The 72089-nt window shown below is 26.5% G+C and overlaps 2 protein-coding genes across 4 annotated transcripts in view; one reads left to right on the forward strand and one right to left on the reverse strand.

Annotated features, from left to right (window-relative positions):
• The window catches only part of LOC145839496 (wolframin-like), an 11101-nt gene extending 7893 nt beyond the window's left edge, over positions 1 to 3208 (forward strand). For 2 of the 3 annotated variants that reach the window (XM_082947087.1, XM_082947088.1), the window contains 4 exons: positions 43 to 283; positions 346 to 1358; positions 1768 to 2028; positions 2688 to 3208. In XM_082947087.1, the coding sequence (XP_082803213.1) occupies positions 43 to 283; positions 346 to 1358; positions 1768 to 2028; positions 2688 to 2918 (1746 nt within the window). In that variant the 3' untranslated portion in view covers positions 2919 to 3208. The remainder of the gene's footprint in view (positions 1 to 42; positions 284 to 345; positions 1359 to 1767; positions 2029 to 2687) is intronic. The other variant, XM_082947089.1, reaches the window with a different exon arrangement.
• An 11153-nt stretch (positions 3209 to 14361) lies between these two features.
• LOC145838208 (protein YIPF3-like) lies at positions 14362 to 41775 on the reverse strand. The gene is made up of 8 exons (XM_082945768.1): positions 41645 to 41775; positions 39070 to 39237; positions 37356 to 37508; positions 28316 to 28408; positions 25406 to 25537; positions 24319 to 24435; positions 20550 to 20673; positions 14362 to 14843 (listed from the first exon to the last, which is right to left on the reverse strand). The coding sequence occupies exons 1-8, from the start codon at positions 41717 to 41719 to the stop codon at positions 14755 to 14757; spliced, it is 951 nt and encodes a 316-aa protein (XP_082801894.1). The 5' UTR covers positions 41720 to 41775; the 3' UTR covers positions 14362 to 14754.
• Positions 41776 to 72089: the final 30314 nt, after the last annotated feature.

Below are 72089 nucleotides of genomic sequence, written 5' to 3' on the forward strand. Positions count from 1 at the left end.
CAACAAAATTTCTTACACATGCTTTCAATTTTAAACACACAGTTAATGAGTTATCAGCTTAGCGCTGCTAAAAGAATGTGGAAATTTCTACTAAGGATAGCTGAAAAGTCAGGGAAATCTAAAATTTCAACACTTTTGCAGCAACAACAACTAATTACTTTTTTTACATTCATTACCTGGCACTTTTTAGTAGATTTTGGAATTTTTAACACATTAGTACCAGTAGTAGCTTTTGTTTATCTTTTTTCGATGATGATCACATCAACTCTTCAAACTGTACATCGTTAGTTTGTTGTTAAATTTTGTTAAACAGAAGTTTTTTAAACAAATACACTTTGTTTCTAGAGGAAGACAACTTCCAACTATTTATAGAATGGTCTGATTCTCTTCACGCAGTAGACGAGCTGATTAATAAAGAAGAAGCAGAAAAAAATTTCTTTTTGAAAAACACACCCCCAATTAATAGATTTATTTTCGGCACATTTGGAACAATTATTTTTTATCCCTTTTGCTTTAGTATTTTACCAATACCATACTTTTGTACAGCATCAGCTATTGCTTTCATCACGAGCATGTGGTCTTTTAGCAGTATTGCAGTGCATCCTTTTATCTTACTTTATTTCATTTTGATATGTTTAGAAAGTTACTTGAGTCATTTTAATTTACTTAACTATAGCATATATAAGTTTAACTTGTTCTACTTTGTCAATATAAGTATTACAACTCATTCCATACTTAAAATTTTTGCTATAGTTTTTATTATTTTCTTTCTTTTTACAAGAAACCAGCTAACTTTAACAAATATTTTAAAGAAAAAACAAATTAAACACGATTTTAATAAAATTACTGTTTTATGTGTTTGGTTACAGTTGACTATCTTGTTAGCTAAGTCTGTTTCTAGTATGAACGGTTTGTTAATGTCTATGTTTCAATTTTTACTTGTGATATTTTTATTTCCTGTAGCTTGCTTGTGGTTTCTAATAACCACAACAAAACTTTTGTTTTTATTTTTTGGCTTGAAATTTTTTTTATTTTTTGTTTTTATAGTAACTTTACTCGTTTTAGTATTTTTTCACAAATCAAAAATCACTTCAGTATACAACAATATTTTTGTCAATTCACGAAAACGTGTATTATTTGTTTTACTCTTTTTAGTAGTATCTCTTTCATCGTCAATGTTTAACACTTACATAAAGAAAAACCTTACACCGACTGTTGTAATTGAAAAATACATGCACATATGTATGAAAAATACAGATATAGCTTTGGACCAACTAGCCTGCCGTCAATTGACAGGTTTTCAAATAGAACTTGAAGGTTTAGTTGAAAAAACTTCAATAGCATCAGTAGTGAACAAAGTAAATCTTATAAATTGTATTTTGATCATTATAATATTTTATGACTCAGATTAAACTGCGTAAAAATTATTATGTTTAAAAACTTTTAAAATATTTAATTTGTTTTATTATCTCAATTTAAGATTAAAGTGCTTATATAAAAAAATGTTATTAGTTTTAAGGTATTTTTTGAAATATTCTTTGTTTGGTCATTAAAAAATCTAAATAATCTTATTTTCTTATTTACTATTTTTAAGTATAAATACAAACTATTTTGTATACTTAGAAAAGGTATAAGTAAATTACTTCGTTTACTTTTACAATTCTATTTTAGACTTATTTATCAAATTTAACAACTAAAGTTTAGCGCACCAAAAATGTTACCAGTTTTTAAAACGTCGTAGTTTTTATGCTTTTAAATATTTTTCAGGCAAGTGATCTAACAAGCAAGTTACCAGTACTAGTTGCGGATTATATTAACTGCTTTTTTGGTGAAACTTATCCAAACGACGAAAGTTGTTCGAAGTCTTACAAGTTACGTGAATCAGAAAGAAGTTTATGTAATATAGCTTCTGTTATACTCGATCAAAAAAAATGTCATTTAAATAGGTATAATGAGTATACTTTTGTAATAGAAATAAATGTAGGTCATACAAATACAATATCCATCGAAGCTGATGACAGTCACGCAGTAAGTTTTTTTTTATATAAAGAACTCTTAAATGTAGTTGACAGAATTTAAGGTATCCTTACTTTTCAAATATATTTTAACATTGCATAAAAAATACCTGTTAATATGTAAGCTGATGGCAAACAAACTTTTCATTATGCTGTGCATACTTTGCTACTGGAAAAAAAAGAGCTATATTAAATAAAACTTCTTAAGCAAAATTATTATTATGAAAACAACTTATGTCAATTAAGGTAAAAAAGGGACAGAAACCGAAACTTTGCTATTAACCAACATCAAAGTGTTGTACCTGTATCAACTCTGCTTTTTAAAAATTTTACAATAAAAGGGCATAGAACGTTTCATTAGATGTTTATGATAATACTTAGTAAAGTATATGTATATACATTTTTAATTTACAGTTGATATTCTGATGTTGTTTTTATAGCTAGTTTTATAACAAATAGTTCTTTTTTTTATTGAACAACAATTTTTTTTTATACGTTATAAATTTATTGTAACTTTTATATAAATTTTAATAATAAAAATTCAAAAGTTTGCAGAACCATAAATGACCAATTAGTTAAATAATATACAAATAAGTTAAATTGTGTTTAAATTTTTTTTCTTAATGATAGAACAGTTCAGTTAGTCTAAAAGTTAAAGTTCATTAATTATAGGAAATGGTTTTTTCTCTAATAAAGAAAGAAAAAGTAGCTTTAAAAGCAGTTGTTGAAAATAGTGGAGACAAGTTATCACTTTTGTCAATAAGAAAAGAAAAAAGTACTAAGGACGAGGAAAAACACAAAAAGGCCTTTTCAAAAACTTTTTCTGCAATTGAATGTAGCTTTAACTTTTTTTTTTCGCCTTTACTAACATTAAATTTACCAAATGAAAATAGTATTTGCTGAGTTAAAAAAGGATTTAGTTTTTTTTTTTTGCTGCATATAGTTTTCAAACAGCAAGTTAGAAACAAGAAGTACTTAAAGTTTTAAACACTCATTGTACGTACATGCATGCATGTGAAACGAATAATTTTAATTAGAAAGTCTTGGTTAACATATTTATAAATCGATTTACTTTCTTAAACCACATACTTTTTTCTTAAAGATTTAACTTTACTAAAAACTTTATTATTTCGTTCATTTGAAAATAAATATGGTGCCACCGATTGTAGTAGTGAAAGATTTTATGAAATGTGTGTGCTCGTTAATGTAAATTAAAAAAAGTATGAACTATTGATTTTATTATTTTTTATAACGTGTAAGTTTGTATCGTTAATCTTTTTTTTAAACAGGAAAAATATATTAATCTTTTTTTATCTTACACTGTATAAAAATATGAGCCTAAGATAGAAAATAAGTAATTAAAACGTTGTTAAAATAGCGCTAAACAAATGTAGAAGTCTGATTAAAATACTTACTTATGTTATAGGAATATGACACACTTTAAACTATACAACGGAAATAAGAAGCCACTTTAAAGACAATAACTTTGCAAAGTGTTTATGAAAATTATAGTTTGTTGCAAAATACTAAAATAAATACATAATATATGTATTTCATGAGACCTACTGCTATCTATTATCTGAGAATGAAGCGCTAAGCTAATCACCTATAATGGTAATGTATATAATAAATTTGTATTTGAATATATTATACATCCATATATAAATCTATACTGCTCTTTAACCATTGAATCAAGCGCTTTCGTAAAGAGAACAATACCAAGCAAATCATGGAAGATATTAACAAAGTAGACTTCAAATATAGTTTGAAAGACATACCAATAGCAAATAAAAAGGAATACCTTATTAAGCTTTATGATGCTACTTTAAAATTCGTCAACCGACTGAGGTGGAAATTATTTTTTACAACAGCGAAGACATTAGCCCACGTGAGTTTAAAGAAGAAGATGTTTTCAAAAGAAACAAATCAGCACCAGCGTGCGATGATCTAAAACCCTTTGAAAATTATCTATTCGGTATCATTAAAAACACCAAATTCTCCTTGTATATGTCAAATTTAAAAAAAAAGCTAAAACAAGATCTAAACAAGCTACTAATCAAAACCAAATTAATAACTTTCGCCGACAAAAAAATAAATTTGTATCAGACAAGCCCAAAACTTTGTAACAGCTAGTAACCGACAACTTAATTAAAACATACAAAATTTCTAATGAAGACTAAATCAACAAAATAAACTTAGAATTTGAAAAAATTATATGTGTTAGAAAATGCAAAAATAAAAAAACATTTAAATTTTCAGCTGCATTCATAACTATAAAAATCACAAGATTTTTTTTTCTTTTAACATCGAATGTAGAGTCCTCAACCCCGGAAAAAACGAGCGCGGTAGAATTAGTAAAACCATTTTAGAAAAAGCAGTAAATGAGATAAGAACCAAATATTCTCTAATACAATCGAAAAATTCACACGATGTTATAACATGGTATAGTAATGTCAAAAATAAAAATACTAAATGCTTCCTTAATTTTGACATTGTTAGTTTTTACTAAAGTATAAAAGATGAGCACTTGATAAAAGCTATAAGCTTTGAAGGAGCATACACTAATATAGAAAATAAAGACATAAGTTTAATCAAACACACATGTTAGACAATTCAGTCTAACATTTAACAATAAAACATGGATTAAAAGAGATGACAACACATTGTTTGATGTACCAATGGGATCATTTTTTGGCGCAGACGTATGTGACCTTATAGGCCTTTAAGCCCTAAACCACCTTAAATCCCTCTATAAAAATAATGAAATCGATTTGTATAGAGACGACGGCCTAGTTATCACCGAGCGAAAAAATAACCAAACTTTTGAAAATACCAAAAAGAAGACAATCAAACTATTTAACGAAATCGGATTCAAAATAACTATTAAATCGGCACAACCCCATGCGACTTTCTAGACACAACTCTAAACCTCAATGACGACGAATACAAACCATACCGTAAGGAAAACTCAGATGTTAAATATATCAACAAAAAATCAAACCACCCAATAATTATTAAAAAAAACTCCCAGAAATAGTTGATAAAAAGATTAACAGACTCTCCAAAAGTGAAAAAATGTTTTAAACTCTGTACCCACATACCAAAATGCTCTAAATAGTTCAAATTTTAAACACATGCTAAAATACTCAAAAAATAAAAATCCTCAAATAAAGAGAAAAGAAACCGACCAAGAAAGATCATTTACTTCAACCCACCCTTCTGTCAATCCGTTAAAACAAAATTAGGGAAAATATTTCTCCAACTCATCGATAAACATTTTAAAAACAATGAAGTACTCAAAAAAATTATAAATAAAAATATTTGCAAGATTTCATACAGCTGTATGAATAATATCAAAGTTATAATACAAAAACATAAAAAAAAACCCAAAATATCATTTCCAATAAAGAAAAAAACAAAATCAATAACACCCCAACTTGTAATTGCTGATCTAAAAACTCCTGTTCCTTGAATAACATTTATAAAAATTTTGTTTACAAAGCCACTGTTTCACTGTTTTATCATAGAAGGAATACATTGGGAGCACTGGTAATACTTTTAAAAGCAGATAGTACAACCACAACCACAGTTTTAACACCTACAAAGAAAACAGCACCGAACAAACTAAATACATCTGGTTTTTGTAAAACAAAAATATTAAATATAATATTTAATAGAATATCATTCACAACATCGGGGAGGTAAGAAAATCCACAGTATACGTAGCACTTGCAGCCTAGAAAAGCTAGAAATAGCCAGAGCTAATAAAAGAAACAAGTTAAATAAAAGACACGAAGCGTTTGCTAATTGTCCACACTTAAAAAAACTTCACTTTAAGACTTAAGGGCTTGCTAGCTAGTTTTGCTTGTCATTTTATTTACTTAAATTCATTTTCATTTATAAGTACAAAATATTTTTCGTCCCACTTAAATAACGTAATAAAAACTAAATACTAGCATTAACTTAGTTCACACCATATATTAGTTACTTCATCATATTAGAAGCAATATTATTCAAAAATGTTCAATGCATTTTTTAATTAGTTCGATTTAGCTTCCGACAGCTAGTAGCCTATGAAGTTACAAATTTAATTTAAATCCCTCTGTGTATGGTAATATGTAATTTATTTAGTTTATTTATTCACTTTAAGCTGCTTGTGTTTTTAAATCTAGTAGTTTCATGTTCAATACCTAAGGTAGAGTTTTTTATTTATTTAGTAATTCTAGTACATTCAGTTTCCATGTTTAAGGCTCAAAACTTTTTATTTATTGTAGTACGTAAATTATTTACACTTTTTTTTAATTCTATGCCACTATAATTCTTTTTTAGAGTTAAAAGTTTTTTACAAATTTTAAAGTTTTTTTTCCAGCTAGCAGCTATTCAGTATAAGTAATTTTTAAAAAGTAAAGTCTTAAATCCTTTGTTTGTTATAGTTTTAGTTTTATTTAGTTTTTTGCCTTCAAGCTGCCCATATTTTTTAAAGTTAAAAGTTTTACATTCAGTATAAGTAAGTTTCAATTTATATACTCAAAAGTTTTTCTGTATATTATAGTATCTGAGTAGCTTGTTTTATTCCTTAATTTTTAAGCCACTAAGATTTTTTTTGAATATAACAGTTTCACATTCAGTTTTTTTTAAAGCCTAATCCCATAGTGTTTATTTAGTATTCTATTCAAATTCTTGAATAATTTTCTAACTAACATAATTTACAACTTCTAAACTACTTGATTTGTTTTCCTTTATAGTATCTTCCATGTTTTGTTTAACTTTTATTTTTCAGATTTTAATTATAACTGAAGATCCCTTAAAGGGTGAAACTTAGTTTTACAAATAAAAATGTTGAATAATTATTATTCTATAGTAATACTGATAATGATAATAATAACCATAATAATAATAATGATAATAACCATAATACTAAAAATAATAATAAATTAAAAGAACCGTACAAGTCCTAAATTTTTCAAAAATACTGTGTTCTATTTCTAGAAGAACTTAATTAAAACTAAATATATATCTACTAGAGTGAAACTTTGTTTTATAACAGAAGTCTTTGAAACATAATGTTTGTATTTATTTTCTTAAACTATTTTAAATGATCAAAGATGATTTTCAACAAAGAAAAATTTGATAAAAACTTATAGGTGACATTACATTGTAGATTTATGTAAGCAGAGACCATATTTGATTGCGATATAAATTAGTTGAAAGTTACTCGCTTTATTTGGATAAAAATAAAATAGTATTAAAGTGACGGGCTGTAACAAACCGTCAATTTACTGAAGCAAAATAAATACTGATTATTTTTATTTTTTTAAACTTATTTATAAGTAAATATGTTTACTTTTATTATAAAAAACATACCATAACGCTAACTTAGTAACTTAATATTTTAAAAATAGGTTGTTAAGTCGTGTCAATTTATTATTAATAGCTTTAAAACATTTGTTAAGCTAACTTTCTAAAATAAAGCTATTGTTTTATAAATAAGATTTATAGGTAGAAAAAAGATACTTGTTAAACACCTCAATTATTGACATTTATGAAAGTTTAAACTTACTTTAATTTTGTTTACATAATTTCTTATATTAATTTTCCAATATCCGAAAAAAGCAAAAGAAAGTTTTTTTTATAGTTATCAAATTAGGAACAAGTATAGTTAAATTTTACTTTTAAACTATCAGAAGCGTGTTTTGACTGGTTTCCTGTTTCCTGTGAACCCCCTGAAAAAAAAGAATAAAAAAAATAAAAAAAGATTCTTAGAATATTACTAAAAACGTTGTCTATTGACTTTGTTTTGGTTATTTGATAGTTTTTGAATAATGAATATTGAATTTATAACACTGAAAGATTAAAAAATTTTCTTAACAAAAATGCTCGTTTTTGCCCTGCTGAAATAGATTTTTTTTTAAATTGTGACGTCATAATAGGTAAAAGTTTTAAAGTAGCATTTTTTTTAAGAAACTTTTTACTATGATGCTCTTAGTTCCCACTATAAATTGTTAGTTAGTGTAAATAATTTTTGACACATTAATGTTTTTGAACTAGTAAGTACAATTTTACTTAAAGAATTTCCAATTAATCTCTAAAGTTTTATTTTACCAAGTTGGTTGTATATAATAATGTTGTGTGAAGCTTTTGTACTTTAAAATTTATATTTTTTTGTTTATGTGTCAACCGACTGGGTTTAAACCTTGAAAAGTTCAGTTTAGTGAGTTTTCAAAATTATCTTTAGAACACTACACCACCTGGCAATTTATTCTTTTATCATTTAATGGTATTTTGATATTCTTTTATTTAAGTTGTTTTATTTTTGTATATCTGATGGCCACAAAGTTGGTTCTTGATTTTTTGAAAATATTAACTCAGAGAAAACCTAAACATTTTTTGGTAATTACCTAGGAAGATGTCGCACCAATTTCAAGCTGAAATTATATTGTGTTTAATGTCTTTTTGAACCATAATTTTAGCCTTAAAATCAATATTTTAAGCCTTATATTATTGATCTAAAATTGTTCTTCGTTTTAAAAAAGCTATATAAATACATAGTTACAATTAAATTCATTTGTTATAAACTAAAATACTTAATTGATTTAATTTTACAGTATAGGAATGTATATAAGTTATTAAATCATTTGCCTTGTTTTAAAAATAAAAGCAATTAAATATATAAGTTTTATTTTTTATGATAAATAATTTTTATTTATGCATTTATAAAATATTTTTTTAAAGCCTAAAATTATGGTAAAAAAAAACATTGAATTTAATATAATTTCAGCTTTTTACTGGTGCGCATCATCATAGGAAATTACCCATTTTTTTAGTGAAATCTCAATTTTTATAGATTAAATTACTTGAAAAATTATTTTTATTATAAGTATAATTTTTTCCGGCTCTTTTAGTTTTAATTTATCTAAATTTAATACAGTATAATAAATAAAAGTATATAATATTTTTCAATTACTACTTGTATGTTTTTTATTTATTTCTAAGCAGAAAGAAGTGTTTTAAACACAGAGTTTTTCGGCTAAATATTGCGTACTTAACTGACAGTGCATACCTCAGAAATGCGTACTTAAGCGGGAAATTAAGAACAAAAAAATTGTGAACCCCCTTTGAAAAAAGTCTAGACACGCCCCTGTAAACTATAACTACTCAAAATGTTAAAACAACCTAAATACGTTTTATTTTACAAATATAATTTTTATTTTTTTAAAATACTTGAGGTATTCTCTAAAAAAGGTTAAGAATTTTAGAAAAATCATTTTTTTTTGTTAATATGAAGAAAATTGGTCTTACTGGGACAAGAAGTTTCTAAAACAGTACGAAGAACTTTTAAAATTCCCTATTGGTATATTTGAAATAAAATGATAATTATATTCTACTTTTTATTTTAACTTGTTGATTGGTACACGTTTCGGCAAACTACGGGCCACATGCGGCCTATGAAAATGAAAATAGCGACCAGCGAGCACTTTTTATTTAAAATGGGATGCGACCAATGAAATTTTGAAACTTGCGGCTCGTAAACAAACAAGTATTGAAATTTTAAAGTTACAGTAGGTACTTCAGGTCTAGAACAAAGATTAAAAAATACAATTGCGGCTAAGAAATATTTTATATATGAAATTTGGCCTGCAACAACGAAATACTTGCCGACCCTTGACCTAATAAATTGTATGACATTCATATAATGTTTAGTGGACAGCAAACTGTTGTTCTTCTGAATAGCAACTTAATTTTACAGCAGCAAAACTCAACTAAGTGATTTAAATATATCGTGAGACTTCTAACTAAAAATATTAAACGTAATATTTCTTTATTATAAACAACGACAAACTATTTGGTCAACAACTAGCCCACTAAAACTTCAAACTTTATATTTTACACAAAGATATTAAGAAAAATTATACTAAATGTTGTAATAAGTTTTACGATATTCTATTTTAATTAAGTATAAAATATTTTAATGACAAAAGTTTGTTAAATTAACAATAAGATAATAAGGTGAAGTTTGAACAATATATAAATACTCAATATATACGATAGATATCAAAAACACGTAAGCTTATATAAAGTTGGTTAGTACTTTATTTAATTATAAACTTTAAGAATTTTTGTCAGGTTATTCTTAAAACCTTGATGAAGTACAAGCAACAAGTTTACACTCATTATTTTCGATACTTAAAAAATTAGAGACGTTCAAAAAAAAGTTCCGTAATCTTTTAATTTTTTTTAAACAGAGCTTCTTAGTATAAGGATAGATAGTTTTCTATTATCTTGAAACAGTTTTTTAAGACGATTGAAAGGCAAGAAAATGAAATTTTGCTTAAAAGATGCATGCAGTTTAATAAAAAAGAGTTGACAATGATAGATAGAATAAAAAAAAAAGGTTTAAATATTTTTGAATACACAAAGTTTAGTCTTAAATTTTCAGAGCAGTTCTTTAAAGGTTAAGAATATTTTTAAGGTATATGTAATTAACACTAATTTTTTAGGATTTCATGGTTTATAAATTTAATTTGCAGAGAAAAGTAATGAGCTCATCAGTTATTTTCTGTATTGTTAATTAGCAGACTTGAATGCTGTTAGTCTTGTTATTAGTTTATTAAAGTTTTAGAGCGTTAGTCTTTTCTAAACAGTTAATAAAATAAATGGAGAAAGGTATATGTGAAAAGGTTTGTAGTTTTTTATACATGCCAAATGCATACAAAGCGATTTTAGTAGAGGATCTTAGAACATTAGGTTATTACCTAAACAACGCGGTAGGTATTTTATATTTGCTGAAATATTTTAAAACAAGTGCTTATTGATAAAATGTTTGTAGAATATTGGCAATACGAATCATTCGCTCAATAAAAAGATTGAAATAATACTGGATTTATTTAAGAGATTATACTACAAAATATATTTGTTGATCTTCCTTGTGATAAAAGTCAACTTAAATTTATAACTGAGGTAAGAAACTTTTTAAAAGTAAAGTAAAAAGTATTAGTCTAAAATTAAAAGCATTCATTATATAACAGAAAAACTCTACATGCACTAAGCAATATTGTCATTTTTTCAAATTAATGATAAACACTGGAGGCTGTTAGTAAGTAAAAATAATTTTGTACAAATATTAATAAACAGTTTTTATTGTAAAGAATTTTTTTTTCAGCATTTAAACGCTAAAAAAATCTACTTTTTGGATCCCTTTATAACAAGAGAGTCTTACAACTACAAATCAACTTACAAATACAAAAAAATTCTCCGTCAAACTGAAGTAAAGCTCTTTGTATCTTGTGTATTTTAATCAAAAAGAATTATTCTTTTAACAGTTTTATATATTTTTAGCGCTATTTTTAAACATTATGCAATTTCATTTACAGATAAATTAAAGAAAGAAGCAGCAAAAGAAAAAAAAAATAACGAAGTGTATCTTTTTTTTTAATGACTCTTACTTTTTTGACTAAAAAAATAACATTGTTTAAGTCTCTTTTGAATATAATTTATTTCGTTGCAATTCTTTAATCTAAATAAAAATTTCTTAAATAAAACGACGAATTGTTTAACATGGATATATTTGAAATAAGCAAGAATTGTAAGTGTTAAATTTTGTTTAATGTTAAATTATATAGTAATTATGCTTTGTATTGGACACTAAACCATTTATACAAAAACGGTAAAATGACCAATTAAAATGACATCCACTGGAGACAAGACCTAGTAGTACACGAATAAAAAATTTCACAAGTACTGAAAATAATGATTTTAAGTTATAAGAATGACATGACAAAGTTTCATAAAATTTATAATAAAATAAAGTACTAACCAACCTTGTACTAACTTACTTGTTTTTTGATAAGGTCTAAAAGTACTAAAACATGCGTTATTTGAAATATTAAAGTCTAACTATTGAAGTATTAAAAATAATGAGTTTAAACTTGTTGCTTGTACTTCTTCAAGGTTGAAAGAATAACATGAGAATTTTTATAAAGTTTATAATAAAATAAAAACACTAACCACCTTTGTATAAGCTTACGTGTTTTTGATATCTATCGTACATATCGAGTATTTATATATCGTTAAAATTTCACCTTAGTAATTAATAAATTGATCAAAATTTTTTGTTATACCGGTTTTTAAATAAAAAAACAGGGCGTCTCTAACATTTCTATTTAACATTAATAATTGTTCTTATATGAAAGCTTATGTGTTAATTTAAATCCGATCTTATAGATTTCAAAAATTTATCTTACTTTTGAGATACTATAAATTTTGTAAAAAGTTTCTGATACAAATATATAAATCGCAAATTTTTCTATTTTATATATATAAATAATATAATATCTGATATTTTTGCACGGGTTGATTTTTTAATTTTTTTCACTATTACTGTTACCCCTAACCCTCGGTCGGTAGTTTTTTAATTATTTTCTTTATATTTTAAAATACAATTTTTATTAGTTATTTTTACTATCACTGTTACCCCTAACCCTCAGTCAGCAACTTTTTTTTTGTTTTTTTAACAATTTATCTTTAAGTTATTTTTACTCTCGTGCAAAAATTGTAACTCGTGCAAAATTGTCTTTGTGTAATTTTGTTCCCTCGTGCAAAAGTATCTTCGTGCAATTTAGTCCTCTCGTGCAATTTTGACCAGTTCACTTTCGAATAACCTAATATAATGCTTTGTATTTTATAAAGTTTTCTAGCACTTCCTTGGTCATAGCTAGATAATTAAGACGAAAAAAGTAAATTATATTGTTACTTAAATGTATCAGGGTCAAGTTTCAATTTTTACAAAATCAAAATTTCAAGAAAAAATTACAATTAATTAGATTTTACCAGGGTTACCTTCGGTTTTTTGAACTTTTTTCCAGATTTTAGAAGAACACGTTTTTTACCTTTTTTAGAATTAAGTTGAATTCAAGGTAGATATTATAAAAAGATATTGAACCGCTACTTTAAAAGTGTTTTATTAAAAAAAAATTACCATAAAAATTATTGTGTATGATAGATTTTTTGTAATTATAAGAATTTTTAGTTTTACATGTAAAATTCCAGTTATTTTAATGAGTTTCTTCAAAATTCCGGGTTTTTTCTCAATTTCTATGTTAGTTTAGTAAATAGTCAAATTCGAGATTTTTCCAGGTTTTTTAGCAACCTAATTTTATTACAAAGATTTGTACTGCACCGCACGACCATCAACAAACAACCTAAGAGAAATTTTTGGACCTTGTTCCGCTCTTATCAGGTAAACGTAGTCAAAATTAAGCGTTGCATCAACTCAACAATGCACTAAAGCTAAATAGAACTAAAACATTGTTGTAAGTAAAGTCAAAAAATAAGTCGCAATTAAATTATTCACAACTCAACGTATAAGGCGTTGTTATTTTAAATTTTAGTTTACGCTTTTTTTGGTCAGCTAACTAGTAGCATTTTTATTTAACAAAGCTGAAATGTTTTTGCCGTCATACAATAAAACTGCACCGCACGACTACATACAACGTGACATTTTGCGAACTGGTTTTGACCTCAATAGAACCCACAAGGCAGAAACATTCATTATGTATTACTTAATAGTGTTGTCTTATAACGTAATCACAAAGACGATAATATTGTAAACGTGTTATTATATATGATTTAGCCTAAAAAAAATTACAAATTCTTTTTAATATAAATTTTTTTTTAAAGTTATCTTGTAACAAATTGTCTTTGGTTATTTTTGATTTTAATTTTTACAACACTAATTTGTAGTTTGGCGCTAAAGAGTATTCGTGTTTGCTTAGATTTGTGTTATCAGTTGTGATAAGTTGAGTTACTGTATGTTATATATTTCTTTTGGGTTAATAAAACGCTTGATCACAGATTGTTAGAATTTGGTATATAATTTTGGCAATAATAACCAGTAGTAATTTGTAATAAAAGTTGTTATGATATTCAGATAGTTTTAGAGTTAAACGCTCAAAACGTATTGCTAAAAAAAAAAGAAGCAAAGCTATTACCCCTGAAGGTAACAACCCTAACCAGGCTGATTTTGTTACAATCTTACTATTGCACTATTGGTTTTGCTTTAATGAAGAGCCTAGTTAGAATTTTATTATAGGCTAAAATTTTTAAATGAAAATTCAAAAAATTAAAAATGTTAGCATAAAGTTTATGAAAATAGTAATGTATAAGATTAAAAACTATGAGTAAAAAAATAAAGTACCAATTTCAATAAAGGTTTAACAAAATTACTAATCATTACTTTACATACGATTATGATCAATTTTTCTATTCAGAAAATGTTTACAAATTTATAAAAAAACATGAATTCTAAGTACTATGCTATAGTGCATAAATTTTAACATGTAACACTAATATTTAAATAAAATAGCTTCATTAAACAATTGTTCAAAGGCAGGAATTTAACTTGTATTCAAACTGTAATTTATTTTTAGAAACTAAGAGTAACCAATTTAAAAATAAATAAGCTCTAAAAAATATTAAGGAATGGTATTCTCTAGTTACGGTAGTTTAAAAAACATTAGAAAAGTAGTCTAAAATTTGTGAAACATGCTAAAGTTCAACAATGCTTATACGAAATATTTACACAAATGTTTTTTTCTTTATAACGATTTTAGAGTTGTATATAGTTTTAAGCTATGTAAAATTATTGATTTAGCTAAATTTTATACAATCTTCACTTTGAAGATTAAAAAATGGCAAATGTTATAATTTTATGATAATAACTAAGTTCTTAGGATATTGATACTCAAATCTCCACATCGAAGCTGTTTTCAATAGTTTGAGGTAAAGATTGTATGGAAAGTTTCATGTCATCTGATGTTATACTTATTATACCTAAAATGACAAAGTTATTATATGAAATATTTACATAATCAAATTTAAATAACAATACAATTTTTAAGGTATAATCAATAGATAAATTAACTTAACAATAAAGTTTAGTAAAAAATTATATTGAACGGAACATGGTTTTTTTGAAATTCTATAACTTTTACTAAAAAAATTATATCTTAAAATTTCTAATGAACCTTATAACATTTTCGTTTTTGCAATAGTAGAAAGTCAGAACTTAGTTATTCATATTAAACTTCAAGAGTTCTTTATTTTAAGTATTTTTCGTGTATGTTTGTCTTAGTATTTTACTTTTTTTTACAGATTTTTGAAATAGTGATTTAATTTATGTTGTCTTTGAAACACTTTAAAAAGTGATTTTCATAAAAAACTTAGCCTCTAAAAAATATCTGGCTTATTATCTTATTCAAAATTTTATACTTAGATACTTAAATATAATGTATTTTATATTTATTTTTTACAATAATCTCTCACGAATCTACAAACATTGAATCCACAACAAAATGCTTAATTTTACGATAGCAAATATACCTACTATATTGGCTGTTTTCTGATAAAACATTTAATTAAAAACAGTTTTGGGGATTTTCTCACTTTTAATCTCTTGTATACTTGACTAGTTTTTATTCAAGTTGTACATATGCATGTAGTATAGTGTTGTATTGGCTATCTTACTTTGAGAAGACAATGATGAACTAAAATATTTTTTTATATATAAATTTTTAATGTGTAGAGAAGGGAACGGGTCAAAATTGCACGAAGACAAAATTGCTCGAGGTTAATAAATTGCACGAAGTCAAATTTGCACGAGAGTAAAAAAAAAGGAAAAAAAATTAAAAGATTAATTAATAAAAAAAAAAAGAAAAAAAGTACTGACCGAAGGTAAGGGTTAGGGGTAACAGTTATAGTAAAAATTAAAAAAAAATACTAATAAAAATTATTATTATATATTGTAAAAAAAAAATTATTAAAATTATATAAACTAATTAAAAACAAGAAAAAATCTACCGACCGAGGGTAAGCGTGACAGTAATAGTAAAAAAAAATAAAACTGAAAAAAAAAGTAATTACAAAAATGGCTCCGTGCAAAATTGTCTGCTCGTGCAAAAGTGTCTTCGGGCAATTTTATCCCCTCGTGCAATTTTGTGCCCTCGTACAAGTTTTATTTTCATTTGTTCCCTACCCAGCCCACACAAAATTAAACTTATCTTGTATGGTATTAAAAAAGATTAAGTAATTTATTAAATTGAAACAATTTTTTTTTTATAAATTTTGTCAGCAATTTAACATTGTACCTTTTTTAATTTAAAGGTATAAAGGACTGCAACAAAATATTTTTTTAAACAACCGCCAGGAGGCGTTAGACGATTGTTTATCAAATCACATAATAAAACTTAGTGTATGCTTTTATGCTCAGATTAGCCATCATTGTGCAAGAGGCACATCACAAATTAAGACTCAGTACCACTAGTAAGATCTATTTTTACGTTTAAGATTGTAACCTTCAAGCAATTTAAGAACATTAAGAACTTTTAAACTTGTAGAACATTTGTGTTATTTGTTGTGTTTATTTTCGCTGTTTTTTTCTACTGATATACTGGCTGCTTTTTCACTTAACTAAATACATATTATTAAAGAATTTTTTTTATAATAACTTTATTACATATTTATAAATTACCAAGTTAAACCTAATGAGTTATGTAAATTCAGGAGACTTAAGAATTAAACTTTCAAAGTGTTTAGCACAAAACAGAGGCCAAACCCCCTTATAGTTACTAACAGTAGTTCCTACTCCAGGCCTAGGACTACAGGACAACGCTCCTGGCCATTTCATCAGTGCAGAAAAAGATAAGGAAATATGGTTTCTTTCAGCTAATGTCAAAAGCTGGAAGCGGCCATGTGATCTTAGTATAATTGCTTGCTCTTAAAAAGCAACACAAATTCATACTTCCTATAAAAAAAAAAGATTTTCATCAACTTGATGATGAAATAAAAAGTGAACAGAAACAACGAGATAGGTCACAACTAAGAGAGGAGCTGGAGCAGATTTTGGGATGCCAGCTACTTTTCTTGATGCAGCTAATATAGTATTTGGTGCGTGGAAGCTCATATCAGAGAAAACTGAAAAAATGATTTAAAGAAATGATAATTTAAAGATGAACTAGTGTCTGAAGTAGATGAACCACTTTAATTTTATGGGTTGATAGAATGGTTTTCAAAACTTAAAATAAACTATAAGACAAAGATGTAAGCGAATTTATTTCAGTGGATGACAAAACAACTCCTGAAGATTTAAAAGGTATTTTAGAGGAGGTTGAGGCGGACAACAATAATGTTAAACCAACGAAAATGCCTGGAACTTCATGTGTTGATTATGAAACTGATGAAGAACATTTTGGAGAGGGAGAAGAAGAGTTTAAATTCGGGTGTTTAAAACTAATGTTGATGAAGACCATTAATTTCAACGCAAAGTTGAGTTCTTCCAAAGCTCTAGCTGGAGAACACTACAATGAATTAAAGGCCACGTGCAAAAAATTTCAACGTTTACTGTGCAAAGCAAGAGCTACAGAAAAAAAAATTTAACAGAAAAAACGTCAAATGAGATTTAATGATATGTTTACTAATAAAAAAAATAAGATTTGTGTAATGTGTATGCCTTTTATTATTTATACCATTGCCACATTTTGCTAGAAATTTTTATTTTGAGCTGTTTTTTTAGATGATTACATACATAGAGCACTATATCATATGTTTGTGTTGTGAACTTTCATTATTGTTAGTTTATTGTAATGCTTCTTTCAGAATCTTAATTAAAACTGTTGTTAACTATTTAAAACTTAGGTACACTTAGCCATAATTAAATGTTTATCTATCAGTGAAGAAACAAAATTTTACCAAAGACTGAGTTAGCACTCAAAATTTCATAGAAAATATATAAATATATTTTTAATTCAATACATATAATAAATTTGTTCTGTAAAGTATTAGAGATTTTAGAATTTGTTTTTTTATAAAAATTTTAAGAGTTTTAAAATGCGTAACCAAACAAGTTCGTAGATCCGCAAGGGATTACTGTACAATTAACCTTAAACAAGGTATTTAAAACAAAGCTCCTTTTTTTTACAATTTACTCATTCAATATTCAAAAATAATCTTATTTTAGAATTCGACCTTTTTTTTAGTCATACAATAATCACTAAACTACATCACACAACTAATACTAACTCCTGTATGCAAAAACTAAACCAATGAGTCCTTGTGACTATATGTGCCTGTTGAGTTTTAGTAAGAACGAAATCCGTCGTAGATTGTCTCGGAAACAGATTTTGTTTGCAAGGGTTGCCACAGATCAAGCTGAAAAAAAATCTGACACTTTTTAGTCAAAATCTTAATAAAACCAGTTCAAAAATACATAACCAAAGACTAGAATTATGTAAAGTTTTCAATCTTATTTTAATACAGGTTAAAACAATAATTCCAGTGCTGGATTCAATAATTCCACAAATGATATTAGATCCTGAAAAAAAAAAAATTGCAAAAGCAAGTTTTTTTAGAAAAAAGCATTAGCGAAGTGTAGTGTCTAGTGATGATAAATTTTCTTTTTAGGAGCACGTTTATATAAAATTCTAATGCTTTTTTTTTTTTTTTTAAAAACCCTCAATTTTTTCCTGGCTTTGTGGCAACCCTGATCAATGCTTGTAGCGTGGTGTAGTCGTGCCTATTACTTTCATACTAATTAGTATTTTCATCATACCAATTCGATTTTCTGACCACAAACCTTCGGTTAATTGAGACCGGAGTTTCGTTCTTATTGAAACTCGTCAGCTAGTCGCAAACGATAAATTTACAACCTTTAATTTACAAACGGCTTATGATGTCTTACCATTATATTACCATTTGCTGGTATTGATAAGTAACGTCAGCATTGTCATTAATACTTTAGGTAAAAAAACTGTCTTTAGTAGTATAACAACATTAAAAAGATACTGTAAAGCTACTTTTTATTATTACATTACTTTAAATGTGGTTTTTTGTAAAAAAATTTTTTTATATTACTAATTTTTTTATGATAGATATTCGTATTAAATAAAATTTTTGTTACTTTACATTTAAAAATTAAAAAATAAAAAATAAAAATTAAAAAACATTTTAAAAAAGTTTAAAATTACAACTTTTTAGTGATTTTTATTCAAAGTTCCAGGGTTTTCTAGTTTATTTTTTCTCGGAATTGTCAAATACTAGGATTTTAAGGTTTTTGGCAACCCTGTATTTAACTAAAACTATTGGTATAAATAATAAATAATTTGATTCACATACAATAAATTGTTAAAAATATATATTATTAAGCCTTAAATTACAGTGAATTATTCAACTTTTTTACATTTTAGGTACTATTTTTAACAAGTTTGAATTTTATTGTCTTATTTAAGCATATCCAAATTAAAAATCCATATAACCCTCCTCTAAAAGCAAATAATTTTCAACAGAATTGAAAATGTTTACCTCATAAATCTGTTGTTTTTGTTTTTTAAGAGTTGAGACAGCTTCTATGGGTATTTTTTACCAATTTTTCGTATGTATTTATTTAGTTTTAATTTAAAAAGGACATAAAAGGTTATCATTCTTTGACGCCAAAAAACATACCTTTGTCAGCATTATCTTAAGGGGGAAAAGCTAAATAATATTTTGTGTCTCCATCACTATTTAATTTTACTTCAAATCATAACTCATCAAATATAATCGTAATTCGAAAACTTTTAAAGAAAACTATAATTGTAAAATAGGTAAAAACTTAAATTTGAAAAATTCTTATAGTTTTGAAAAAACTAACTAAGGTATTGTAACACTTCAACAGTGTTTTTCGCAGTCGAAAGTAGCTTTCTTTCTTTTCTCTCAAATTTATTTAACTTAAATTCAGTAACGCGCTTGTTTTTGGTGAGTTAGTTTTCAGTGTCTTAGTTGATAACTCTTATCTATTGCAAAGTGTTGTGTTCGCATCGTACACTTGTACGATGGCGACTGTTGTTTATATGAACTTTTGAATTAAAATAGTTTATTTGTACAGTTTGTTATATTGTGTATAGTAGCATTTCTATTCATTATAACACACCTTTATGTTCAGAGACTCGATTTTTTTATATAGGTATTTAAGCATTTTAACAATCTTACTACTTAATTAGGCTAAGCTTAAATTATAGTCTAAGTTAATTCGCGTTTCACAAGTCGACTTAGCTAAACAATTTAGCTAAGTCCATTCTAAACATTTAAATAACCGTCACCGATATATTGTTATAACGTGTTAAGTCAATTAATATCCAGGTTCGCGTAACTAAGTAACAACTAAGCTTCGTGTGATCGGTAAAGTATAAAATATAAAACCTGCAACAATAAATAACAAAAAAAATTAAGATTGTTATTGATGTATATAATGGTAAAAAATATTGTTAGTAAATTAGATAGTCTATTAGTATCTATTTTTTCAAGGCAAATATGATTTTAATACTTATATTCTAAAAAATATGCTTATGTATTTAGTTTTAAATAACGTTAAATTGAAAAATTCTCAGATTATATTTATAAAGCACTAATAAATGGTTTAAATAAATTTGAATTAAAAGGCCATAAATGTCGGCCCATGCTCCAATAAAGTTATAAAAATTTATAAAACCAAAATAAAAAGAAAATTACTTTGAACAACAACATGATATGCAAAATGAAGATAGAAGAGAAAGAACATATGGAAGAGTGCCACTACTACGCATAACAAAAGTCGCTGTGATTTTGCAATGGTTCGTGAAAGTAGCATGGTTACCTGTGTTTAAAAAATTTATTAAATTAGCTTAATTTGAAATATTATATTAAGTGATTTTGTACGAATATTTTTGCAATTTTAGCATAATATGCCCTGCATTAGCCCGACACTTTAAAAACAAAGTTTATTGGGTAGACTTCAACTGTAGGCTGTTTTTATTGGACGCCAAACCAATTTGGCGCTAAACAAAACATTAACTTATCCTAATTCCAACAAAAAAACTTTGGGTCTAATTTTTTGATATACCGTGATATTTTCCCTACAGGGTTCCCACTAAATCTTCAAAAAAAATAAAGGGAATTCCATAAAATATAGCAAATTTATAGGGAAATTATCAAAAAAAAAACAATGAATTTTAAACGTTACGAATGTACTTTTAAAGTACATAATAAAATATGTCATTAAGCATTCATAAGCCCAGTCTTAATAAAAAATTTAAGAAAGTTCGAGGGTTTTTGAGCTTTAATTTTAGTTAAATAAGCAAACTTAAGATAAATTGTATTTAATATAAATAAGACAAAAAAGTTATCCACTAGGTGACGCCATGAGTCAGTTTTGTACTGAGATTGAAAAGGTTTTAGTTTAAAAAACTAACTAAATTAATACTTAAACTTTTGTGTTTTTCACCACGTGGTGTCACTGTTTTGGTTTTCAAATTCCATCATTAAGCAAAACAATGTAATTGCTAGGAATTTTCACATATTTTTCAACTTTTTCTAGATTTTATAGGAATTTTACAGAATATTGCAAATTTATAGGGAAGTAAGAAACCTGTCGTTAACTATTGTTGTTCAGCGCCTATTGGGCTCATAATCAACTGAAATGGCGAGGCATTTTATTTTGGATTGGCTAACTCATACTAGCATTTATGAAATTTTATTAGTATAACTTAAACTGCTAGCTCACCCAATCTTGAATTTTTTAAGTAACTAAAACTACACCAACACTTTATGATTTTCCCCTTTCGCTAATAGATATACTCACTTCTTTGCAAACAATTTCTAAATGCGGCAATTTTATTTTTTTTTTACTTAGATTCAATCTTAACTAAGTATTCAAAAAATAATTTTCTTAAGGAGCCTCTCAGAACCACTATTTTATTACTCATACTAAAACATAGAGGTACTACAACTCAAACTAAGAAGCAGCTTAGTTTTTTTTTTTTGATTAAAACAAATGAAAATAAAGAGTTAAAATAAGTGGCGCAATGTTAACTATAACTGAGTAAACCAGCGCACAAATAAAAAAAAATTGAAAGGCCAGTTTACAATATAAATATATAAATGATTATTATAAGCAAATGTCTAAAAACGAAAATCCAACTGATTTATATAAAAACTTATGGGTAAACACTGGTTTAAAATGCCAAAACTTGTGATAATTTTGAAATATTTTCATTTTTGTAAGCATTCCAATAACTTTACCTAAAAATCACAATTTCATTTAGCTTTCTCAAGCTAATTTTAAAATTTTAGCAGTTTTCATTTTCTAACATCTTCACCTTATATCTATTGCCTTTCTTTTACCATCTCATAGTAAGCATTGCAGCTTTTTTGTCTGAAAGACTTAAAAAAGAGTTGAACTCTGACAAAACAATATTCAAAAGTTCCTCACGTATCCAGTTCCTCACTTATCTGGCTGGTTTCAATCGAGAAGTAGATTTATTTAATTTAGCTAAAACAATGTTTTACTATATAAATTTTACTGTAATTTAATTTCAGTAACTGAGAAAGCAGTTTATAGTTACGTCATAGTTAAAAAATAACTTTAAACTTAATGTTTTAATGTTGAAATTCACACTTTTCGCACTAAAACAAACATAAGAATATTAAACCTAGAGCTACTATTAATTGCGATAAAACCAGATTTTTTTTAGAATGTTGTTATGACATACCTTACACAATGTATTAGTACACAACCGGCCAGATGAGATAAAAAAGGAAAAAGATAGTGTGACAATAAATTGCTGTCATATGTTAGTAGAACAATAAAGTTTTTTTTAATAGAGTTGCCTTTATTGTTAATACAGTTGCCTTTATTGTTAATTGCGTTAATTGGCGAAAGTGATGTTCCTCAGTCTTTTAAGTGTCCATTCTCTCAAGCTATCAAAACTCATCTATTTCCGTGGGTTTTATGCTAAGAAACGGGAAAGGTTTCTAAAAAACCTCCATTCCTTCTTTTTTTAGAAACATCTCCTATATTAGTTAAATCGTTCAAAGTTTAATTAGTTTTCATAAAGTAAATGTAAAATATTATTATGTTTTGTTTTGTTTAATTTTTGTATCTTTTAATTGTTTGGTTCGTTGAAGAAAGTTAAAACTAGTTAAATTTACAGAGAATTGAGTGTAATTTATTATATACATTGCATTATATAAATGTGGTAGATTATTTATAAAAAGGCAAGATTTTGATCTTATACGGCCATGTTAACAAAAAAAAGCTTGCCCAACATGGCCGGATAAGTGAGGAAGCACTGTACTAGCAAATATACTGATTTAGCTTTTTTATTGACCAAACCATGTTTTTTTTTTCTAAAAAAAATTTAATTTGTATTAAGCGTGTAACGCCTCTGGCTACAAATAAAAATGAGCTAGAGAATTTTTTCAAATTAGGGGTTTTTTCTATTTTGTTTACTTCTAGAACTGTTTTATCGGGAAGGCGTTCAGTTGGTGTTATCAGCTTCGCCTTATGCTATATGTTGAATTCGTGAGTATTGTTTATATTTATGCAATTTAATTCTGTTTTACTTAAAAAGATTTTATATTAATAAATTGAGTGTGAATTATTGTATTTGCTTACATACGTTTGAATAAAATAAGTTTGTGGTGAAAACTACTAAAGCTTAATAATTTTATTTACACACTTGGTTTTGTATTAGCTTAATAACTTCATTTATACACTGGTTTTGTATAAGTTTTAATAGATTTCATTTACACACTTGGTTTTGTATAAGTTTTAATAGATTTCATTTACACACTTGGTTTTGTATAAGTTTTAATAGATTTCATTTACACACTTGGTTTTGTATAAGTTTTAATAGATTTTATTTACAGTTTTTGGTTTTGTATAAGTTTTAATAAATTAAGCATTGTTGTTGAAACTTATTAAGAACAGCAAGCAGCTTTTATACTTTTTATAAATACTTATCACTTAATCATAAACTAACTTAAAGTAACTTAATAAAATAGTTGTTAACCAAAAGAGAGGTGTTATTCACTGGTCAGACATTAAGACATTAGTTGACACCCAGTTGTATAGATTTAGTAACTTCTCACTTAGATAGTATAATGAGTAAGAATAATAGTACCAAATCTAAGAATAGTAAGGAGCCCAATGACAGCATGTTCTCCAGAGAGAACATACAAGCTGCTTTAAGTGAGGCCATCGACTCTAAGACTCGAGGGAGTAAACGACTAAAAGAGCAGGCGTTGTTAAACGGCTCATTGACCCAAGCTACTCTTCGCAGCGCAACCAAACTGGTCCATCAGACCAAGTACCTACACAGTGCGAAAGATAAACGGTTAAAAAGACAATATTATTTAATGTATCTATAAATACTTTAATTTTATGTTGTAAAATTTTTAAGATCTAAACAAATTTAAAATTGAATTGTTAGTTAGTTTATGTTTACCATTTTTTACTTACTATTCTTGCTGCTGAAGCTCCAGCAACGAAAATCCAAAACAAATAAAACGAAGTGTGAGTGTAATTAGTTAAATGTCCTATCAACAGTACAACACAATGGCTAACCATTCCATAACCCTGTATGAAATTAATTTATTCAAGTTTTAAATAAAAAGACTTACAAATATTAAAGCCACTGTAAAACTTATGGTTATCTAAAACAAGGTTTCCTTCAAAATGTTAAACTAATAAAAGGATCCGCCTTAGCCCAATTTTAATCATTCTTTTAAATAAGGATAAAGTAAAGTTTCATAGCTAACGGTTATATAGGAAACATATAAAAAATGGTACAGAAAATACTTGTAGTATTAAATATGCTATTAATAAACATTTGTATATAAACTATAAACAATGAACTTCACCGCACAATCAACAACAACAGCATCCGAGACAATCCTACGACCGGTTACGTCCTAATTAGGACTCATCAGGCAGGAATAGTCGCGAGAAACCGCTGTTGTGATCTAACAAAGCAGGCTTAAGTACGAAACACTGAAGCGACCGTTTGTGGGCAAAGTCCGAAAAATTGACGCAGGCAAATCTTTACAGCCCAATGTCTTAGACATTGTCAGCTTAATGTGAGATTTTACTTTCTACGCTCTTCGTAGGATTGTCTCGGATGCTGTTGTTGTTGATCGTGCGGTGAAGTTCATTTTTTATTATCGATGGCATAAAACATCTCAACTTTGTTGATGATGGCCGAAATAAATACTGGCTAATAAACATTTGAAAATAAGATTAAACATGCAGAACAGATGTAACATATATATCTAAGTAGATTATATATAAAAACCGAGCACTTAATATTTTAAATATGGTCTGATCTGATGAAACCCTTTATATCAACCACTTTCATTTTTAAAATAAATATAGCAGCAGCAGTATATTAAGTAAATATTATGATGTGAAAATTTCTGTATAAACTAAGATAGTAAATTAAAGTTAATTAGTTATACCTAGTTTTTATATTTCAAAAATATATAAAAACAAAAAAACTAAATTGAACAAAAAGATTTTAGTTTAAAAATAATGATTATTCATCACTTACAAGTAATGACAAACACTGGACGATAGTAATATAAGAATTGCAAATGTATGCTAGGGAGTACATCAAAGCTGAAATTCCAAACCAATATCCAAAACAAGTTGCAAACGCAGTTCCCATCATTGTTCCTTGTTGCTATGAAATAATTCAACTATGTATACTTTAATATTTTAGAAAAGAGTAAAAAATAATGTATATCACATCATAAGTAGTTAAGTTTACATACATATGACAAGATTTTAAATGTTTATAGAAATTCCATATTTAGTTACAGAACTGTTTACTAAACAAACGACTTATAAACATTTTTTTTCATATTTAAATTAAAGTTCTTAAATAATTTATGAAATTTTTTTTTCAATTTACGAAAAAAAATCAGGTACCAATTTGGAGCTTTGGACAATAAACAGTTATTGAAAAACAAAGATTTATATTAAACAATAAAACTTAAATTTATTTAAGTCAGTTTAGAAAAAGGTTACAGTGTAGTTAATAAACTTTCATTGCCAGTTTACTGAAAGTATTGAAAACTTACTAAAAATATATATACCTCTTCATTTTTAAAGAGATGAATTACAAGTTTTTAGGAAAGGTTTCTTGCACCAAAAAAAAACTGCATTGTAACGATTCAAAAAACGTTTTATCACTATAGGTAAAAAATAATCGTTTGGTTTTATTTAGAAAAAAAAATGTATATAACAATTTAATAATACATAATCGTTATTTTAAAGCTAATATTAAGTTAAGAAAGTTAGAAAGTAATTGCTTGAAAATTATTTAAAAAAAAAAATTAATAAAAATTACTTTTTCAGTTTTTGTTTTAGTTCTTTTATATGGGGTACATTTTGTTTTTACAAATTGTTCTCATTTTGTACAGATTTTTGTATTTTATTTAAGATAACATACACTTTTAACCGTTTACAAATTGTTCTAATTTGTACAGCTTTAGTTTAGATAATATTCACTTTTAAAGTAACTTTTGAGAAGTAGGCGATTAAAGTTGGTGAGTTCAAAAGGTTCCTTTTAGAAGGCGCAAACCAAAAAGGCAAAAAAGAAATATTTCACTAAAAATCTAACTTCACCTTCAATTTTTAACTTATCTTCAAGTTTTATAACTAATACAATAAAAATATTTAAGCAGTTAACTCGAAATAAATTTCATACTTATAAATGGGTTGCCAAAGGTTTTTTAAAAGTTTTCTCAGGTTTTCTAAATTTCTTCCAGTTTGTTGGTCCATTTTTAGTAATAAACTAATTTTAAGGTAAAAAACTGCCTTAAATAGTATTACAAGATTGAAAAATACTGTAAAGCTACTTTGAATGTTCTTTTTAATAAACCAATCTTTTAATCATTTTTTTTATATGATAAATTTTTCGTATCTTATTGAAATTTCTAAACTATAGATGTAAAAATTCTTTGAAATTATAGGTAGTGATTTTTGTTCAAAATTTCAAGTTTTTCAAGGCTTTTTTCTAAATTTATCTTTTTCCAGTTTTCCAGATTTTTTTACTTAAATTGTAAACTCAAGGTTTTTCCAGTATATTTAAGGTTTTTTGGCAACCCTATTATAATAAAAAGTTGTTCTAAAAAACACTTTTTTCACGTCTTTCTAAAAATTTTCATCATTTAAATAATTTTATCTTGTCCTTTCTTAAAAAAAATTAAAGAATGTTTCTTAGAGGGTTGAGATCTCTAACTCAACAAATATAAAAATAAATAGTCCGTATTTAAATCTCCAAGAAAAACTAAGTTTTAAAAACTGCTGTCCTAGGTTATATGATAGTTTAAATTCTGACAACACAAATTCTCTTTAAAACTTTAAGGAAGCCACATCTGTAAAAAATATAATATTTAAAGAAAAAAATTGTTCATGTAGGTCTAATTAATAACAATAAAATGGTATAAAGAAAGTTCATAAGAATATAAAATTCATAATCACTAAAAATTACTATATTTGTAAGTTTTAAAACTTATTTTATGAAACCTCAAAAATTTATTTATATTTTTTTTAATAAAAAATAATCATGTAGGTTTAATACTAAGACTATAGTGTTTTTTTGTCTTTTTTTTGAAAAAAGACTTAATAATTACCAATGATTCAGAAATACTACAATCTAACCGTTGGAATTGGAACTGTCAAAGTTTAAATTGTGGTGCACCTGCTGTCTATAAATTTGTGTCATAAAATTCTTACAAAAATGACTACATCTTAAAGTTAATAGAATTCGTAAGTCCTTTAGAACTGATTTTTTGAATACACTTAAAGCTTTCATATAAGACTCAATATTAATTTCTCTTAAAAAATAACTTCTTACCACGGCTTTAAACTAACTGACATTGTACCTGTAGTTCTATAAAACTAAATTGATTTTCTTTTATGGTAAAAAGTAAGTACATAATAATTAAAAGTTGAGAGTCTTTAAAATGAGATCAACTTGTAAAAAATTGTCTACTCCCTGTGGTCTAATAACACATATTTAATAACAATAAAAAATGGTTAAGTTTTTTTTTATAAATTTCAAGATCGAATTTTTATGCTTTTCTGTTAAAAAATTCATAAAAGAAATGAGAGCAAATTTTAAAGTTATACTTGTAAGTAATACCATAAAAATTATACTGATTGAGAATATGATTTTTTTAACTTGATATCAATGCTTAAAAACTTTTTGCAAAACATTTTTACTCTAAGTAAAACACAAAACCAAGTTTTTATTTGTGCTTTAAATATTTAAAACTTTTAAATGCCAAAATGTAAAAAAAACATAAAAAAAATGTGTTTGTAAAACTTTATACTTTAAAAACAACTTTACATTTTAAAAGTATGTTGGATAATAAACCTTCATTAAAACAATTCAAAAAAAGTATAAAAATAGTAGTTACAAAAATAGAAACAAAAACAATTAACGACTCACAAGCACAGTACCAGAAGATTTCATGCTCATGAGTAAAATTGCAATTAGTGTGAGAACTGTCATTAGAGGACCATACAACTCACTTGGAATTTTCTATATAAAAAAATTAAATAAATAACATAAGAAACTAAATATTACAATTAAGATAAAGTACATAAATAATATAGCATTTGCAAAAAAGTATAATTGCAAATCAATGAAAAATTGATAAAAATAGTTATTGTTAATTTATAATACATTTTTATTCTATTTTAAAACTACAAATAAACATTTTATTATTTATTATAATTAATAAAATACAACAATCAAGGTTGATAATGAACTTAAAACAATCCTAAAAATGTAAATATATAAATTGAAACAAATATTATATAGCATTTTTAAATTGAGTGCAATAAAAATAAGAAATATTTTTTGACATGGCAATTCATTTATTAATGTCTGTAACTAAGTATTAAAAACGTACATTTAATTTTCTGACAAACAACAAAAACTGATCGTCGAAAATTTTTTTTATCTTTACTGCTTCATTATATCAAAATTATAAAATATTTTTTGTCTTCTACTTCAATATATAACAAACACCACAAATAAATTATTTTTAAAAATAAACGCAGTTTGTACTTCATAAGAAAGTAAAAGTGAGGTATTTTTAGAATCAATGATTGTCCACTAAACAAGCACCCTAGCAATACTTAACAACTATTGGTTTTAATTGAAAGTTTGCAATACACTAAATCAGTGGTCGTCAAGGTGTACACTGGTGCACACGAAACTTTTTTTGGGATGCACGAAACTCAATTAGGGGTGCACGAGATTTTAAACTACACAAAAAAAATGTGTCTTATTATTATATTTGTTTAGTTTAAGCGACACAGTTCAATATTAAAGTTAAATCTAGCCCTGGTGTTTAATTTAGCTTTCAGTTTTTTGGCCATTTTACTCTCATGATCTAAGCTCCCATCCAGCTACTATCATGATTGAAGGACCAAGTTAAAAAGATTAATATTTTCTTAATTATCATTAATATTTGTAAATTACAATAACAGACATATTAAACGTACTTAATGAAGAAAGTTCCCTTTTTATAAATTGAAATTATTAATATTACCTACTTTTTAAACTAAACATTATTCCTATATGGATATTAACATGATAAAAACAAATTATACAGTAATCTTCCTTTATTGTACCAACATATGTTTCTGTGTGTTAATGAATCAACACACTTCAACTGGGTTCTGTAAAAAATAAATTCTGTAATGTAAGAATAGAAGCATAGAATAAAGTAGGTGTATACATGTTTTCATTAAAATTAAATAATTTATACAAATTATAAAGTTTAATAGTTAATAATAGGTAAAATACTTGATGTTAAATCCGACTGTTATAAAACTATATAATATTTGTAATTATTAAGTCAAAACCGAGTAAAGTAAACTAAAATACACAACAAAACAACAAATCATAATATAAACAAACCACTTACTTTAATGAAAACTGATTTAAATTTTGCCGTTGTCAACGATTAAACAAAATACATCTAATAATTACGTCACAAAATATATGAAAATTAAGACAGTCATTTAATTGGTATTATAAAGTTAGTTAATTTAGTATTTATGTTTGGAAAAAAGTAAAGCGCTTTAATATAAAAAAGTAGTATGTAATCTTTTTTGGATAAAAATGAAACAACAACCATTCATTAATTAATGAATCAATAAAATTTAACAACGGTAAAGACAATAAAAGTCACAGGGACTTGATATAACGTGAGTTTTATATATTTAATGTTTGTAATGTTTAAATGTAAAATTATAACAAAATTAAAGTTAGATACAATTAGAAAGCAGATTTAGTTTAAATGTAAAAACTAAAATTTAAGAAAACAAAGCACAAAAAATAAACTTGTTATTAAGTTTACAAAGCACTGACCGATAATTAAGTTACAGCGACATACATGAATCACAATGACTTAAATTACATTCTGTTGTATATAATAATTGTTAAAATAATTAATTGTTGTTAAATAAAGTAGCAGTCGGGTGTTTAAATTAAAGATCCCATACATATATTTTAAATATTTAATAATTAAACTGTACTATATATGAAACTTAAAATGTAAAACATAAAACAACAAGGTGGTCATATGCTAACTATAAACCTGCAGTAAAAAAACCTCTAGCACTATTGGGAATAATAGTTAAAAAAGCACGGTTTATCTGTGATTTGAAAACAGGCTTACAATTAAACTTGTAACTTAACACATTAAAATATGAAGAATTATAGTCGGAGGGTAAAGTGAATATATGAAATGTCAAAGAATAGAAAGTCTCATGTGAAATAAATATATGAATAACAAATGGATTAAACTACATTTTACTTAGGATATATAATTATATTAAGGGCATAGGGGGGGGTAAACACCCTTTTTTGGTTTTTTATCTTATTTTATATAGTTTTAACTAAGCTACAAGATGGTTTTTACAGATTTAAAAAATTCAAAATAATTTTTGAGATATAGCCGGTCAAAGTCGGAGGCAACAACAGGTTCCTTATGGGAGGCACAAACTAAAACGGCAAAAATAGACTATTTTACTAAAAATCTATCTTCTCCTACGTTTTTTGAGATAACTACCTCAAATTTTCAGGAAATGTTCCTTGATATATTTAGAAAATTCTGTCGGAAGGAATTTTGAAAAAAATAAAAAATAAAAATTCTATATAAAAAATAAACAAAAAAAACAGTTTTTTTTTTGTTTTTTTGTTATAAAATTTTTATTTTTTATTTTTTTTAAATTCTGTTCCGACAGAATTTTCTAAATATTGCAAGGAACATTTCCTGAAAATTTGAGGTAGTTATCTCAAAAAACGTAGGAGAAGATAGATTTTTAGTGATTTCTAGTTATTTGCCGTTTTAGTTTGCGCCTCCCATAAGGTTCCTATTGTTGCCTCTGACTTTGACCGGCTATATCTCAAAAATTATTTTGAATTTTTAAAATCTGTAAAAAGCATCTTGTAGCTTAGTAGAAACTATATAAAATAAGGTAAAAAACCAAAAAAGGGTGTTTACCCCCCCTATGCCCTTAATATATATATTAAGTGAATGTGTGTGTTTATGTAAAAGGTGAATGAAAATATGGAAGGTGAGAAAGGGCCAAGGTGTTATTTAAAGAAGAACCGTCGGTTGTGTACACAGATGTTTGAAATATCACGTCTTTTATTTAGTAATTGTTTACTATCTTCTGCTAAAATTGCCATTCATAACATCAGTAGCGCGAGCAAGATCTGCCAAATATGCAATCTTGAACGAATGGCAATTTTAGCAGAAGATAGTAAACAATTACTAAATAAAAGACGTGATATTTCAAACATATGTGTACACAACCGACGGTTCTTCTTCAAATAACACCTTGGCGCTTCCATGATTTGTTGTGTATTTTAGTTTACTTTACTCAGTTTAGACTTAATAATTACAAATATTATATAGTTTTATAACAGTTGGATTTAACATTAAGTATTTTACCTGTTATTAAGGCCATAGGGGGGTCCGACATTATTTTTTACAAAAATTAACTTTGGCGTTTATATGAAAGCTTTAAATACAAACCACAAGCGTGTTTTTATAGAACTCAAAAATATCTTAATATTTATCTTAAAATAAGATCAACTTGTAAAAAACATGGTTTACCCCTCCCCTATGGCCATAACTATTAACCTGTAGAATTTGTATAAATTACTTTATTTTAATTTTAATAAAAACATGTATACACCAACTTTATTCTATGCTTCTATTCTTACTTTATAGTAATTATTTTTTTACAGAACCCAGTTGAAGTGTGTTGATTCGTTAACACACAGAAACATATGTTGGTACAATAAAGGAAGATTATTGTACAATTTATTTTATTTATACTCAAGTGAACTTGGTTCACTAGGATCTTTTGTTAGCAAACGATTAAATCTATATTTTGAACAGTTATTCACATGATAATGATGTTATTAGTTTAAGAATAATTAAAATTTAAAGCTAGTTTTTATATTTACAGGAAAACTTAAGATTTTATGTTGGATAAAAAATACTTCAACTAATAAAAAATAATAACTTAAGTATTATAACAATTCTCTATAAATAGATGCATGGTAGTAGTAATGTATAAAACTTAAGTAACAACTTTAAGTTTTAAATAATCCAGGTTAGGTAAATATTATATTTTTATACATAAATGATTAGTACATAAAACATGTACAGAAATTATAGGCTGAAATTAACATAGAGTTGCCACACACTGAAGCTAGTTTGAATTTTATAAAGGCTTTTTAAATCTCAGGCTAATTAGGTATGCTTTTTAATAAATTTCTAGTTACTTTAACTTATTAATTTAAAAATTTTAAAACTTTATTATTGAAAATTATCGTTATTTTCTACCTATTTTGTTCTGTTGTTAATTGTTGAGTTTTTAATTTGTCTTCTATTTTTTTCTTTAATAAATAAGGATGACTAGACTAGTTTGATGTAACTCAGGATAGATTATTTTTACTCTCAACAAATATTTTTGCTCTAAAAATTTGAAACCCTTTTAATAACCAGTTTTAGGTTATAGTATGATTCAGTGTTGCCACACACTCAATCTAGTTAATTTACAAATATTAGAAATACAGACTTACTAACCATGTTTTTTTCTTGCAAAAAGTAGTTTTGTTTTGGTATTTGTGTTAAATCTCCTATGACATTTATGTCTAAATATTTTTTGAAAAGTATGAATTTTTTATTTAAATATTAATTTTTTTATCATTATGTTACTTAAGTATACTGCTACATACTTTTCAGCTTTAGTTTTCTCTTTTATTTTTTAAAATTAAGTTGACCCAGGCTAGTTGGTTGTAAATCATGCAGATTCCCACACATTTATTTTAACTCAGGACAGTATATATCTTTTTAAATTCTCAGGATAAGTTTTAAATTTTTTGAATCCTATTCCAATGTTTTTTCTTTTATTGAAAGAAATTTCTTTGTTGTAATTTCAATTTTATGTTTTTTTTTTTTAATACCAACTTTGTTGAATAGTTTGAATTTTTATTGATAAAGTTAATTAATTTTTATTATTTTTTAATGATTTTTAATAAATATTTTAAAAATTTAATGCTCAGTATAGTTTTTTGACTGAAAGAGTTACCACCTTGCTTATGCTTGTTACTCAGGCTGATTTTGTTTTAGTTTTAAGAATAACAAACTTAAAATTATTATTGAACTACCAACTTGTAATCTAAATTCTTTTATTTATAGACAAAATTTATATATAATTCGCAAATCGGTCCAGGACACAGTCAACTGTTTTTACTAGTGATTTTTTTCCTTGCATCAGTAGTTACAAAAAATGAATAAACGATGGTTTAAAAATCTACAAGTTTATTGCAACATTTTATTCAAATTAATTTCTGACAACAGTCCTTCTTCAGTGAACTTTAAACTAGCAGAACTAAAACACATTCATGCAACAAAGTAAATAAAAGTTAAAAAATATATTATGACGTAGTAGTTCAAAACTGTGTATAAAACCAAATGTTTAAAAGCTAGACGATTTTTACATTAAAATGATATTTTTGTATGTAAAAGTAAATCCAAATGAAATGAATATAAAAACAAACACTTTACTGTTATAAACTTTAAATTAAAAACTATCTTAGTAAAGAACTGTTTGATGTAAGTTATTGTTAATAAATAATTACTGCTATCGGCGAAATATAAATAAAAATAAAATCTTTTCCCAAACAAGTAATTACAAATACCTATATTTATGAAATATATAAGACAACAATTTTAATAATTTTATTAGAATATTTGTAGTATGTGATTTAAAAAATTTTAATGTTACTTTATATTTAAGAAACCTTCTTAAAATAGACTAAAAAAGTTTGTTTTGTATTTTAATAATATATAAATTATATTAACAATTAAATTTTAATATTTGTGAAATATTAAGTTAGTTTTTTTTGTTTTAGTTAGACTTACTTAAAAAGTTAGTTTTACCTTTTAAATCTTTTAAAATATTTTACAGTTCTTCAGTTGTTTTACTTTACTTGAAAATTTTAAAAGAGTAAAATACTGTAAATTGATTTCTCTTTCAGTGTTTTTATTATGTAATTGCAAAAATATAGGTAGTTACAAGGTTTTTTGATATTCTTATCAAAATTTAGACTAGTAAGAATTTTTTGAAGTATTCATGAAGTTTAGAAATTTTTTTCTGAACTTTGGATAATTTTCGGTTATAATTAACAACCCTTTTTGCCTTAAAATTAATGTTTCAAACAGTCTGTTTGTTACAACTATGATGTTTCAGGTAATCAACAAGGTTAGCACAAATACAGAATAATCCTGGACACTTCAAAATTTTTGAAAATCTCAGTATGACAAAGGATAACATGAAATGATAAAATTTTGAATTTGTTATTATAACTCAGGCTGACTCAGGCTAGTCTTTTTTTATCTCAGTACAGTTTTGATATTTCAGCTTAGTTTTTTCTACCTATTGAATGAGATATAGTTGATTTAGTTTCAATATTTTATTACTTAGTGCTAACTTTTGTTAAAGATTTTGATTTTTTTTTTTGCCTTTGAAAAGTTTTAAATCAAAAAAAAAAGAATTTGAAAAAAAAAACTTGGATGACTGCAGGATTTAGGACAGTTTATGATCAATCAGTACAGTTTCGACTAAGAGGATTGCAACCCTGTCAAACTTTATTTAAAAACTTACTTTCAATGTTTGAATTAATAAAAAAAGTATTTTTGCTTCAAAGATTAGCAACTCTGGTTTTAGTACAAGTAAATTTATTAATATTGCAAATTATTTTTTTTGCATTTTACATCTTTTACTTACTAAAGCTCTGATTTTTTATCTAACTTCTTTTATTAAACTAAGCTAAAATGAAAAATTTATAACAGCAATAAGTAGTAAATATTTACAGTAAGATATCTAATTTACTATATAATACCAATCTTAAACTACTTGTATCATTTAAATTTGCAATTTTATATTTATTATAGAAATAAAAAGTTTAAAAAAGTAAAAAATCAGCAAATTTTTTCTACTGCTAGCTAGTATTTATTTCTTTTTAATATTGATCCAACTAGATCAGAAGTCAATAATGGCATTTAGTTTTTTAAAAAAACAAACTTTCACACACTCAAACTACTCAAACTTTAATGCTATTTTAAAAGTTTGGAAACTTAGGCTTAGTATTTTTTTGTTACTGACAGATGTTTGTTTGAATTTTTTTTTGAAAAATTCAGACTAGTTTGATATTTTTCTGAATTTTAGGCTATATTTTCAATTGACTATTTGTTGAATTAATTGATGTTTTATTCATTTAAGCTTTTTAATTTGTTATTAAGTTTTTGGCCAACGTAAATATTTTTTTTAATTTAAACTAGCGTAAAGAATTATAAACTGAATTTTGGTCAATTAGGATTGCTTTTTTATGTTAAAGAGTGATAAACTCTAAATTAAATTACTAAGCCCATTTAAAAACTTAAAATATAGTAGTTATATGTAACAAATTTCATAACAAAACATAGGTAATTTTCAGTTTTTTTTACCAAAAAGAAGTGACAATCAGTTACTACCCTAAACTTCTTGAAGTGCAAAAACTCAGTCTATGAAAGAAACAATGTCTGCATCAATTATACGGAGAGCAACAAGATAAACATTATTTTGATTTTAGCTGTTTTAACTCTTTTTTTATTGTCGTTTTTCTATTTGTTTAACATCATTTGTTAACAGATAATACTAACAAAATAAAAGACATAGAGTTAGTTCAAGTATTAGTTAATATTAAATAAAATATTTTAAGAGTAATGTACTGGGGATTTTGTAGTGGTTGCGGAAATGTGTTCAATTAATAAGTACGTAAGACAAAGTCATATAACTAAAATACCATTTTGAAAATAAGGTAAACCAAATAGAAAGGTCATTAAAAACAGGGCCAAATAATAAATTTAAGCTTCAGTTATTCAAAGGTTTGCATGTTACTGAGTTATGACTTTTTTCAATAGGAGTTAAAACTTTTTGGGTTCAATGAAAACATATCTCATTAACATAAACCTCAAGAATTTCGCTTCAAGGAGAAATGTTTTAGTAAAAGTGTTTACGTACTTCCACCACTAGTGGCGCTGATTAAAATTAGATCTAGGGGTGCACTGATTTTATTTTTTGCAGTTTGGTGTACACAGATTTTGATTAACTTGACGACCACTGCACTAAATGATAAAACTAAAATTAAATTAAGAAAAAAAAAAATTTCCAACTAAAGTAATTGACAAAATAAAATTTTCAATCAATTAAAAACATATTCATTGAAAACAAAATTTAAAGTTTTTTCTTCTAAATATTATACAAAGAGATAATTTCAAAGAAACAACTTTACTAAAAACAGAGTTGCCAAATGTTTTTTTGTAAATTTTTTCCAGGTTTTCGGAATTTCTTCCAAATTTTCTGGTCCATTTTTAGTATAAAATTAATCTTAAGATAAAAAGACTGTCTTATATAGTATAACAACATTGAAAAAATACTGTAAAGAGTCTTTAGATATGTTTTCTATTATAAAAAATTAAAGTAAAACAAAAAATCTAATCGAAATTTTGTTACTTTACTAGTAAAAATTTCAAATTCCAGGTTATTTCAAATCTTTTAGTGACTTTAATTCGAAACTTCAGGTTTATTTCAATTTTTTTCAAATTTAAGGTTTATCCAGGATTCCAGGGTTTATGTTTGGCTAGCCAGCAAATATGTTATACTTAAATGCTGTATAAAAATTATTTTTATTAAATGCTATCTTTAGGAAACTTGTAGTATTTTTAACTAGATCTATCTTAAGCAAATAACTTTTAATTATAAAAATATAAGTCTAAATTAAGTAAAATATCAAAATATAATATAACTAACGTTCTTATCCAAAACTACAACAAAATTAAAATTTTAGCAAAAATTACAAAGAGAAAAATTTAAGTTATTAGAGTCATAACTAAATCATTGAAAAAAACCTGTGGAGAAGAAAGGGTTTTTATGGGAACGAAAGATCTTGCTATTCTTTTTATAAGAACATTTGGCTCCACATCAAAGTATGGTCGCAATAAATCTATATTTCCATAAACATTAATTAATTTCCTAGCTTGCTGTGACCCATTTTGCCAAACCTAATTAGAGTACAATACTAAAGTAAAACTGAGGACTGTAGACTAAAGAATTGAAAACTTAATTTAATCAATTTTTAACACTTTAAAAAGGAAAGCTTTCAAAAACTTACTTTTTAAAGCCTTAGCATTTTTTGTTTATGTTAAGAAATACTTCACTTTAAATAACAAGGAACTATAAAATAAAAATTGGTAATCTTTGTTCACTAAAACATTTTAACAACAAATAAACTGTAACAACTTATTCATGTACAAATAGAATTTAAAAATAAAAATAAACAAAACTTTACTAAATATACTAAAACATATTTTAGCCCAATTATAGATTTGTTGAAATAAACTTAATAGGTAACTTACAGGGTTGCTACTCGTTTTTTCAAAAAAATTTCCCGGTTTTCCAAATTTCCTCTAGGTTTTTAAAAAAGAAATTTTTGGGTTTATTTTTAGTTATAAGTTAAGTAAAAGGTAAGAAACTGTGTTAAGTTGTATGAAAACATTGAAAAGATACTATTAAGCTACTTCAAATGTGTTTTTTAATAAAAATTTATTTGATGATAACAATGATCCATATGATTGATTTTTTGTGTCAAATCGAAATTTTACTACTTAACATGTTAAGATTGTTAAAAATTCCAGGTTTTTCCAGTTAAAGTGGCAACCCTGAAACTTAGTAATATAAAAACCATCAAACTCTAAGAGGTTTTTAAAGAAAACAAAACATGACTACTAAAACAAAATATTTATTCTGCAAATTTCACTAAATGCAGGGTTGCCACTCATTTTTTCAAATTTTTTTCCAGGTTATTGAAAGCACATCTTTTTATAATAATATTTAGTAGTAAATTATTGTTTAGTTAAAAAAATGCTGTTGAAAAGATACACTACTCAAGAATTACTGTATTGCAATTTATTTTATTATGTTGGAACCTGTACTAAATTCTTTAAGATGGTAGTTCAAAAGCCGTTACTTTGGTTTATACAAACAGCTAAAAGTCTACTTAAACTTTTTCTTAGTTTCAACGTGTTATCTTTTACTAATTCTTGTTAAACTATTTTATCAAATGATTATTTAATATTTTACAAGTTGCAATAATTAGTTAAAATATTATATTTTTTAAACAAGAACTAAGTCCTAGAAGTAAGTGCTAGAACTGAAATAAAATTTAACAAGTATGCAGAAGTAAAATTTAAATAACTTAACATTTTTATTTGATTTCAACTTGCTTCTATTAAAGTAAAACTCATATTTTTTTCCATAATAGATTATTTAACTACAAAGTAATGTTTTTATTTCTTTCCTAACTACTTTTTGTCACTAACAATATCAACAAAAAGTTAATGTTAAAAATTTATCGTTTCTATAACAACAAAGTTAGCTAAAATTACGGATGTATAAGTCATAAAAACTTTAAATATTTTAATTTTATCTATTTTATAAAAATTAACAAAAACTCTACCTTTAAAAATTCCAGGTTTATTGTTAAAAGTTCCAGGTTTTTCCAGGTGAAGTGGCAACCCTGTAAATTATTAAGATAAAGAAAGTAATTTTGTACCAATATTTTACCTGGTCAGCAACTGCTTTACTAATTTGACCTCCTAGGGCAGTCCCAGAAAATAATGCTGAAGGTTCTTGTGGTGTTTCAAGTTTTATATTTCTACTGACATATTCAAAACTAGATGTTCCAGAAGAATCATCAACAGCTGACATATCAATTGTTGCTGTTCCTTGTTTCTTTTGAAATATAAGACAGGTAAGGAGCAAATTTATGATTCTTAATTAATTATCACTTTAATATTTAGCTAAGTAGGCTTAAACTTTTTTCAGAATATTATTTCAAAAGATAAATTAATAAACAAATAAAATTTTCAAATATGATTAGTAATTGTTTTTATTAAAAGTAGTTTCAAAGGTGAAATAAACAATCACTGCAATTAGTAACAACATTAAATACTACATTTAAAAATAATATTTGTAAATATATTTATAGAGAAGTTATAAAAGCATAACAAATTCATTTATTAGGTAGAGATCAGATTTTAAAATTGAAAATTACCAATAGCTGTTCAAAATATAGATTTAATCGTTTGCTAACAAAAGATCCTAGTGAAACAAGTTCACTAGAATATAAATAAAAACAAATTATATAGTAATCTTCCTTTATTTTACTATTGTATGTTTCTATGTGTTAACGAATCAACACACTTCAACTGGGTTCTGCAAAAAAATAGTTACTGTAATATAAGAATCGTTTGAAAAAAAAATTTTTTTTTTATTTTACAAAAAAATATACAAATTTATAAGTATTTGTTATATTGCCTAAAGTACTTTCAAATTCTTCTTCAGTAGGTAATTAGAACTGAATTTATTCAAAATTTTCTTGCATATAAAAAGTTTAAAAAAAAAGTATATTATGACGTAATTATAAATCAAGTTTTAAAGTAAACTTTGTTTTAAAATGCATATCTTTGAAAATTTGAAAAGTTTTTCAAACGGTAAATCTTATTAGTATCTCTAGCTTAAACTCGCAAAAACTAAATGAAATAAAATAAAATATAAAAAAATATGAAATAAAATAAAATCAAAGACAAAGGACTAAATGAAATTAAATTGTTAAACTTTGATGTGTTTGATTTATTGTTTTATAATTTTAAAATGTAAAAAGAAAATAAAAGTAGTAATAAAAATAGTAATCGAGCTTATTGTTGGTTAAAGTTAAACAATCAAAAATAAATAGAGTAAATAGTCATAATAAATAACTCGATAAAAGTAGTAGTGCGTATTACCTTAACTTGTTAAGATATTTAGAAATGTATAATCAAAAAAAATTATAAACATTAAAACATGTTAAATAATAGAAACCTAGTCAATTATCTGTAAAGTGGTAATATAGTTTTGTTTATATTTATTGTTGCTTTGAGCTTATTGATCCATTTACTTTCTAAAAAATCTAAGTCTGATTAATTATTAGTGGTGTCTACAAAGATAATTGAAAAAGCTTCTTTTAAATCTTTTTTTGATGTTTTGTGTTTTTTGGCGTAATGTAGTTTAAGTGCTGCTCTATCACTAACATCATCTGTGATTGTACTCTTCCAGATGTGTCTCTGAGAGCACCATCTTTGCAAAAAGGACGTGATTGTCTGGCCGACATAGAACTCTTTGCATTCACTACATTTTGCCGCATATATCCTAAATTTTTTTAAATTTAAGTTTTTTTTCAATTTTATTGTTTTTCTGTTTTTTAACTTTACTAAGCTTGTTTTCTTTACCACCGCATCTTTGCAAAGCAAACATTTACCACAAGGGGATGAAATTCCATCTTCATTATTAACTTCATGAGCTAATTTCTTGTAGTTAGCTACTAAAGTTGCAATAGTCTGCGGTTGTTTTTATGTTATCATCACTTTTTGATTCAATTGTTTTTCTCTTTCTGTTAATTTAAGCAAGTTTAGAAAGATTGTCGTCCAAATGCTTATGTTTTTGTTACTTTCCTTTGTTCTTTTTGTTGGTGGTCTGAACCGATCTTTACATTTTTCTGTTTTTTCAAGCATCTCTACAACTAAACCCTTGCAAAAGTATGATTTTATGCACTTATCTTTATAATTAAACCTTTTATATTGTCTTATGTTAATTTTTGTAAAAAAAAAATCTGAAATCCCCAATGGCCTAAAATAATAGATGAACTTTCTTACAATGTGTGCAGTAACTTTGGAAGTTCAAAAGTATATTGTATAATCTAAATAGAGGCTAGTAACAAAATTTAAAGCAAAAAAACATCATTTTTACTACATAAATACTGATATCATTGGCTTAAAACTTGAATATTGTAAAAAAAAAGGATATTAATGGTATATGTATACGGATATAAATAATTATATTTTAGTAACTTAGAAAATAGTAAGGTATTTAACTCATAACAAATTTTTGTATTGACATTATTATCCTGATAACTACTTAGTTAATAGACTCTAGTTTAAATAAAGTGAAATAAAAGTCTTTAATATTTGTATGTTTTTTGCAAGTGCAGTAATTTTGTTCAAAAAAGGTTTCTTTTTTTAACCCTTCCACCAGAATTACATTATCTTTACAACAACTTTTCGAATAATTTAAAGTCAATAATTAATTATACTGTTTAACTAACCTTGGGTGATAAACTTTCTTCACCTCCATCACTAAAACCACCCCATTCATCTTGAATACTTGTCATTTTTGACATTAATGTTATTCAAAGCTTGAAATATTATGTATAAAATAGAAAAATATGGTAATTACCTAGCATGATGTAGCATCAATATCAAGCTAATTAAATATTATTCAAAGTCTATTTTAACTATAATTTAATACTAAAAATCAATGTTTTATGAATACCAAAATGGATTTTTATTTCTGTACCATAAACTAGTAAAACTTAAACATTTAACTGTTTTTATTTTACAATATAAGGTGAACCAAACAATAAAATACTATGTATTGATAACAATATTGTATAAGAAAAGCAATTAAATATTTAAGTTTTATTAGTCTATGATAATAAATAAATTTAATTTTGTTTATAAACTTATATAGCTTGTTTAATACAGACAGGGTTTGTGCGCAAAATTTTTTTCATTTAGCCTGACTGAGACCAACTTAGCCTGACATTTTTTCAAAGTAAGGAAAATCCCCTTTAGAAGTCATTTTAGGTACTGGGGGGTGTTGATTAGCACTACTGTAGTCTCCAACTTCAACCAGCTTTATCTCAAAAAATACTTTAAGCTTTAAAAATTTGCAAAAATCAACTCATAGCTTAGTTACAATTCAATAAAATAAAACTAAATTGTAAACAAGGTGATTGAATCCCCCCTATGCCCTTAAGATAATAAATTCAGTGATAAGTTTAAAAGTAAGTGTTATATCTAATATATTACTGGTGTAAAAATTTAATATATATTACTAAACATAATTGTTCAATTTAATTAAGCACTAAGTAAAAACATTATGACCAAAAGATTTATAATAAAACAAGTGTATTGTTGTGTTTTATTAAAATTTAAAATGAAACGCTTGGACGAGTATTAAAATAAGTAAAAATATTTATTATAGTATTTTGACTTATACTTATAATTGATACATATTTATAAATCCTTAACTCTAAATAAATACAGTGATTGTTGATGTAATGTCAGATTTAAAAAGCTTACACTTAAATAAATAAAAACCTCTAATATTCTGTTCTTGTAAAGAAAAATGAATTACACCTAAAATTTGTACAATCACAAAACTTAGTACTTATATCATAAAGCTAAGCTTTAGTATTGTGAATATCTCTAATAACTTTAAAAAACAGTAAAATATATGAATAAACTGCTAAGAGTTTTAATCTAAAACATATTTGGTATAAAGCCTTTAAATTAGAAAATAAAACAGTTCATCCAACTAAGCTCTGAAAAAAATAGCTGATGTAAACAATTTCAAACAAACAGCTAAGTTGTTTAACTAAGTTGTAATGTTTAAACTGTATTTTTTTATGAATTTTCATAACTATGACGTATATAATCTACTCAAAACAAACTAATGAAGATTATTAATTTTTTTAAGAGATTCAAAAAAAGGTTTTGAGCATTTACTTTTACAAATACTGACTGATTTTGTCTTTAAAAACTAAATCTTTATATAGAAATAAACTCACATCTCAATTTGGTCTAAAAAGAATTCTCAATTTTTTTTATATTTAAAAATTTTCATGCATTTGAACTGAGAAAAACTGAGATTCTCAAATTTTTAAATGAAAAACTGATTTAACCTGACGTTTTTTAACTTTTTTTTAAAAAACTGATTTAAACTGATGCGCACGAACCCTGTACAGAGTATCTTTTTAGACTAAACAGGGTGGCTTGGCGTTTAGCCAACAGATCCTTCGCTCTACTAAGCACGAAAGATAGCTTTTTTAAATGAGGTAAAATCGTTCAACCGTATAAATTGATGCTAACAGCTAAACACAACATAAATTTTTTTGAGTGAAATAATAAAATTTTATAATATTTGAATTTATAAACAGTAGTAATGGTAACACAGTTAACAGCACATAGATAAAAAAATTGATATTAACCTAATCTAAGAATGTGATAATAATGTGAATATTATAGTATTTTAAGTCCATTTGTTTAGTTGAAGTTCTCATTATTTATAATAGATATTTAGTTAATATATATCCCAGTTTATATATAGTTAATAAATTTAGTTAGTACATAACATTTAAAAGCTTAAGGTATATACCATAAAAGTTTTTTTTATTGTAAACAACTTTAAATGTTGATAGTGATTAGTTAAATAGTTTAATATGGACTCTATTCTGCCAAAGTTTCAAATTTTTGTATTTATTCCGACAGACTTACAGGTAACACTTAGGTTTTCATTTAACACCTAGTGTTAAATTTTCTTTACAAAATTGATTGACCCCTCTCTATAATAGCCTTAGTAACAGTTTGTTTGTTTCTTGGCTCATACAATTTAAATTTGCTTTTATGAAATCATTTGAAATATATTGCTTTAAAAAAGATGGAGGATATCTACTTTTAGTTAATTTTAAATTTCAGTAAGGTAATTTCAATTAACCCTGTTTTAAATCAGCAGAGCTAATCTGATTCCTCTACTAACTTGATTAGAAAACAACTTTTAATAAAACAAAAATTTTAGACTCAAAACTTTTTGAGTCAAAAGGTGAGTATCAGCAGTAGTGGGCCAAGCAGATCACCATTTAGAAAAATATTGCCCTGCTGGGTTTGGAACCCACACAGGTCAGATGACGCTGATTAACAGCTATTCGCCATAACCGCTCGGCCGTCGAGGCTTGCACAATGTATCATATTTAGCTTTTATAAATTTTATAACTTTAGAAATTTTTCACAAATTTCTGCACTTCAATTATATTCTTAGATGTAAGTTCAAGAAATATATGCTAAAACAATTAACTATATGTTTATTTTGCTAATATAACAAAAAAAAAACAAAAAAAATTAATAATTTATAAAACAAACATAAGATACAAACTTTTTTTTTTTTAATAATTTGTTTACAACAACTTTAAAAGGTTCTTTTGTGGTTGTTTAAGCAAGTTCATTTAATGTAATTTTTTTATTAAACATGCTCAACTTACATTTTTTAACTAGCTTTCTAATTTATGTGATAAAAACCTCTACTTAGGACGTTTTAAGAGTTTTAAGAGTTTTTTTGTATTTTTTTTTACGAAAAAATTTGTACTTTGTAAGATTATCTTTTTTATAACTGCTTACCAAACCATTTTAAATTGTTTATTGTCATAGAAAATTATATTACCTATACAAACTGTTATAAAGTTTAATTGCCGAACGGATTACTGAACTATCTGAATTGTAAAATATCTTGTCAATAAGGATTGTAGCCTATAGGTAGAATTTTTTATGAAAATTTATTTTCCTTGTTAAGTACAATAATTGATTGTTTTTTCATAAAACTTTGTTTAAGATAACTTTAAGGACGCTTTAATTGTGTTTTTGTTTCTGTAAAAAAGTATATTTATTTAAAGTTTATTTACTATACCTGCTTAAACTACATTTTTATTATTTTTTGTAACTTTTGTGCTAAAAAATTCTACATAAGAGTTTTATAAGCGTTTTTATGTTTTTTGTTACTAAAAAGTATATTTATTAAATTTTTTTATAAAACTGTAAACTTAATATTAAAACTGTCTGTCTAATTTATGTACTAAAACAACATTTTAGAATTTTGGATACTATAACTTTGTTTTCGTGTCTATTAAACGTTAAAAGTACATTTATTCTCTACTTAAATTGCCTATAAAGCCATGCCTCGTCCAATTACTGATCTTAAATATATACAAAAGGGTTCTACTAAGGACGTTTAAACAGTTTTTCGTGTTTATTTTAACTGAAGACTATTTATTGAAAACATTTATTTGAAACTTTTAAAACTATTACTTATAACTACTAAAAATGATTTCTAGTTATTACGTTTATTTATTTTTTTTTTATTTCAAACATAATTTTTTTTTGTTTTTTAAATTGATCAAATTCTAACCTTTAAATCTATAAATTTGTTTCATTACGTTTAAACAGTTTCTTTTTTGTTTTAAGAGAAAAAGTATATTCGCTTACCAGTTTTAATCATTTTTATATCTAAAAGTCTAAATTATTTTCAATATACAATTTGTTATTATACTATAAGTAAGTAAATGCTACTTTTTATTAGTTAATATGTAAAATAGAAACAATTAATAAGTTGATATATGTTAAAATATCCTTTTATGTAAGGAAATTTTTTTTTTAATTTATGCTTTTATTAAAATTATTTTAAAATCGTGTAATTTTATTTTACGTTAAATGTACAAAAATTCTAAAAGTATTAGTTTAAAACTTTTAGATCACTATTATAAGTTTTATTAAACAACTATCATTTTATCCTAATACTTAATTTATTTATAAAATAGTTTTTGGATAGGTAAGGTTGATTTTTACATGTAATTTTTAATAAAATAATATTTTATCAGATATTTTAACCTCAAAACAACATAACTAATTTGTACAAATAGTAAAAAATAGATAAAGTATAGTGTAAAAATACAGTAAAAACCACTTGAAAATATGCCTGTTTAAAACTGATATTTGAATTTGATTTATCCAACTTGCATTGGTTTCATCGCTATTTAACTATTAACGATAATGAACTTTCATATTAGATAACAGTAGGCTTTTTTAAACGTTGAACACTTTCTTGAAAAAAGCTATCTTTTGTGCTCAGTAGAGCGAAGGATCTGTTGGCTAAACGCCAAGCCACCCGACTAAACATATTAGGCTTAAGAGACTGATTTTTGGGTAGCTGTCAAATTTGCACGAAGACACTTTTGCACAAATGAATAAGATTACATGAAGATATTTTGCACAAAGGGTCATTTTTGCACAAAGAGACTTTTGCACAAGCAGACAACTTTTCTGGTTGAATTTTTTTAGCTTTAGTAAAATTTATTTTTTCTAACTTAGTTTTTTTTCTTATTTTCTATCACTGTTACCCCTAACCTTTACCCTCAGTCGTTAATTTATTATTATTAAATCTTTTTTTTTCTATCACTGTTACCTCTAACCCTTACCCTCAGTTGGTAACTTTTTATATTGTTAATTTTTATTAATTTATTTTTTAATATCATTGTTACCCTTACCCTTATCATTTATTTTATTTTCGTTTTAAAAAAACTTATCTTTTAGTTTTTTTTATGTATTTTTTTCTGTTTTTGTTTTACTCTAGAGCAAGGGTTCCCAACCAGAGGTGCTCGCACCCCTTGGGGGTGCAAGATGGCTTTTCATTTTTGTATGATAAATAAGGAGATTTTTACTCTCTGATAAAGTTTATAAAGTTAAAAAGTCCATTTTGTTATAAAAAGAAGTTGAATTTTTCTATTTTCTAATAATTGTTCTAATTTTCTGAATAAATTAATTTTATTAATACATCATAGAGCAAGAGCTCTTTTCTAGAAGTAAATTCATTTTACTAATTTCATTTAATAGCTGTTAGTTTAGAAGTAACATTTCAATAAAGTTTTCTTAGAGTTTTAGACCTGTGAATTTTAATCATCTATTCTTTAAATATTTTATTTTCTTAACTGGCCATTAATTGTTTAAAACAGTTTATGAGCTAGCATATATTTTAAATAAAATACTTTGATTAAAAATTAGTATCTTCAGCAGGTTTTTTATAGCTGTTAAGAACAGGTTCTTTTCAGTCTATTACATTTATAATGTACAGTAGCCTCTCGCATCTTTACGCACTTGTGACGTTACAAACTCTCGTTTAGTTACGCATTTTAGAATTCTAAAATATTCAAAATATAAAAATTTTAATTTCTTCTAATATTGCACAGTTTAGGTTTATTGTATTTTTTAATTATAATATTTTATTAAATGCTAACTCACCTCTATATATCTTTAGACTTTGAAAACTTATGTTCCTTGACTAATTGATAAACAGGTAAAATTAAAACAGGTAAAACATGTTATTATTTATACCTCAGTTTATCAAAAAATTTGTTAACAATAAGAGACTAAATTTAAAAAATTGTAGTAACATAAACAATTTTTATTAAACATTGTTCATATATTTTACATATTTTTGTTCAAAAGAAGAAATCCATTTCAGCTCCAAATGCATATTTTTGAAAAAGACGATAGAAACTAATTTTTATATAGACATTACACCATTTCTTAATTGTAAACAAGTGCTTAATTATAAATTGAATTTGCTAATTAGATTAGAATATAAATGTAAAGTATCAAATAAGTCACATATAAATAAAGATAAAATCTACTTATTATTAAAATTAGTGGATTTCTTCTACAAGTATTATTATTTTATATAAATTTAAATATTTTTTTAATGTACAGTTTTATCTTTTGTTTTATATTTATAAAAAAAGTAAACAGTTGTTAAGAGTGGGAAAGTCCCCAGTCTGCTTTTAACTAGAAGCAATATCAAAAAACAGTCATTATAGTAAGTATATTTGGTACCTCTCGTATCTTTACAATCTCTCATATCTTTACACATTTTTTCTATAGACACAATGTGCGTAAGTAAGTGAGAGGTTACTGTAATCTTTTATTACGCTTAGTTGTGCAGAAAGTAGTGCTTATAGATATTTTGTAAAGACATCAGTAAATTGTAAAGTTCACAGCAATTACTGTATGTTATACCATTTAAGAAAACTTGTTTTTAACTTTAGTTAAACCAATTTTTATAGATCAGCCAAAGTATTCAATGCATCAACTTTATTTCTTTTCATTCCTTGTTTGAACTTAAACCATTTACCTTTCAATCTACTTTTTTCTATTTATATTGTTGTACCGCTTACACGGTAATTGTCTCTTTTTTTACTTTCTTCTTTTTTCTCAAGCGAGTATAAATTCAACAGTCTCGAGTAATATAGAGTTCTTTTAGTTTCTACTGCATTGCAGCGGTCTGAACTCAGTGCAGCTTTTCGCTGCACTTAAGTTTTAATGGTTTCAATCTTGTTGTCGAATTGATTTCGATTTTAGAATACTTTTTGAGTTTGGTTTAAACATTTAGTGTTTAGTTTCTTTTATTCGAGATTGTCGTCTTTTAAAAGAATTGATAATTTGGTTTATTAGTGTAATGTTGTGCAGTATTTTATCATCTTTTCGTTTCGCAAATTCATTGTAAATATAATCATGATCACAGATTCGAACTCAGTTTAAATTAGTATAAGTAACTGATTTATTAAATCTTTAGTAAATAGTAAGTAATTCATATTAGTTTATTTAAGTCAACTATAATTTAAGCGTTATCTTGGGGGCATCTACTATACAAGTTAAAGCGCACGTTGCGTTGTAAGTAAGGCCCCTAAAAGTGTATAAGTAGAACCCTTTGTTGATAGCGACATGATGACCCGGACGTCCAGTTATTTATAGCTGGAATTGAACACAGATACCTTCATTAAAATTTCTACGTTTTTTTAGATATGGACAGAGTGGAATAAACCTGATTTAATAATAGTATAAATTTGAGAAACTTTATGGCATTTATTTAACCTAGTCAACAGGTTGGTAAAATTTATAAAAATGAATTTAAAATTTCTAGTTGGAAAAACAACTAAGTAGTTCGAGTTTGTGATAGATTTGAGTTGTTTTTTTCTAGTGGTAATTAGTTTTATTGTGTTGAATTTTATGTTAAAGTGGTTTGGGGAAAGGCTAATCGACATGTGTTAGAACTAAAATGTATTTGTTGTGTAGATATTATTGCAATTCATTGTTGAAGCGTTTTTCAAAATTAGTTTTAAAACTTGTACGAGCAAGTTTAAACAAAAGTTAGTCTTGTTTTCAAGTTGTTCCGCCGTTTCGTCAAATTAATTAAATATTGTTCAATCGTTTTAAACATTTTATTAAAAATTAAAATGAAATTAAAGGCTTCTAATAATAAAACTTTCTTATAACAAAAAGAGTTTTAAACGTCTATAAAAGTTAGCAACTGTAAAGTTTAATTGTTTTGTTTTCAAACAATCGTTTTAATTTGAACTATAACGGATAATAAACTTTTTAAACTGCATGTAAAAACATTGTTGTTTTTCGTTCGTCCTTGTAAAAATATTTGTATGAGGTTATTAAAACTTGTTTTCGAGTGCATAATCGGTTATTAAAGTGAATTGTCTTAAATTTATTAAGCTTAATTTAATTTTATGTTTAGCAACAATGTTATGTTCAAATTTTAAATTATAATATTTACAGTTGTTTTACAATGACCTTGTTAATTGCTTGTAACAAACTTTATTGGCATGTTTTTTGTTGTTTTAAATCTAACCGTATTTACAAAAAATAACTTTTAACGAGGTCATTCGAGCTTTAAATGTCTTACCCGGTATTTAAAATCTGAAAAAAAAAAAAATGTTTAAAATTTGTTAGAATATTAAAGTTTTCAAAATCAGTACAAGTTCACTGGCTATATTTTTACGAAAAGAAGTTTAAACTTTTGAGACGCATGTGAACGCTTGTTTTGTCAACTAATTTGTGTAAAATGTGAAATGTTTTTTATTTTAAAGCTTGTAGAGAATTACTGTATATTGATTGGAGCCAAAAATATTTCTCAATTACTTTGAAACTTAACAAACTTTAAAGTTAAAATATAAATAGACTAATTGATTAATGTAATGTTGTTGCTAACTAGTAGCATATAAGTTTGTAAATTGAATTTTTTTATCTTTTAATGTTTTAACTTGTTTTTAAAATTGATATCAAGTAGTGACGTACATTCTAATTGCACTTTCGCACGAACGGCTCGAAAAACAAATCGGCGAGGAGCGGTAGAGGAGACTTATGTACGAGGTGAGGAACGAGGAGATGAAAGAGGAGATGTCTGGAGAGACGGATCAAAGGATTCCGTAGCGCCAACAGACCGCTGGGTGAGGCAAGGAGACGGATCCGTAGCGCCAACAGACCGTTTAGGTGAGGCGAGGAGACGGAATCCGTAGTGCCAACAGACCGTCAAGGTGAGGCGAGGAGACGGAATCCGTAGCGCCAACAGACCGTTAGGTTAGGCGAGGAGACGGATCCGTAGCGCCAACAGACCGTTTAGGTGAGGCCAGGAGACGGAATCCGTAGTGCCAACAGACCGTCAAGGTGAGGCGAGGAGACGGAATCCGTAGCGCCAACAGACCGTTAGGTGAGGCGAGGAGACGGATCAGCATAAACCGGTCAAACGACGTGGAGATGTACAAGGGCGGAGCGAGTTCCAGCAGCGAAGAAATTTTGTAAACTTTCTACATTTGTCTGTCATTTTAAAAACTGTATCATACTTTTATTAATTTTGTGTATTTTGAATTAATGCTTTTTAAACTAAGGAGATAAAAGTCGGCGGTCGTTTTTCGTTAATTTTTCTATATAGGGAGTTTTAAGCATTCTTACAAGTGTTAATGAATAAAAATTAAAGTTTTTTTTTTCGGAAAACCAAGAACAAATTCTTAAAGTACGAAGGTAAGAGGAGAAAATGTACCGCTTACACGGTAATTGTCTCTTTTTTTACTTTCTTCTTTTTTCTCAAGCGAGTATAAATTCAACAGTCTCGAGTAATATAGAGTTCTTTTAGTTTCTACTGCATTGCAGCGGTCTGAACTCAGTGCAGCTTTTCGCTGCACTTAAGTTTTAATGGTTTCAATCTTGTTGTCGAATTGATTTCGATTTTAGAATACTTTTTGAGTTTGGTTTAAACATTTAGTGTTTAGTTTCTTTTATTCGAGATTGTCGTCTTTTAAAAGAATTGATAATTTGGTTTATTAGTGTAATGTTGTGCAGTATTTTATCATTTTTTCGTTTCGCAAATTCATTGTAAATATAATCATGATCACAGATTCGAACTCAGTTTAAATTAGTATAAGTAACTGATTTATTAAATCTTTAGTAAATAGTAAGTAATTCATATTAGTTTATTTAAGTCAACTATAATTTAAGCGTTATCTTGGGGGCATCTACTATACAAGTTAAAGCGCACGTTGCGTTGTAAGTCAGGCCCCTAAAAGTGTATAAGTAGAAGCTTTTGTTGATAGGGACATTGTAAGCATACAAACTTTTTTTGTATTTGCTTTTATACATATCTTTTGACAGTTTAAGAATGAATATCTTCTTTTTAAAATCTTAACTCAAACCTTTATTATTTTGAAACCTCCTAGCTGCTAACAGTTTTGAAAATAAAACATAATATAAGCTTAACTTAGAACAGCTGATTTTATTTTTTAAGTACATATATTCATAACAAAATGTAGAAAAAGTTTAGTTTTAAGTTTAATCCTAATATTTATTACTATTCTAGTGCTTTTTCCTCACTTCTAATATTTTTTCAAATCTTAAAAAACTAAATGACAAAGTCATACGCTGAAGCATGATGTTTTCTACCTTATAAAAAATAGATAAAACTTGTTCAAATATAGTTTGTTATGTTTTTAATCTTCCAAGTTATTTTATTTTTGTTAATATAGTACACTATCATAAAAATTAAAATACACGTTATTAATTAATGAAAACAACAATTTTAGAATCAAATTATCAATAAATAATTATAGTATATAGTGTTAGGGGTGCATGATCAAATTAAGAGACTTTAGGGGTGCGGGGCATCAAAAAGGTTGGGAACCACTGATCTAGAGTCTAGTGCATAATTGATCTTTTGTGCAAATTCGTCTTTGTGCAATTTTGTGCACTCATGCAATTTTGGGTAATTTCCTAAGATGATTTTGCACCAAATCAAAGTGAAAATATATTACATACCCTTTTAATTTTACACTTTGATAAGACAAGTTTAGAGTTGAAAAGCTCTTAATCTAAATTGAACCTTATTAATAGACACCGTAAGGTAAATAAGAAAAAACAGTATAAATAAAGAAAAAAATATAACGTATGAAAATAACATTTTATTTTTTTTTTTAATTTTAAGTTTGTTTTTAGGTTTATAAATTAAACATGTTTAATACAAAGTTTAAAATGATGCACGCACACTTATTATTTACATTAAGCGGTGTTTTAAGGACATTTATTAAAAACAAAGTAACTATAATAATTTACAGATAGAGATGAAGACAAGCTGTATAGAGCTAAGATAAATTACTGCAAATTCTGCTGACCTTTCAACTAATTTCGATATTTTAACTACATGCAAAAGTTTTATTGTGACATAAATAAAATATTATCAGTTATTACTATGAAAGTTTGTTTTTGTTTTTAGTTAAAATTACAATAACAAATCTTAAACTAAATATATCCTACTAATTACATACAAATTACTTATCTAACACTTAGGTAAATAAACTTAAACAACTAAAATAAACAAACTTTATATATAAACCGTTTTGTTAATGAAAGAACAAGGTACCTAACTAATATCATGAACTTTTAAATTATGACAAATTTGTTTAGTTAAAAAGAACATGAATTAATGCATATCAAAGTTCTATCATTTTAATTGTATAAAGAAATAACGTGTAAATAAGTAATTAACCAATAAGAGAAATAGGAAGTTATTTCTAACACACTTATTTTATGACATTAGCGGGGATAACAAAAATAAAATTACTATATTAATTGTTTACCCATAACAAGTTATTTCATATGCCTTGAAAAATGTCTACTTGATAAATATATTATAACTTTAATGATCATAAAAAAATATTATCAGTGTACGACTCGATAACCGAAAGGTTTTTTTGTACATCTGGTCCTTAGACCAAACTTTTTGAGCGCTTTTATGTTTAATTGTTTATTAAACAGTATATAGATAATAAAAATAAATAACTACAGCATAAAATAAATGCAAAGAAAATAAAAAACTCCTTTAAGATTAAATTGATTTTTGGTTATTTATCCTTAGTAATACAAAAAATGTATTAAATTCCTTTTAGACTCAATAACTTTTAGCCAGTATTTATTTCGGCAATCATCAACAAAGTTGAGATGTTATATGCCATCGATACTAAACAATGAACTTTACCGCAAGATCAACAAGTTGTTGTTGATCTTGCGGTAAAGTTCATTGTTTATTAGACTCAATAACTGAAAGGTTCGTTAGTACACCCAGGTTCTTAGACCAAACTTTTAGAAAGCTTTTTTTAACGTTCAATAAACAATAATAATCGTTTAATGGCGATAAATTTTTGCACGTACAATAGTTGTGCTTTATTTAGCATAAAAAAACTTGAACCATCTTTTTATATTATCTATACAAGTATATGCACGTATCTTATTTTTAACAAGAATTGATATTTTTATCTTACCGTTAAAATTTGCTTATAAATAAAAACTAAATCAACAAAAAAAAACATTACTATAATATTTCTTCGCTAGTTTTATCTTAAATAAAAAGTTCATGATATTAGTTAGGTATCTTTGTCATTAATTAACAAAATGGTTTATATATAAAATATGTTTATTTTAGTTGTTTAACTTTATTTACTAAAGTGTTTAATAAAAATTTTTTTTTATGTAACTACTAAAATATAATCTGTGTAAGTTATCAAAGTGACGAACTTTGATTTATTATTAAAAATTTACTTTAAAATAAATACAAACTTTCATAGTGAGAATTTTTTATTTATGTCACAATAAAGCTTTGCATGTAGTTAAAATATTAAAAGTAGTTGAAAGGTCAGCAGAAGTTGCAGTAATTCATCCTTGCTCTAACTAAACAGCTTGTCTTAATCTCCATCTGTAAATAATCAGAGTTATTTAGTATTATGTCTTAAAAAACGCCTCTAATTATAAATAAAAGAGTGCATGAAATTTATAAAATTTGTGGTAAACAACATTTTATTGCGTACCTTACAGACATAGAGTGAAAACTTAAAGGTTTTCTTTAATTTATTAAAAAATTTAGTGCGTACTTTAAGCGGGTGCGTACCTTACGTATGTCTCTATTATAAAGGTTTTGTTCAGATTTAAAGCTTTTTATCTCTATACTTGTCTTATCAAAGTGTAAAATCGAAAATAAAATATATTTTCACTTTGATATTGGTGCGACATCATCCTAGGAAATTACCCAATTGTGTCTTCATGCAATTTCGACCCGTTTATCTGATTTTAAGCTTAAAGTTATGATAGAAAAAAACTTGAATAAATTATAATTTCAACTTGATATTGGTGCAACATCATCCTAGGTAATTACCAACACAAGCATAGTAATTATTTATAATGGCTAATAAAGTGTAGCCTGGTGGCGTTGTGCATTATTATAAATTTAATTTTATCTAACATTAACATTAATTTATCTTAAAATAGAACATAAATAACATTAGTAAACATTTTCATGTTGTTTATAATGTCAATTGGGGTAAATTGAAAACTCGGTTTTTTTCGATCATTTCAAGCTAACTTTTAATTAACGTTTTTAAATTTAATATTCATTTAAAACTTAATATCAGGTCCAAACATCTACTTATATAGTACAGGGCTATAGGCTTCACGATTATTAAAATTCTAATTTTTATCTTTCAATTGCAAAAAGTATAAACGTACTGTATATTAAGAAAAAAAAAGTTTGTAGGTCTTACTGATATCTGTAAGCCACCTTTCTATTTCGCAATTTTTTTTGTGATATAGTTGAAATAAGTTTTTTTACATATTAATTTTTATAGTTTTTTAAAATCTCATAAAAATTCAAAAAAAATTTTTATAGATGTTGATAAAACCTACACACTTTTTTTAAATCAAACATATTTATAATACAGTATTTGGTCTCTTAAATACTTTTTTTACGAGCTTGATTTATCATGTACCATATTTATAATATAACAAATAAAGTTTAATTAAACTTATTTATAACAGTGAAGCCTTTTAATAGTTTCAAAATGTTATACAAGGACTTCAAATGAAACTAATGAAATTCAAATAAACTACAACATTTTTAACATAAAAAATTAAACTTAGAGTATGTTTTTGCTTAGCGGGCCACATGTACATGCACGCGGGCCGCAGAAATTTCTTTTGCGGGCCGCATTCTATTCAAAAAAATTCGTGCTCGCGTGCCGCAGATTGACCCTTCAAGGGCCGCAATTGGCCCGTGCGCCGCAGTTTGCCGACCCCTGACTTAGACTATTATTTAAGCTTAGCCTAATTAAGTAGTATGATTGTTAGAATGCTTAAAATTATAATATATAAAGAAATCGAGTCTTAGAAACAAAAAGCTGTATTACGATGAATAAAAAATGCGATAGAAAATAAAGCAAACTGTACAAATAAACTAATTTGATTTAAAAGTTCATATAAAAAACAGTCGCCATCGTACATGTGTACGATGCGAAGACAACACTTTGCAATAGATAAGCGTTATCAACTAAGACACTGAAAACTAACTCACCTAAACAAGCGCGTTTCTGAATTTAAGTTAAATAAATATAAGAGAAAAGAAAGAACGCTACTTTCGACTGCGAAAAACACTGTCGAAGTGTTACAAACACACGAAAAATAATAAGCACATCGAAAAATCAAAATTTCTTTTAAGATTTTATTTTAAAAGAAAACAATTTATTCTTGCTTATGTAATTTACAGTAACCAAGCAAATTTAACAACAATTTTAAACTTAAAAAAAAAATCCCTAAAACACAACTCAAAAAATTAATAGATTATTAATTGCTGTACTATGGAATTGTTATTGATTTATGTTCAGAGATTTGACATTTTACATGACTGTAATGTTATGTGTAACTATATTTGATTTTTATGAGTTTTGTTGCCATGATGTTTTTTTTTTCTTTTTTCGATAATCTTAGTGTGATGTTATTTATATATGTTTTGTTTTTGGCTTCTTATATATTCTTTTCTTTCTTTGAAGAGAGTTAGGAAGAAAAGTGGGATGTTACTGCACATCTTTACTAGCGTTGTTTTTATACTTTTTTTTTAGAACAACACCTATATGAGATGGGTGCATGTTTTTTTAAAAGAAAAGTGAGGAAGGATAGTGTAACGAAACTTTATTTAATTATATTAGTCTATTTTTCAATTGGAAACACTCTGTTGTTGGGCAAGATATAAACAACAACAAATGAGATGTGTACAAGTTATACTACAAGAAATTTGAAATTGGTTGCTATAACTCTGAGGAATCACTACTGTGAGCTGAGTCATTGTCAGAGACAGGAGTCTGAGTTCTGAGGAAAGAATTGGAGTTGAGTTGATTGTCGTCCAGTAGATTCACCTTTTCCTGTGTGCTAGTTGAAATTTTATAACACTATTTATAAAATTTTATTGACTTTTAAAAACCAAGTTACTTAAATTGACATTAATCAAATAAAAGTGTTTTCTTAATTTTTGATAATATAGTTTTAAAATTTTATAACAGTTTATAAAATTTTATTCATTTTTTCAAACCTGAGATTTTTATTGTAATTTTTGTCTAATTTTAGCTACTTTATTTGTTTTAAGTTTTTTATATTTTGTTGCAAATTGGTTTACTTTTGAGTTTTTAGTATATAAATTTATCCCAACTGCTTTGTATTTTATATTATATATTTTATAGGAATTAAGTTATGTAATGATTCAGTTCATATACAGAGTGTCTTCCGGACACTATGATTCAAACTCGGACTAAGAGTGCTCGCATTCAGAGCCAAAGACCTCTTAGCCATGAGTCAACCATTAAACCCCATACCCTTCTAAAAAACCCTTGGAAGTTGGCGTGCCAACTTCCTCTGGTTTTAATAAAACAATTTCTAAATATTTTTACATGTTAATAGTTAATAATAAGTAAAATACTAATTTTAAATCCGACCTTAAAAAACTATATAACATTTGTAATTATTAAGTCTAAGTTAAGTAAACTAAAATACATAACAAAATAACAAATCATAATATAAACAAACCACTTACTATAATGAAAAAAATAACTGATTCAAATTTATTTTACCATTGACAATGATTGAACAAAATACTTCCAATAATTACATCACAATATATATGAAGATGAATACAGTTATTTAATTTGTATTGTAAATTTAGTCTTTATGTTTAGGAAAGCCGTAAAGCGCTTTAATATGAAAAGTAGTATGTAATCTATTTTGAGTAAAAATGAAACAACCATTAACTAGTGAATCAATAAAGTTTAACAACGGTAAAGACAATAAAAGTCACAGGAACTTGATATAATGTTTATTTTAAATATTTTTTTAACATATTTATTTTACATATTTTAGATATTTTTTTACAAAACATAGTTAAAGTGTGTTAATTCGTTAACACACAGAAACATATGGTGGTACAATAACGGAAGATTACTGTATAATTTTATTTTATTTTATAGTTTTTATTTTCAACATTTTAGAAACATCCTAATTTGATTTATTTGACTTTTAAATAACAGAAATTAGTTAAAAGCGACTTTTTGTTGTCACTGAAGTAATTAACAGAAAACTTTTACTACCACCAACAAAAGTTCTTTAAAAAAGTTTTCAAATCTAAACGGTGTATCCTTTGAAGTAATTACTTTTGCTTCTTTATAACTTACCTTGACAAATTTTTCTGTTAAGTTTATAGTAACTAAATATAATAGTTTGCTTTTTAAAAAAAGACTTAAGCGATTTTTTTTTGTTTCTCGAAACAACTCCTAATTAACGTTTTGTGACTTTTATAAATCGTCTTATATTTTTAATATACTCATTTTTATAAGCAATATTTTTATTGAAGATAAAGCAATAAATAATTGCTACAATTATGTTCTATATTTCGTGAGTTTTATTTAAAACAGGGCTGCCAAACAAACAAACTAGTTGAAAAACTCACACTTGGTTAAACCTATTTAAGACATTTTAGAAAACTTAGGTGTACGTGTGAAATTTTAATTTCAAATATTTTGAATAAATCTTTGAATTCTCAGAATAGTTTTTATGGCTGTAGTGAAGTTTATAATTTATAATTATTACTTTTCGTTTTAATTATTTTGTACTTTTATATGATGATACTTTAGTTTAGTATTAAAGCTTTAAAACAATGAAGTTTTTGGCTTTTTTAAATTTTGATAAACTCTGGCTGGTTTTATGTAATTCAGACATTTTTGCTTTTAAAGTGGGAACCATGTAAAAGACTAATCAATTATTAATAAGGTATTTTATTAAAGTATTCAAGCATTAATTATCTTTAAAAATTAAATATTTTTCTACATAACATAAGGCTATTAAATTTATTTAGTTAACTAGTTACTGAACTTTTTTTTAAATGCAAATTATTTAAAACACAAAAACTATTTTCAACAGTTAAGTTTTTATAAATATGAAAAAGTGGTTGACAATATAAAAAGTATATAAAAGTGACTTATAGATGGTTTTAAAGCTTGGTTTATAAAGAGAATTAGGTTGTAAGTAAAATAAAAAATATAGTAAGTTAACCTTATTAACTTTTAAAGATAGTACATAATTATCAAGTCTAGAGTATATTATTTTATGAAACTTTTATTCCATTAAATATGCACAATTTAAATCGGTATTCTTTATGTAGCTAAAAGTCTTAAAAAATAATAGACTTAATAAAATATTTTTTTTTGTTAGTACCACTAAAAATAAAACTGCGGCCCGCGAAGATTTTGGAAACTTGAAATTTGGCTCGCGAGCACCAACTGCCTGCCGACCATTGGTCTAAGTTAATTCGCGTTTCATTTAGTCGACTTAGATAAATAACTTAGCTAAGTCAATTCTAAACATTTAAGTAACCGTCACCAATATTGTTATAACGCGTTAAGTCAGTTAACAGCCAGGTTCGCGTAACTAAGTAGCAATATTACATCGGTCGATCGGCAAATGGTAACCATGGATATTTGAGTACGCACCTTAATTAAGTCCGTAAATTCTTCTTTTTCATTTTCTACGTTTTGTAGATGGTGACCCAAAATCAGTTAAAAATTTTATTAAAACTTTAAAGATGTCTACTAGTATTATGGAAATATACTATTCTAGGCCTAGTAGCAGCCTACTTGTTAGGAACTGGAATGAAATTAAACAAAATGAGTTTAAGTTTTTAATTTCTGATTGTCCCGAGTATAGTCGTCCCGAACCAGTAGCCTACAGTAAACTTAATTGTAAGTACAACCAGATTAATGTCTTAGAAAGAGACCCATTGTACTGGTTACTGCAAATTTTAGATCAAGGTTTCCCAAACTCATTTACTAAATCGCCCCCTTTTCAAAAGTTTGAAAAAATAATTGCCCCCCACGATTTTACAAAGTAGTTTTTCTTTTGTTTACAAACTTTTTAGCCAAAAAAAGTTCTGCTTTAAATGTAATTTAGACTAGTACTTTTATGCACGCACTTTTGGGTTGTGTTCAAAGTAGTTTACAGGGTTTGAGAAAATAAGTTACAGTTGTTTTTATAAAAGCCCAGTGAAGTGTATAAAAATACTTAATTATTAATCATTGTGTAATCTGTAATCAATCCTGTTTAAATATGAATTGTTTTGAAACTAATGAAACTTTTAGGGTAGTGGTGGACAACTTTTGTAGTCAGCAATTCATATTTACTAAAAAATCGTTTCTAGTTTCAAATCTTTAAAAAGTGTAATTGCGGGCTGCATAATTTAAAAAAATAAAATATAAGAAAATTAAAAAACTCGAGCAAAATTGTAATAAAATGATTTAGCATTATTGTGATCTACGAAATACTATTGTGAACTGAAAACCAAATTGAAAGTGTATTTCAAAATATTAAGTATCAAAAAACTAAATTTTGTTTATTTTGCACAAGTAGTTTTCAAGTTACTTAGCGGGTCGAAATTTGACTTGATCTTAACCGTACGTTACCCATTTGAAATCTTAACTGAAACCTGACATTATAACAATCTCTCATATAACGAATTTCGGACATTCAGAAGTTAACACTAAGTAAGCCGCACAAAATACTTAAATTAGTTTATAAATAGGCATGTTCTAAAATTACTATACCAAAGATTAAAAAACTATAAAAGAATGAACAGTTTATTTTACACATAATAAAATAAATATTAAACCATAACTTCTGATCTAGTTCAAGGAAGTTTGACTGACTGGTTAATTATCTCACATGAAAAGTGGTTTCATCAACAGCTTCAGTTAATGCAGAAAAATTATTAATTTAAATACTAAGATATATTATAAGCAAGTTACTTGTAAAAATATAAATTTAATTTTAAACTTTTTTAACTATAGGTTTTGTAGTAGAATACCATTAAATAGTATTTGACTTGGAATAACCTTTAGGGAACTAAACCTTAGTTTTAACATTTTTTTTCTTAATTTAAATTCAAAAAATAAATCAAATATTCTACAGTTAATTCTGTGAACAGAAAGTAATCAATTAAAAAATTCTTTTAATTAGGTTAAAATTTTGTTTTGTAACTGTAGCAGTCTTTTTGATGGCTTATTTAATACTGTTTAAATTTATTTTTCTCTAGTCTTTAGCCTATAATAATTTACCAGAAAAAAAAAAAGTGAAAAACTAAAAGCTAGTGTTGAACCACTTAAATAAACAACACATTCTAATTGCTAATATATTAAAAATTAAGATAAAACAAAAAACAGTTGTATTAATAATTTAAAACTCCTTAATATCTAGATTTTTTAACAAAAGTAAATCAAGTTAGAAAATAAAATTGAGTTTAAGAATCTTTTAAATGAAAAATTTTAAGTCATTTCAAATGAGACCTCAAATCTATACTCATTTAAAACCAAAAAAAACTTTTTGAAAAAAAAAAAACTTTAATGGTAATCAAGATTTTTTTATTTATACAGATTAAACAAGTAATAACAAAAATATGTCAAATAAATTTCTTTCAAACAAATACTTTAATCACTCTGCTATAAAAACTTTTAGTGCAATGTAAAACGACAAATACAAACTACAAAAATAACCAGGTTAAAATAAAACTATTAACAGATTTAAAACATAAACCATTTAATAAATACAGTAGACTTCCGCTTGAGTTCGCACTTTGAACAAAATCAAAAAGTGCAAACTCAAAAATTATTACCATTTTTTTACAAAATGATATATTTAAATATGATATATGCAATAACTTTATGAATAAACATGAAATCAAGTAAAACATAAAACAAACATTTATTAAAAAAAGATCTATATAGCTATCAAATATTATGTATTTTTTGTTTTATTAATACTTAGTTAGTAATAGACATTATTTAAGTTAAAATTAATAAAACATAAATTTGCACTTTTTTTTGGGTAAAAAGTTCGGACTCAAGAGGAAATCTAGTGTAATTAATATTCATTAGGCATTATGCAAACCTGTTGTAGAAAAAATAACTTAATAAAATTTTTATTATAAAAAGACTACTTAAATACAATACAAACCAGGTTAAACAAGAAATGTTTTAAAAGATCAAAAAAAAAAAAATTTTCATAAAAAAATGTCTGCTACTGAAGTCTAATATAACGTGAAGGATGAGGTTCATGACTGCTTGTAAGTTTTTCTAATCTGATTTTTAATCAGAAAATAAAGCTTCCTTTAAAAAATATCTAAATTAGATCTCTTGCTCAAGATGTTGATAACTGAACTGAAAGCTTTCTCAACAACATAGCTAGAAGGAAAAACTATAGACAACAATCTAAATTCCTCTCAAATGATTGGATACTTTTGTTTTAGTTTTTGTTAATTCCAAAAGCTTTCATATCGTTCTTTGAAAAAATTTACTTTAAGTTCAAGGTCAGTTTGTGAGTCTGAGAAGTTTGAGGTTTCCTGTAAGTCGTTTACTGCAAAAAGATCTGCCTCGAAGGGATTCATATTTTTATATATATGATAGCTTTTTTGTGTCAAATCGAAATTTTACTACTTTATATGTTGAAATTGTTAAAAATTCCAGGTTTTTTCAGGTTTCTAGGTAAATTGGCAACCCTGTATAGTTTTATTTCTTAGTCTAAATTGAGACTTTTCAAAAAACAATTGGAAATATCATGATGTGATAGTTAATAGTAAATAACATAGATTTTTACAAACCATTTATGATCCCAAATAACATATATGTCAGGTTATAAAATGGTGAGAGGTATTCCGATCGTCTATGATCTATGTAAACCTTAATAAGAAAATATATGAATGAAAATATGCAATTTACTTGAAAGTAGGAGTCACAAGTACATACTTGATTTTTTTCTCTATATTTTACATAAACAAAATGAACTTTTTTATTTAAGTTTTACCTCAGGGTCAAATATTCAATAGGAAGCTAAAACTAGTAAAATAGCAAGATAAAAAGTAAAAATTTTATGACAGCGCAAAATTTTAAAATCGCCCCTTGTACGATGGCGACTGTTTTCTATATAAACTTTTGAATTAAATTAGTTTATTTGTACAATTTGCTTTATTTTCTATCGCATTTTCTATTCATCGTAATACAGCTTTTTGTTTCTAAGACTCGATTTCTTTATATACTATCAGTTTAAGCATTCTAACAATCATACTACTTAATTAAGCTAAGCTTAAATGATAGTCTAAGTTGATTTGCGTTTTATTAAGTCGACTTAGCTAAATAACTTATCTAAGTCAATTCTAAATATTTAAGTAACCGTCACCGATATTGTTATAACGTTTTAAGTCAATTTATAGCTAGGTTCGCGTAACTAAGTAGCAATATTACATCGGTCGATCGGCAAATGTTAATAAAATAATCTTAGAACAAAATTTTAGGATTTTGTTTCAAATTTTTTCATAAATTTAACAATCAATAATTGTACTTAAGTTCTCAACTTAGATACAAAAAAAATAAATTAATTGAGTAAAAGTAAAAAATCTGAAAGATGATTTGATAAATGCTGCCTGCCTGCCATACTTTTTTTTAAAAGTTAGTTTATATTTAGATAAACAAAGCAATTCAAAACATCATCCCTTAACTTAGGCCACCTGAAAGTCCTCGCTATGGTTTCTATGGACTTCTCAAAACCCAAGTGAAGCCTGTTATGGGCTGCGTTGTACACAGTCAGACGCAACGGCTCAGGCAACATCGTTTAATTCCATCCTCTATAAAGAAAGCCATGTTTTTGTATGTTGTGAACTGGACTTCTTTCTTTAAGAGGCGTGCTTGGTCAATAAGGCCTTGCTCCCTCCTTCGGAAAATTGCAATTGCCTCTCTATCCAAAGTTTTAGGGCTAAGAGATTCTACATCTGAGCTTGACATATCCAAATCATGAACTTCTGGAGTTATTAATTGCTCAGTGTTATCAAAAATATCTAAGTCCAGCTCGCTGTCACTAGACTCAGATTCCGAACTACACGAGTAATCCGAATCCTCTTGGTGTGCTCTCACATGCATGGCTGTAATCTGAGGTGGCCTGCTTAAAGCATATGCAACTGTGTTGTTGGATCCGGCTATGTGTGCTATTTCTGGATCAAACTCTTTTATCAACATGATGTATCGTTGTTCCATAGGTGACTGATCTTTTAGATTATTGTTAATGGCCCCAACCAATGCCTTGCTTTCTGTCCTTATCAACAACTTCCTGCAAAGAATTCTATATTGAAAGTGTTTAAAGCTTAAATAAAGAGCACGAAGTTCCTTATAAAAAGCTGACCAAACAATCTTAAGTGGTGGCAATATCTTTGAAAAAAATGCTAAAGAACGCATCTCCCCGTTCTCGCCTTCCTACTCAAGAACTGCGCCAACATGGGTATCAGATGCATCTGAAAATAGCATCACAGGTTTGTTATGATCTTCATAAGACACGGTAGTCGTATGTGCTAAAATAGCTTTTGTGTTTTTAAAGGCTTGAATATGACTTTCCTTGAGTTTAAATTTAGCACGATTAGTAGATTTTGGACCTCCAGATAACTCATTGAGAGGTACAGTTATCTCAGAAATCTTTGGAACAAAACGATGATAGTAATTCACTTGACCTAAAAAAAATTTTAGGTCTCTTCGTGTGGTGGGAATAGGGTATTCTCGAATAGCCTCAACCTTTGAGTCCTAAACATTAAGTCCTTCAATGCTAACAGAATGACCTAAAAAACCTAATCTTGTTTTAGCAAGATTGCATTTGTTTGTATTTAGGTATAATCCATTGTCAGACAATATCTTAAAGACTGTCTTTTAAATGAGAGATAAAATCTTCCTCAGTTTTGGAAAAAATAAATATCATCCAGATAAATAAATGTAAAAGTTTGACAAGAAATAAAAATACTTTTCATCATCTGTTGAAATCTGGTAGGGGCATTCTTTAATCCAAATATACAACGTTTTGGAATGAAAACTCCTTTATGCGTGATTATTGCAGCATACTTTTAAGAACTTGTTTCTATTGGCAAGCTGTAATAAGCTTCTTTTAGATCCAGGGTAGAAAAAACACATGTACCTCCTGGAATTATTTCAGACAGTTCGTCTATACGAGGTAGCGGATATGATAAAGGACGTGTATGTGAATTCAGAATAGTGTAGTCATGGCAGATACGACAATTATCTTTCTTGGGTACACAAGTAACTAGAGAAGCACATGTATCTTCACTATCCTGGACTACAGCACCTCTCTCTAATGGATCAAATAAATGATCTTTAATTACTTCTCTTGTACCACCGCATCTCCTTGCCTTGGTCATTATAGGACAGGGGTCGGCAGGCAGTTGGTGCTCGCGGGCCAAATTTTAAGTTTCGAAAATCTTCACGGGCCGCAGTTTTAGTTTTAGTGACCTTTAAATAATCTTTTGGATTTAGTTTTATTCAGTTTATTGTTTTAAGTGACTTTTAGACACACATAAAACACTATTTAAATTATACATAATCATCAGAATAAAATTTACATTGACTAATATTCTTTAGTCTTAACAAACTACGTACTGTCTCGAACACTTAATAAGTTTTACTTAAATTTTTTATCGTTTTACTTACAATCTAGTTCTCTATAAAAACCGAGCTTGAAAAACACTTTTGGGGCACTTTTATAATTTTTTTATATTATGAACCGCTTTTTCATATTTTAAAAATATCAACTTTCGAAAATAATGTTTGCGTTTTAAATAGTTTTCACTCTTTAAAAATTCAGTAATTAGTTAACTAAATAAAATTTATACCTATTTGTATAGTAAATACACTAAAAAGAAATTTAACATAATTAATACTCAAATGTTGTAACAAAATAATTTATTTATAATAAATTAGTTTTTTACATGGCTGCCACTTAAAAAGCAAAAATTACTGAGTTATATCAAACTATCCCAAGTTTATTGAAAGTTGAAAAAGCTAAAAACTTGCTGTTAATCAAACTTGAATACCTAACTAAAATATCATCATTATAAAATAGTACATAATATGTAATTTAACTAAAAAAAATACAACTAATAAACTACACTACAGTCATAAAAACTATTATGAGAATTTGAAGATTTGTTCAAAGTGTTTGAAAGAAAAGTTTTACACGCACTTAAGTTTTAAAAAATGTCTTAAACAGGTTTAACCTAGTCTGAGTTTTTTAAATTTTTAGAATTAGTCTATTTGTTTGGCAACCCTGTTTAGAATAAAGTTCACAAAATAAAGAGATAAAAAAGTTTATCAAATGTTAATTAAGTATATTTAAAGATATATATTATAAGTCAGCTTGAATGGACAATTAAGTTTCTTAAATATTTTTAACTAAAGTATAGAAATTAATTAAGCCATTTATGAAGTAGAAAAACAACTTTTTTTTATTTAGCATTACAGCAATTCTTTATCTTAATAAAGCATTGCGTATAAAAAGAGTAGACGTGAAATATAAAACGAATAATAAAAATAAAAATAACGTTAGTTAGGAGTTATTGCGAGAAACGAAACAAAAAAAATTGCCTAAGTCAGTTTTAACAAAGCACATGATTATCTTCCTGTAACTACAGAATGATCAGAAAAAATTTGTTAAGGCAAGTTATAAAGTAGCAAAAGTAATTACTAAAAAGGAGATACCGTTTAAAATTGAAAAGTTTAAAAAAAAATATGTGTTGGCAGTAGTAAAAGATTTTTGTTTATGTCTTCAATGAAAACAAGAATTCATTTTTAGAAGAAGTCTGAAGATTATAAAACCGCAAAAATCAAATTAAGGCCTTAGTTAATCTTTAAGATGAGAGCACTGATACTATAGATACTGCTCATCTAAGAATTTTTATAAGAGGGGTTTTCACTAACTCTGAAATTTTAGAAGAATTTCTCGGCTTAATTCCAATGCAAAGCACAACAATAGATAAAGACATTTTAATAGCAAAGGTGCAATGCGCAAGTATAATAGGTGTTGATTTTAAGTTTTGGTAAACAATATTGCTGTCGTACACTCGTGGTCGATACTTGTCCAGTGGGACAAGACCTGCCACGGAGTGTAGAGCATTGCGGGTCAATAGGCCGGGGCTCGACGCCTTGCTCTAACAGTCGGTTACTGACTCGTCTTGTAAAGTTAAGCTCACTCTCATTATTAGTGGTATTACTAGTCATGATGTAAGTTATTTAGGGAATAGGGGAGCTAAAGCCACGCTATTGAATTACACTGATGATATTATTTAAACAGGGTATAAGGGTACTGAGCCACACTCCTGAACCGCCGGTATCAAACCGATATAACTTAGTTTGATAGAAAAATGTTAATAAGTGAGAGAGTTATTATTAAAGAAGTATTATAATTTATTAAACAACGCGAAAAAATGGCAAAAAAAAACAAAAATTTGCCGAAAAGTATTGTTTAAAAATGAAAACATATATATACTTAACAAAAACTCTTTTAATTTATGTCAAATATGTTATTTCAAGTGTGTCTGTACACACTTAAATATTACTTATAGAAACAATAATAATGAAAAATTATTTTTAAACTCAACTTAATCTAGCTAAGTATTAAATAAAAAAGCGGTTCAAAAAATGATCGTCTGAATACATTTGTGTGCATAGCAATCAATTTAAAGTACACAGAAAATTTCTAAAAAATCAAAACGTGTCAAAACCAAAATATAACAAAGTTAAATTTATATTATTATGTAATATTTAATGTGTTTGTGTACACTCAAATATAACATATAGTTATATATAAAACATCTACAATAGTAACATAGGTATAAATTACATGTTAAACTAAATACTTAAGTTGTAAAGAAATGAAATTTTACTTAATTACTGTGCATTACTCAATGTACATAATGGAAAACATTTGCATTTAGTTTTTTTTATTGAATAAGTATCATATAACTTACTAAATCCAAGCACTCTTTACACTCTGTTTCAGATATTAACTTGCTGTTGTAAGAACGAGTTGTTATGAAACTGTTAAAAAAATACTATTCGAATGCTTATTTGTCTTTTTCACTTTTTTAAGCCAAAGCAGTAAAGTCTTTTAATTTTTTTAGAATGTTATGCAGGAACTTAAACGAAATTAATCAAATTAAATCAAACTACTGAAAAAAATTTGAATAAAAGTATATTTTTGCTCAGTGGGCCACATTTAATGCTCGAGGGTCACATAATTTTCTTTCGCGGGCTGCATTCAATTCAAAAAATTAACGCAGATTTACCCTTCGCGGGCCGCAGTTGGCCCGCGGGCTGCAGTTTGCCGACCCCTTTTTTAGGACAATAATTATCAACTATTATCTCTAAGGAATGATTGTGTTTTGGTTGTACAGTAGTCAGGCTTCTTAGTAATTTCTGAAAATTTAGCAAGTAATGCTTTACATCTTTCTTCTAAAGAGTTTTTGCCTGAGTGTAACAGTTCGACACTGTTGATTGATTCAAAAGGGCTGGGAAAGTCTGAAGCCACAAAGAGTTTTGTCTTTCAGCCTGAAATTGCTGAGCGTAATTGGAGTGTGACTTGGCTGGCAATATTTCCAATTCATTTGCTATTAGAAAATCAAGTCCAATGATACCATAACCCCTTGACTCCGTAGTTATCCAAAAGGTATGTGTGAAAGTACCTAATTCACCAACATTAACTTCTATATCTGCACTCCCAACTGGGTGAATTACTGAGTCGTCTGTTCCTTGGATACTTTTGCTATTAGGGCGAGAATATTTGTTAATTCCATTGGTTCAAGACTTTAGTAGAAGTGATATCTCACTTACAGAACCGATTAAAAATAAAACATTTGTATTTAAATCTGAAAAAAACTGAAGATTTTGTGGCAAATTATTAGGGTCAACAAAAGAGTTTTTGACCAATTTAAAAATCCAGCGCAGTGGACGCTCGGGAAACTGTTTATCAGTCTCTGTAAGAGAACTTTTAATCCCGTTATCTGATCCTCTTACTGCGACGAAGACGGGAATTTGTTTTTTGTCGGACATTGAGCTCTGATACCTGCCATTTCACACGTCCCCCGGGCAGCGCATTCATAGGCGTTATTCCCAAACTTTCTATGTCTGTGACAGAGAGTACCTAAAGTCCCAGTGTTTCCTGTATTGTTGTGATTGCTATTTTGTCTGCCTTAATATCCATTGACATCAGGGGTATTGTTTCGGTGTATCCGACCCTGGAAATTATCTACATAAAGACTCTAGTATCATAAAAATTACACTCTCGATGGCCAAATAGTTGTCTGCATTATTTTGGTAGCCAGAGTTTTGGTCTATATGTCTATAGCTATTCATGTGATTGTTAGACTTACTCTTTCTTTGACTTGGTCGATTAACACTGTAATTAACATTTTTCGATACCTCTCTAGTACGTTGTTGATCTGCATCACAAATGTCCCTACAACGACGCTTAAAATTGTCTATATCTAAACTTAAGTTTACCCTTTAAGTGTTCAGGAGCTAGGTAAATGTATAAAAACTTTATTAAAGTGTTAGAGTCTTTCATTTCTGCCTCCCACTTCGTGACTTCCAGTTCCAAAGTTTAGAGTGTTTAGAAATCAGGTCTAGGCAGAAGAACCCTACCAAGCTGACCATCCCTATTTGACAAGTAATCAATAAGACTCTTGTAATAACGTCTCCTAAACTCGACAGTTGTGTAATAATTTCTTATATCTTTATGTGGCCAGACTGAAGTCAAAATTTGGTAGCGCAATTGAGAGTCAAAAATTAAGACTTCGGCACATATCTTCAAAATAGCTTATTTAATCTCTAGGGTTAGTGGTAATGTCTATTTTAATAATAGATTTAAGTTCAGAGATCCTATTGCTCAATGTGAATCCCCTATAACCACCGCTTGGCAAGTTGAAGTCAACAATGTTATTGAAATTTGGGTCAGGCTTGGAAGTTGCCCTCATTGAGTAATTATCAATATGATTATATTCACCCCTGGCATTCTCTGACCCATTGGTTATTTTAGTTCTACGAGGATAGGTCTGCTGTATAGGATCTCTGCAACTGGCTTGCATTTCAAGCTCAAGTTCATGTGCTTCATTGTTCATTGACAACAATTTTTTTTTCCTTTGTTGTAACTTTAACTCTCTGAGACGTTTAGCTTGACCTACTATTTCCAACTCAACCATCTGTAATTCTTGCTCAGTAGTTGCAGATGCTAAGTTGTCTGAGATTATGGCTTGACTACTGTCTCGTACCTCACTGGACACTTGGTAGTGTAAACAGACCTTAGTACCCTAGTGTGGAGAATTAGTTATGTTATGACACCCACTCATATTATGCATGCTTGAATTACCCTTGATGTCACGCTGAAACTGACCCACTATGGCTTGTTGACCGTAATTTTCAGTGTGACCTATTTTAGTATTACTATTAATTGTACATGGTATATAATCATTATGGGTATCATGCATAAAACTAGCCATGGTATTATTTGTGTGAGTGACTTGAGGGTCTTTACAACTTATGCTAGTGTTTAGTAAAATGTCTTTATGTGTCAGATGTATCTTACTTTCCCCTATTATTGTTTGTACATTATTAATATCATGTTTAGTAAATAAAATATTGATCTGAGCTGTGATGGCCAAATCTGAATTTGGTGAAAAACATGGGTCAATTTAACTGGTATGGTAAGACCAACCTAAACTTATGTTAGGCTCATGTGTTTGACTGACCAAAAGGTCGTTATTCTTGTTACCAAGGACGCCAATATCTTCCAAGGGTTTGTTTAGAAGGGTAGGGGGTTTAATGGTTGACTAATGGCTAAGAGGTCTTTGGCTCTGAATGCGAGCACTCTTAGCTCGAGCTTGAATCATAGTGTCTGGAAGACACTCTGGATTTGGACAGACTCGTGACATAATTTAAATCTACTTAAACAAAAACTATTCAATAATATAAAATAAAAAGCAGTTGGGATAAGTTTATATAGTAAAAACTCAAAAATAAACCAATTTGCAACAAAATATAAAAAACTTAAAATGAATAAAGTAGCTAAAATTAGACAAAAATTACAATAAAAATCTCAGGTTTGAAAAAATGAATAAAGTTTTATAAACTGTTATAAAATTTTAAAACTATATTATCAAAAACCAAGAAAACACTTTTATTTGTCTAATGTCAATTTAAGTAACTTGGTTTTTAAAAAGTCAATAAAATTTTATAAAAAGTGTTATAAAATTTCAACTAGCACACAGGAAAAGGTGAATCTACTGGACGACAATCAACTCAACTCCAATTCTTTCCTCAGAACTCAGACTCCTGTCTCTGACAATGACTCAGCTCACAGTAGTGATTCCTCAGAGTGATGACAGTTGTTATAGCAACCAATTTCAAATTTCTTGTAGTATAACTTGTAAACATCTCATTTGTTGTTGTTTATAGCTTGCCCAACAACAGAGTGTTTCCAAATGAAAAATAGAATAACATAAATAAATAAAGTTCCGTTACATTATTTTAATTTTAATGAAAACATGTATACACCTACTTTATTCTATGCTTTTAATCTTAAATTACAGTAAATATTTTTTACAGAACCCAGTTGAAGTGTGTTGATTCTTTAACACACAGAAACATATGTTGGTATAATAAAGGAGGATTACTGTATATATATTTTTTTTATATTCCAGTGAACTTGTTTCACTAGGATCTTTTGTTAGCAAACGATTAAATCTATATTTTAAACAGTTAGAAAATATAAACTAATGAGACGAAATTTAAAGAATATGAAGCTGTGAAAGACAATTTAACAACAAATATGTTTGAAAAATGAACCTATAAAATACTAAAAGGGCTCTTTGAAAACAAAGAATTACCACAAGAAAAATAAAATTTGTCACACTAGTAGGTAAGCTATATTGAGTTTATTACTTAACAATTGTTTCACGCTAAAGCGATGATCACAAGTAAACAAACTAACAAGTTGCAATGGACAAACACTTTATATAGTTTTAGATGAGTAATTAGTTGATTAGGTTATTAGTTAAATAATTGAATTTTAATAATTTTCAGCAAAGTAAATTATCATTAACGTAAAATACAATAATAACAAGAAACAAAAACAAAAAGACAATATAAAAAACAAAATTACATAATGAAAACAATGGTAAGTAAATTAAACTTAAATTTAAAATATTAAGATTTCAAACAAAGTTTTGTGAAATATCTACATTTTCCCATCAATTCTGATTTCAAATTCAAAAGTATGTTGTTGTCTGCAAATGCAATTTTAAGTCTCTCCAAATTGCAGAGGGTGCAAATTTTAGTAGGTTTATTTTGATAACTACGATGAATAATCTCTTATTTTATTATCTTT

This window comes from Thalia democratica, chromosome 6 (genome assembly GCF_965202585.1).
Source record: "Thalia democratica chromosome 6, ktThaDemo2.hap1.1, whole genome shotgun sequence".
Classification (NCBI taxonomy): domain Eukaryota; kingdom Metazoa; phylum Chordata; class Thaliacea; order Salpida; family Salpidae; genus Thalia; species Thalia democratica.

Bases quoted from the DNA above. Each gene is read 5' to 3' on its own strand.
- LOC145838208 (XM_082945768.1), bottom strand. From the start codon at position 41,719: ATGTCAAAAATGACAAGTATTCAAGATGAATGGGGTGGTTTTAGTGAT. The intron at 39,238-41,644 runs GTTAGTTAAACA...ATATTTCAAAAG, and splicing joins AAGAAAGTTTATCACCCAAG to AAACAAGGAACAGCAACAAT. The intron at 14,844-20,549 runs GTAATTTTCTTT...TTGTCATTTTAG, and splicing joins ATATCATGTTGTTGTTCAAA to GTATAATAAGTATAACATCA.